We start from the raw sequence: 72,089 nt of genomic DNA on the forward strand, positions 1-72,089 counted from the left end.
TTTAGACCAAGAAAGATTTGTTTGGAGCTCACAGTTGAAGAGGTATCAGTCCATAGATGGTTGGCTCCATTGTTCTGGGCCCAAGGTGAAGCAGAACATCTTGGCAGAAGGGTGTGGAGAAGGAAAACAGGTCAGGACATGATAATCAGAAAGAAGGGAGAGTTCCTCTCACCCAGGTACACAATATAAGCCCCAAAGATGTGCCCTATTGACCCACCTCCTCCAAATACACCCTACCTGCCCTCAGTTACCACCCAGTTAAACCCTGTCAGCAGATTAATACAACAATTAGTTTAAAGCTCTCATAACCCAATTATTTCATCTCTAAATTTTCCTGCATTGTCTCACACATGAGCTTTTAGAAGACCTCATATCCAAACTGCAACAATGAAAAACAGAGGTTTGCAACTGAATTAATTATTACAATCAGTGTACATATAGAGTAATTTTTAAAAATTAATGACTTTGGGGCTGGGGATGTGGCTCAAGCGGTAGCGCGCTCGCCTGGCATGCGTGCGGCCCGGGTTCGATCCTCAGCACCACATACCAACAAAGATGTTGTGTCCGCCGAGAACTAAAAAAAAATATTAAAAAAAAATTCTCTCTCTCTCACTCTCTCTCTCCTCTCTCACTCTCTCTTTAAAAAAAAAATTAATGACTTTGTGTATTGTACTTTTAAAATTATCAGTGCATTTGCTATCTCCTAAGTCAATTTTGTATGAAATCATTGTTAATCACAATTGTAACTATATAATTAAGGGTTTCTGAGTCTGTCATGTTAGAATATTCACTGCTGTGGATAGGGTCAATTCCAACTGTTTTTTCTTGAGTCATGATATAATGTAAGAAACTTTTTAGAACTCATAGAAAAATATGATATCAAATGTGGATGATATAGCAAAAAGATAATGCAAGATGGGGAAGGACTGTGATTCACATTCAAAATTTTATCATAATCATCTACCAGAATTACTAGAAGTATATTTTAATTCCTTATTGTACTACTTCAGGGAAAAATATTAAAGAAGCAGTTTTGTTGTTCAAAAAGGGCAGGTCTTAGATTTCAGAACACGTGTTGCACAGTATAAACCACTGGAGAGCACTATACTTTTCTGATGTCCAGGTACTCATATTTTTCAAGATTAATTTTTTCATTATCTCTTTGTATAGTCTTACCAATTTTATTTCAAATAAAATTAAATATATCACCTAAACAATATTGATACATAAATGTAGTCCTTTCCATATAAATAAGTGAAAACCTCATTAGAATAGTCACTCTAGCGATAAAAGATTATCATTTTTTTTCATAATTATTGGAATCTTAATTTATCAAAAAAGGGAAGTGTGCTCTTAAGTGTATTTGCGATTTTATGTTTGGACTCTCCATGATAACTCATGGTTGCCACTGCCATATTCACATCAATCATTTTTTGTAGATAGTTTATTAAAATTGAAGATAATTCATCATGCTACAAAATCTGTATTCCTGTTTTAGCAAATTATTCACATGGATTATGAAAATAAAACTGCAAGCATAATGATTGATTTGGGGCTATTTGTGCTATATTAATTTACACAATTAGTTTAACAAAAAAAAATCCCTGTTCCTCCCTACTCCCTTTTCAATCCAGTGAGGTTTTCCTCAGGTTCATTCTTATTTGTGTCTGTGCCCTTGAAATCTACCTCTCTCAAGCAGCCCTGTATAGTTGTTACAGCTTGGATTTTCCAGACAGAACTTACATTAGCCTGCCAGGGCCTAATTCATAAAATATTTCTAACACCACAAATTAGTTCTGAGCCATTTTACAGCTTTGGAAAGTCTATACCATAAAGAATGCTCCTTTTCATTCTGAATCCATTTGCATTTTATTTGTGCCTCAAAGGAAGAACAATCCAAACTGATTAGAATCCGCAGACTCTGTGCATAATGAAAAATTAATTGCATCAATCTTTTCACTGTAGTGGTCTTAACAACTCATTTTCAACTGGTCATTTTTCCACCTGCTCACCAGAGCCCAGGCAGCTGAGGCAAGCATATCTTTGACATTTACAGAATACCAATGAAGCTAAGGTCACCAGTACATCATGCAAGTGGGAGCTGAGAATTCTGAAAGAGATATAAGCTCTTTGGATGAGCTGAAACTATTAAGTGACAGTGGAGGGCAGATACATGCTATAACTACCCATCTAGGCAAGGTTTAAATTAACAAAACAGAAAGGAAAAAAGAAAGTCTAAATCACCAACAGCAAAGGTTAGGATAATGCTACCTCATAGGAGATTGACATAATGTGCTGCTGACAGTAGTGGTAAATCAACAACTGTATGCTAACATGGTGGTAGGCAATTTGGTATGGCAGGTGGCAATAGTCATTAAATGCATATGCATCACAATGGGAATTTTGCTTTTGAAATGGAGTTGTAATTCACTATACTTTCTAAAATACGCATTCTGGTTTTATTCCTTTGATAATGCTCTTTATATTTTTGTGATAAAGGTATACATCAAATTCCTACTTAATCAGTGTGTAAGGAAAATCTTATACCTATTGCTTTTCAAAAATTTCTGAACAAAGTTTCTTACATTTTTCTGGGTCTTCCTATCTAAATAAATACTAAGTTTTTTTAATTTCTTTTTTCTTTGGGGGAAAAGGGGTTCTTGTCCTTGACATCCAAATCAACACATAGCAAATAAGTGTATTCAAGGCAGCATCCAGGATCAGATCATTTTCTAATGCTAACTATGGTTCCAAAGGTTGCTGCTATTGAAAATCAGGATCACAAACCAATCAGCCTCAAATTTACTGAATTAAACTCTGTATGTTAATAAGACTTCCAACTACTCTAAAGCTGTGCTTATCAAAATTCAACGTGCTCAGGAACTGAGTTCCTTCACAAAACTCCTAAAGCAAAGGAAGTAAAATCAGTCAGTAAATGATATGGTTAAAAAAAAAAAAAAAGACCTCAAGATCTTATTCACAGCAAGGGAAACAATCAAGTGTATGAAGATGGAGCCCACAGAATGGTAGAAAATCTTTGCCATCTGCACCTCAGGGCATTAATTTCCAAGATTATTAAAAAAACTCAAAAAAACTTGACACCAAAAAAAGCAAATGACCCAATCAATAAGTAGAAGGGTCTTTTGAGAAGACCCTTCTCAAAATAAGAAATATGAATGGTCAACAAATATATGAAAAAATGTTCAATATCTGCAGCAATTAGAAAATACAAAACAAAACTACACTGAGATTTCATCTCACTGCAGTCAGAATGGCAATGATCAAAGATAACGAGCAATGATAAATTTTGGTGAGCATGTGGGGAAAAAGGAATGCTCATACATTGTTGGTGTGTTTGCAATTATTACAACCATTCTGGAAAGCCCTTTGGAAATTCCTCAGAAAACTAAGAATGAAAATATCATTTGACCAGTTATCCCAAATAATTTTAAATGATCATGCTTCAGTTATGCAGCCTTATCAATGTTTGTAGCAGCACATTTCACAATATCTAAGCTATGGAGCCAATCTAGGTGCCCTTCAACAATGAATGGATAAAAAAACTGTAATATAAATACACAATGGAATAATATTCAGCCACAAAGAACTTTAGCTGTAACCTAAACTTTAGAAATGAAATGAAAGTTAATGAAAGCCATTAACTTTATGACATTTATTAAATGGGTGGATCTGAATACTATCATGCTAACTGAAATAAACAAATTCCAAAAGATCAAAGTTTGAAAGTTCTGTTATTTGTGGAGGCTAAATCACAATAAGGGGGTAGGAGAAAAGAGAAGTTCAGTGCTATAGACAAAGGGGAATTAAAGTAAGGGAGTGGGATGGAAATAGGAAAGATAGTGGATTGAATCTGACATAATTTTCCTGTGTACATATAATTTTTAAAAAATAAGCAAATTCCACCATTATGTACTTCCACAAGAATGTGGTTCTAATTACAATAGATATAAATATGCATGCATAATTTTATCAAAACAGATTATGTTATGTATAACTAAAAAGAATCAGTAAAAAAAAATTCAATGTGAGAGGCTGCTGAAACAGTTTTGTAGGCCTACCTCCTGACATTCTGACTCAACATTTCGATAATTTCCAAGACTTTGAATATCTACTCACAAGTGATACTGGCATCCTATCTATGGATCAACATTGTGAGTCACAGTTCTTTAAAAAAATGAGTAAAAATAAATAACCATTTCATCTGATTATTTTCCTTCATTTTTCATAAAATGTCACAGTATTGAAAATGTAATAGAAATTAAAGAAACAAAGCCACCCATTTCAATAATCTTTTAGGTAGCAGTTGGTATCCAACCAATTTAGAAGATCATTGAAGAAGGTGTTTTAGTCAGCTTTTGTGGAACTGTGATCAAAATATCTGGCAGAAACAATATCGAAGAAGGAAAGTCCAGTGGGTTCATGGTATCAGAATTCTCAGTCCATAGATATCTGACTCCATTGCTCTGGGCCCCAGATGGTGCAGAACTTCATGGGCAGGGGCACAGGAGTTAGGATACGTTGCTCAGTTCTTGTAGCTGTCAGGAATCAGGGAGGGGCTATAGGGAAGATGTACCTCCACAGCACACCCCCAATGACCTACTTTCTCCAGCCACAACCCACCTGCCTACACTTACACCCAGTCCATTTAAACTAAGAATGGACTAAGTTACAAATCTCACAATCTAAACATTTTACCTCTGATTATTCCTGCATTAACAGAAGCTTTTGGGAGCAACTAATATCCAAACCATAATACAGGATATTTTGAGGAAATGTTTCTGGAGCTTAACTTTTAGGCCTTCTTATTTACAAGGTGGAGAAAAACATCTTCCTTGGAATTTACATCACTGTGATGTGATGGCACAAAGGAAGGAAATCTCAGTAAGAGGGACTCCTGATATAGCCCTAGATGGTTCTTCAAGGAAAAGCCTGTGGAAAGATGAAATATAAATCTGCAAAAGGAAGCACTTTCACTTACATGGAAGAAGGTTAGGTTTTTTTGTGGTTGTTGTTGTTGTTGTTTCAGTCATTGATGGACCTTTATTTTATTTATTTTTTGTATGTAATGGTGAGAATTGAATCCAGTGCCTCACACATGATCTGAAAGCACTCTACCATTGAGCTACAACTCAGAAGGTTTTAATTTCAGGGCCTAAACAGTTAGATGTAAGACTTATCTAAAGAAATGCATGATTCTACCTTGTTCTTCCACAAACAGATATCCTCAGAAGATAACAATATGAATGTGTGGTTAATTTAAAAAATATCTGAAGCAGATACAAGTCAGAGTCAGCCTTACCTCTACGTGAGTACCTAACTGGCATTGAGAGGGTTTATAATGCTCAAAAAATTGTTATTCAGAATTTGTTTTACAACTGCTCCATTTTCAGTTTCATTTTAATCTCCAAGATACTTCTGCATTGTCCCATAATTTATTTTAAGACTTCTGATCTTTAGTCATTGACTTTATGCTAATGGTAATCCCACCCCATATGCAAATAATTCATCATTTATATGAAAAGAAATAAATCACAAAGGTAAATGCAAATTGTGCAAGGTATTCATTAATTATATGGTCATGTTTATTATTTTACTTTTGAAAAAGAATTGGCAGTAATTACAATGATCTCAATATTCCCTGTACCATTCACGTCAGTGAGTGATACAGTACTTGTCATGGTACTATGTAATGCTCATTTCCTGTCATAACCAAAAAGCTAAATTTTATTCAGACACTATTTATATATAATTTTATCTGAAAAAAAATGTAGATTTTTAAAAATTTATTCATTGCAGTACTGAGAATAGAACCTTTGGGTACTCTAATCCTGAGCTACATTCACTAAACTTTTTATTTTTTCTTCTGACACAGAGTCTTGCTAAACTGCCAAGAGACTGTTCTTAATTTTGTGATCCTCAGCATTCAGTCTCCTGTAGGGGATTACAGCTGTGTCACCTGGCCTAGCTTGAACACTTTTTATTTGTATGTATATAAAGCAAAATTTTCTAAAAGTAAAATTATGACACGATAACCAATAATTTCCTTAACTAATCAATTAACAAAGAAAAAGACGGGGGTAGGGGAGGCTGTGGTTATTAAACAAGCTCAAACGTGAATCTGTAGAATGTGTATCTATCCGTATAGAGACAATTAGTCATGTTGGTATGACTTTGCTAATAAATGAAAAATTTGCTACTAAATGAAAAACATCCTGTTCAGCAATAAGATGTAATACTTTGAATAATATTTTTACATCTCTCCTAGAATTTTTAAAAAATATATCTTTCTTTGGGAGAAGAATTGTTTTTACTACTATTGGAAACTTATAGATTTATGAAATAGCCCAGAAAAAAACCTATTAAAGATAGGCATATCTCTGATGAGATAGTTCTAGGGAGGTTGCAGGAGAGTCCCAGCTAATTTCATTTCAAAATTTATTCCACAATGTATATAATAAAAAATGCTAAAAGCAAAAGCACTCACAATTTTTTCCTAATGATTAAATTTAACAGTAATTCTAGACCCCCAAATAATATGGAGTAGAATCAAAAGAAAGGGAAAAAGAGACACTTTAAAATAAACATGTTAGATGTGACTCTGTATTATAGGAAGAAACTTTAATATCAAAATGTGATTCCTTCCTTGAGAATATGAATAGAGAGTCAGCTTTGATCCAGCAAAGTGAATACTCTCTCTTTCTAGCTTGGAAGTAAACTCCTCAGTAATGCTAAATATGTATGAATAAGGGACTTTTAGAGAGCAGAATTTGAATGCATTAAGTTGTGGTATGCCTTTGTTGTAAATTTATTGTATAAAAGTATTTTAAATTTTCATTTGCAAAAGAAAAAATACACCAATATTTTTTGTTTATTTTATGAAGTTCCCTGTATAGCTTTTTGTACTGTTTTTTGCTTGTTTGTTGTTGTTTTTTTTTTTTAACTTTTTTTTTGCAGTGCTGGAGATTCGACCCAGGGTCTCACATATGTTAAACCAGCACTCTACTACCAAGCTACATCCCTAGCTCATCTACTAAGTAATTATAGCCTTCTCCTATTCATTTTAAAGATGAAACTGAAATAATAACACAGCGCAGCATAGTAAACCCATCACTTATGTTAATTGAAAACTCAAGTTCTCAGGGTTTTTGTTGTTGCTGGGTTTCTGTTTGTTTGCTTGCTTACTTCACTGTTTTTGGACAGAGGGAAAAATAAATAATTCTGTTTTCTTCTTCATTGTCAGAGACCTAGAGAAGAACATGGCTATATCATGGACTCCCAGGAACACAGAAGGATTGAATTCAGAGCACAGTTAGAGAAATTAAGCTCCAAAGAAAGCTTCATTACTTCTGTAACAGGAAACCAGGAGGGGTTGGTTGGTGCATCATGTACAATTTATAAGTTTGCTAATAAAAAACAGAATTCTGATTTGAAAGTTTAATTATATTCTGGAAAGTGCAAGATATTTTCCTTGTTTAAAACAAAGGGGATAAGTATGGGTGAGGAATTAAAGGAGGGTGGTTCTAGTAATCCCTGCCTTTTCTAGTCTTTCTAATAGAAATCAACTAACTCAGTTCTACTTAACACTACTCCAAGTTTCCTCACATTAATTTTCAGGTCTGTGATTTTGAAATACACTCCTATAGGTTCTCCAGAAGTAGACAAGAAAGTCCCAGAATACACATACAAAAAAGTTTGAACAGTCATCCTTGACAAGCATGTGACAAAGTATTCTGATTTTTTCCATGAAACTTCTGTGTTTCCCCCATATTTAATGATCAAGAAACATTTATTTATTAGCAACATATTAAAAATGAAAGAACAACACCTTTTTTCCCTATTTATTATTTATTTATTTATTCAGAAGGAAAATAACATCAAGAGTTCTAGGACTGCTGGGCGTGGTGGCACACACATATAATCCTAGTAGCTTGGGAGGTTGAGACAGGAGGATCTCAAGTTCAAAGCCAGCCTTGGCAATGGCAAGGTGCTAAGCAACTCAGTGAGACCCTGTCTCTAATAAAATACAAAACTGGGCTGGGTATGTGGCTCAGTGGTTGAGTGCCCCTGAGTTCAATCCCTGCTACACCCCCACCAAAAAAAAAAAAAAAAAAAAAGAGTTGTAGGACTGAATCAAAGAAACAACATAAAGGAATTATTACACCAGATTCAAAAAATGGAAGCAGCTCTGTACCATATGTCCATCTGAAATAAGGCAATTGTATGTTAGGAGAAAAAGGGAGATGAACTCTTTCTAAACCGAATGAACTGTTTTTGCCAGTGAAAATCACCTTGTAAGAATGAAAATCCACTCAAAAATCTGGACCAGCATTAATTGGAAGCAGAGTTCATTTATCAAGATCGTATATTGGCCTAATTTGATGGATATTATTCAGATTTTTGGAAACACAAGTTTCTAGGGAGTTATGGATAAAGTTTTTCAGTTTATAAATTATAATTTTAGAATTCTCTGTTTTCCCAATGGATGGTCTATGAATTTTGTATCTAAGAAGATTTCATCAAAATAAATAATTTTGATTTTTTATTATTAATTGCATACATATTTTAATTTTGAAAAAATATAGAGCAAATTCTTTCTAATATTAATTTATTGGCCAGAATATTCACTTTCTAAAGATTAAATATTAAGATATTCACTCTGAAGCAAATAGGTTGTTTTCTTATTTTTGAATTGTTACATTTTGTATATCGGACATTTAACATACGTGTTTTTTGCAAGTGTTCTCTCTTAATCTGCATTGTGTACTGTTTTGTTTTAAATTTTTTGAACAATGTCTTTCAAAAAGCAGAAATTTAATGTTTTAAAGAAGTCTTGTTTATCACTTCTTTTTTTCATGAATCATAATTTTGTTGTTTTATCTAAAAAGTACCCCTTAAATCTAAAGTTATAGATTTTTTTCTCATGCATTATCTATAGATTTGTAGGATTTATTTTTGTTGTTCTTGTTCTTGTTGTCATTCTTTTTTGGTACTGAAAATTGAACCAACCAAGAGGCACACTACTACTTACTGCACCCTAAGCCTTTGTTTGTTATTTTTAGACTAGATCATGCTAATTTGCCCAAACTTACCTGAAACTTAGGATCCTCCTGCCTCAGCCTCCTGAGAGGCTGGGATCACAGGTATCTGCTGCCATTGTGCGGACAGATTTGTGTTTTAACTTCTATCTTTGATTCATTTTGAATTATTTTTTTTCTGAAGTCTGTAAGGCCTGTGTTTTGATACTTTTTTTTTCTTTCTTTGATTTTCAACCTCCTCCTTCTTTTCACATCAACATCCTGTTGTTACCACATTATTTTTTTTGAAAGAATAACTCTACTCCATTTATTGCCTCTACTGTTTGGTCAAGGTCCAAAGAGTACATTTAAGTGGGTGTCCATAAAGAACAAAGTCCTTTCTACTTTGTTCCATTGTTCTATTTGCTTATTATTTCATTGATATCATGCTATGTTGATTACTGTACATTTTCAGTGAGTCTTGTGGTGAGATAGTGCCAATCCTTCATCATTATTATTTTCCTTCAGTATTATACTGGATCTCCTGAGTTTTTTTCTTCTTCATAAAACCTTTAGAATTAGCTTTACAATGTCCATAAAAATTACTTGCTATGATTTTGATTAGGATTGTGATTATACAAAGTAAGTTTGTATAATCTTCTTATTCATAAATAAATTAGCCATCCATTTATTTTGTTTTCAGATTCCTTTAAACAATGTTTAGATGTTTTCTTGTATAGATATGGTACACATTTCATTAAAATTATACCTATGTAATTAATATTTGATGGTGCTAATGTAATGATATTGTATTTTTATTTGAATTTTATTTGCTCTTTGCTTTCTTAGTGTATTAACCTAGTATCTTACAATCTGGCAATCTTTTATAAGTTCCAGATTTTTTTTTACTGTTATTGATTCTTTTGAATTTTCTATATAGTAATGTACTCTGTTAAGAAATGCAATTGAATTTTTCCTTCACTGCCTGTGTACTTTTTCCTCTATCTTGTCTTATTTTCAGTGATAAAAAAGGACATCCTTGCTTTGTTCCTGATTTAAGTGGGGAAGTATCAAGTTTCTCACCACTGACTATACTGTTAACTGTAGGGTTTTGTTCTTTAACAAGTGGAGATTTTCTGTTTCTTCCTTCATGTGTATTGACAAATTGTAACTTCCAAGGAATTGATCCACTTCATCTGTGTCATCAATTTTTGAAAATATATTTGTTCTCAGTAATCCTTGATTATACTTTTAATATATTTTGGAACTGAAATAAGGTCTTTTCTTTCATTTTAATATTTATACTTTGTGTCTTCCTTTTATCTTAGCCTGACCAGAGGCTTATCAGTTATATTGATATTTGTAAAGAATCAGGTTTTATTTCACAAACTTTTCTCTATTCATTTCCCATTTTCTATATCATTGATCTTTTCTTTGCTTTAATTTTACCATTTATATTTCCTGCTTATATTGGATTGAATGTGATATTCTTCTAAGATTGAAGCTCACATGATTAATTTTAGATCTTTTTCCTTTCCGAAAACATGCATGGATATTATGAATTTCCTTCTTAGTACTGTTTATTCTATATCCAACAAATTTCATTAATGTCTGATTTTTATTTCACTCAAGCAATATTTTTAAATTTCTTATTTGATTCATGTTTATTTAGAAGTGCACTGATTAATCAGAATATTTTAAAATAGTATTTACAATACTAAAATTTACTAGATTCTAGTAATTTTTAGTTATATGATGATATGACTCTGTCCATTTAGAAATGATGGCAAAAATTGTCTGTGTGCCCATCTTTGTGATGATGTTAAAAGGCTATTGAAAACTTATTTTGGTTTAGATATTGTAATGTCATTAGGGCTTAAGGTATTTCAAATTCCATCACTGGCCTCACTGATTCATGGCAAAAATAGTAAAAGATAATCAATATTTACATTTTGTTTTACATGCTTGTATGGAATTTATAAAACAGATTTTTACAAGCATTTTATTTTCAAGGAGGTAAAAGTTTCTTTGCACAGAATTGTGTAAGGTAGAGCTAGAATGGAGACTTATGCTCATCTGGTGCAATCTTTCCACTTACAGATAAGTAATAGATGCTATGGGAAAGTTTTGCTCAAGGTCATTAAATTAGAGAGTTGTTTGACTCTTCCAAATAGATGGCAAATTTTCATCTAATCATAGTACTTAGTTTTCCTATATTGATTGGTGTATCCAGAAATGCAAGATATTTTACATTTCTATTTTCTCAAGTTTTTTGAAACTCACTAAAATTTAAACATGATGGTTATTGAACACTTCTGCAATTGACAAAAGTGATGTTGATCATGACAATATGGGTTTTTTCTTTTCAAACCAAAGAGAGCAAGAACTATTATTGTGTGGAGTCCAATAAATGAAATGCTTCTGACAAAATGATTTAATACAGACTGTGCAAAGATGTCAATTATTAAATATTTCATACATAGTGATAAGGGACAAGGACACATAAATAACTATCTCAGTGACATGTTAGAAAATATGCTCAGGAGAGAGGAGGTGTCTGAATTGTCAAGTTAAAAATGACCCCACTTAAAGATTTAAAAACATGGGAAAAGAAACAGAAAACTCCATGCCTTACATTTAATGACAGTGTTAGGAGTTATCCTGGATTTCCCCAACATATTCAGTAAAAACAGAGTTAATTTTAAGCAGGATTTAGGTGACTTATTGGGTTATCTCTCCAAGATACTGTTTTTATTTAAATTATTTTTAACTGATACACAGAAACATGAAAATTGTACATATTTAGGAAGTGTCATGTGGTATTTCAATACATATGTATATTGTATAAGGTTTAAATCAGGTTTAGCAAATGCATTTCATCCAACTTGTATTATTTTTTTTTGGTGAAAACATTCAAAATCCTTTTTTTTTAGTTTTTTTTTAACAGTGCATTATCATTTTTTATAGACACCTCACTGGGCAATAGCACATCAGAAATTTACCAATAGTCAAAGTACATGATATTTATTCTGAATGGAGTTTGAATTAAGACTGTAATTTTCCAGATTAGAATTAAAAGTAGTCAATATGTAAGCAAAATATAATCTCAATATTTCATCTAATTCAGTAGCCAAATATAATTCAGCCTGATAGCAAATAATCTTATATGTCTTTCAGGCTTTCAATAATTCCTATAATGTTTTATATGTTTGTGTCTCATGCAGTGTTATAGAAGGTAAACTATTCTAACTTATTTTCTCCTCCTGTTTCATGTTAATGTACACAAAATATTAAAGTACATTGGGATATGGTATATCTCTATTGTTTGTATTTTTTCATATTTGCATCCTTCATGAAGAAAATGTCCCTATTTTTATAGTCTGAAAATGTCCTCAAATTACAATGTACACGTGAATCATGTGGAAATATTTTTGTTGAAGTTGGGTTCAATAGGACTTTGTTGATATTGAATTCTGTATCACTAATAATCTTTTAGGGATCCTTGTGGTGGCTAGGAAATGAGGAGAAAGGGACCACTTTCTAAATATACCCTTCAAGGGCATGCCCTAAATGACCAAAATTCCTTTCACCAGATCCAATTTCCTAAATTTTCCACCACCTCCCAATAGCACCATAGTATGTGGCTTCTTTTTAATGGCTCAGATCTCTTTAGCAACTGCTCCCTCTAAGGCTATAACTTTAAACCTCTCCTTTTCTACCCAAACTCAAACTTTAACTGTTTATGCTATGCTTACCACTCCTGATTCTCACTATAAATCTGGCTAAAATAACCATGCCATTGCCCAAATACTGTGCTGCCATAAAATTTACTCCATCTGATTAACTTGTCCATCACCTTTGAATTCACTACTACACAAAGTAACTAGGTATGGACAAAATGTAGACAAGTCCTTTGCCAGAATATAAAAAATGAGGACCAGTCTAATTCCCAATAGTGTTCTCATTTCCATCTGAAACCTCTTGAGCTCTGTCTTATTCTCAGCATTCTGGTCTCGTGAACCGTCAACAGAATTGCCCATCAAGCTCTGCTTACAACATTCTAGGCTTTCTCTAGCCTTCTGTGAACTTACAATTTCTTCTTATGAATATATTCCAAATGCACTAAACCATAGCATCAGGTATAATCAGAACAATGGCCATACACTTGGTATCATTTTACTGGTTTTGTCACTGTGACTAAATATCTGAGAAAATAACCTTAAAAAAAAAAAGAAATGGTTTGGTTTTGTTTCAGAGGTTTCAGCACACAGTCAGATAGGTTTGTTTTGGGGGCACTTATGGAAAGGTAGCACATCATGGCTAAGTGTGTCGTAGAGGAGTCCTGTTCACCTCATAGTGTATAGACAGCAAAAAGACAGAGGAAGGGGACAGGGTTCCATAGCCCCTACAAAGGAATTCTCCTAATGACCTAACTTCTTTCCACTAGGTCCCATTTTCTAAATGTTTTACTATCTCCTAGTAGTGCCACAGGCTGGAAACAAGGTTTAGCTCATTGGTCTTTGGAAGATATTGAGTACTCAAACCATAGTGGGCAAATCCACAGACTATACCCACACAAGATGATGCATCTTAATCTTTATGAATACACCTAAACCCCATGGACCATTGTTAAATGATACTCTCATACTGTAAAATATATCATAATATATGATATTTTGCATATTACAAAAATATTTTCATAGCATATGTATGGATTATTGTATTATAGTTTTATGGTGTTAGTGTTGCAGTATAATTACTATAAAGTAAAAAGGCTTTCTCGTGATAAGTTAACTTCAAGATAAAACAGAAAAACTGAAAAGGTATAGTTACAGAGGAAGATCAGAGTGAGTTATAAAAGCAGTAAAGATGTTACAATAATTTGGCTAGGCTTAAAGAAAAAGGTAAGCATTTCTCCATCCCACACTCTATATTCCATTTTTTTAATTTAAATTATTTATTTATTTTAATGTGTTATATATGGCAGCAGAATGTAATTCAATTCACATTAAACATATACAGCACAATTTTTCATGTCTCCAGTTGTACAAAAAGTAGATGCACAACATTTGTGTCTTCATACATGTACTTAGTTAGGGTAATGATGACCATCTCATCCCACCATCTTTCCTAATCCCTTGCCCCCTCCCATTCCCTCCCTCCCCTTTGCCCTATCTAAATTTTCTCCATTCCTCTCATGTTCCCCCCATCCCCATTATGAGTCAGCATTCTCATATAAGAGAAAATATTCAGCTTTTGGCTATTTGGGATTGGCTTACTTCACTTAGCATAATATTCTCCATTTCCATCCATTTAACTGCAAATGTCATGATTTTGTTCTCTTTTACTACTGAGTAATATTCCATTGTGTACATAGACCACATTTTGCCTATCCATTCATCTCCTGAAGGGCATCTGATTTGGTTCTACAATTTAGCTATTGTGAATTGTGCTACTATAAACATTGATGTGGCTATGTCCCTATGTAAGCTATTTTTAAGTCCTTGGGGTATAAACTGAGGAGTGGGATAGCTGAGTGGAATGGTGGTTCCATTCCAAGTTTCCCAAGGAATCTCCAAACTGCTTTCCAGATTGGCTGCACCAATTTGTACTCCCATTCTAGTTCAAAAGTGTTCCTTAATCTAAATTTAACCAAACCACATAGTCATCTATTTGTTAAGAAAAATAATCTATTACTGGCTTATTAAAGCAATAAAGCTCAATGATAATTATCATGAACAAGCTTATCTGGTTATATTATTTGATCAATTTTGTTTTGTTTCTTTATTTTTCATTTGGCAATAAGTACAATCATTATTTCATCTCACTGTAAGAAATTTAAAGGATGATATTTGAAATATGGACTTGACTGAGAGACATATTCTTGGGGAATCTAGTTGAAATTACTCTTCATCTAAAAAGGATCTTTGTTTGTTTCTTTAGGGATTATTTTAAGCATAATTCAAGACTTTAATATCTAAAGTACCATGCATATGAAAGGCTTTCCTAGGTGTCATCCCAACATATTTAGGCAACAAGTAAAATTTTATTAGCAGATTTGTAAAGCTTATAGACCATGGTCTTTTATTAATTTTTAAGGAGAAGTTAGAGATCAAAATGCCCTCAGTAAGGTATTTCAAAGTAGTGGTTAATTTTGCAACAAAAACAGTCAGATATAACTCAGTTTAAATTCCAGCTTTTCTACTGATTGATAATTTTCCAAAACTTATCTAATTTCTTTGTGCCTTAATTTGTCAAAGTTTGTAAAGTGACAACAATATTAGAATATACTTCAAGATTTTTCTAAGACTTAAATAAGTTGATATGTGTAAGATGTTCATTATAATGTCTGGGGCATTAAAAAAAAAACCCTCTACCAGCAGTGATTATTTTTAGTTGTATACTTTTTACTGGTATTCTTATTAGTCATGTTGACAAGATTATATAAAAGAAGTTTATTAGCTGATTCAGAGGAATTCAAAGGAAAAATGCCTGAAAATTTTGCCTGAACAACTCTGTTTTTTCAGCTAGCATTAGCAGGACTTATGGCTAAAGGCTGTCATTCCCTAATCAATGTCTACATCCATCATCAAACAACTCACTCAGATCAAATGAAGGAATACCCAAGACATAAAATGTACCCACAAATTATAACCAGGAAACAAAATGTAACAGCAAGCAAAGCTATATTAATTTAAACTTAAATTTCTATTTTACATTTATTTACAAGATGAAAGATTGAAAATAGGTTTTCCCTCATCTGTTGGCTTTTTTAGTATGGTCTTGAAATTCAGTAACAATTTCAATACATTAGGTAATACAAACGAGGCTTTGAGTATGATATTCATTTAAACTTCATCTCATTTTTTTTCTTACTGTGTTATGTAGACCATGTTTAAAGTTTTTCTTTTTTCTTTTCTTTTTTTTTTAAGTGCTTTCAACCTGGGAGAAAAAAAAAAAAGTGACAACATGGAATGTTGGATGCGATTAATGCCTGTCCCCAGAACACAGTGAAACATGATCACCTTCACTGTAACCCAGGCAAGCATTAATCAGGACCTCAGCACAGCCTGAAGTGACTTTCTGTGATAATAAAAATGAAATTTTTCCTCCAAATGTATGTCAAAAATATGTGTTGCAAGTATTTCTCTGGAAAGAAACAGTTTTTGATGAAAGCATTTTCTTTTTATATGAAATGAAACATTTTCTGATTTGACACACAGCATGTCAGTTCCAGGTGGTTAGGAAAATATACCACTTACTACTCAAAAATGAGTAAGGGTTGTAAATTATATCAAAGCCCATTACACAAAGAGAATGTTCTTCAAAGCCGGGTAATACCACATATATACATAAGGGTTATCAAAAACCCATTAAATTTGACCCTTTTAGGTTTTCCTGCTGAGATTAATTTCCCAAAATAACATCCCCCTTTTAAAGAAAACCTTTCTTTCTCAGAAGCTCTTGTTCTCATGGGACCTTTCCACCATTTCCCTGATAGCCAGAGGCTAACCAACAATCCTTCACAATCTCATAAGGCATTTCATTTAAATTTATATTGAGAAATTTATAGTCTTATTAAGTTGTCTTCCCCTGAGATTCATTTTGCCATGTTTCATTGGTATGTCATTTTAAATAGGTGCCATTTAAAAGCTTGCCCCATATTTTTATGGGCCACACTACAATCAAATGAGGTTAAATAAGACTTGAACATTTCCATGTGGAGAGTCAAAGAAGACATTTTTTCAATATTTTGGTTTTACACTGCTTATTCACATGTGCTTATTTAAGGTTCTATGATTGCTTAATATATTTGACTCTAAATTTTATATTAATAACAATGATGAGAAGTGATTAATGATTGTATCCACATTGAAAAACAACACAGTTCATAACTTAATATTTAAAATTTTCTTTTTTAATACCTAAATATGGTTTATCTAAACATTAGGCATTAAAATAGTCTGTTTAATTTCTTTTTTTTCTTCCTTTCTTTTTTTTCCCTTTGTTTGTTCATTCTTTCTTTTCTTTTTAACTTGTAACACTAGGGATTCAATCCATGTGTACAAGGGTGCTTTGCCATTGAGATACATTCCTAGCCCTTTCTACCTTTTTATTTTGAGACAGAGTCTTGCTAAATTGCAGAGGATAGCCTTGGACTAGAGATAATCCTGCTTCAGCCTGTCAAGGAACAGGGATTATAGGTGTACTCTACCACATCTGGCTGGAAATAGTATATCTTGACACAGTAATTAGATAAGGAATATCTTCCCTCTTTTTCTAAGCCAGATTCTTGGAAATATGCAGACCTAGCAAAGATCTTCAGCTCATATCAACTATAATACTGAGTTTTGAGGACTGTACATCTACATGTTCCTGAACACAATATCTTTTCTTTATATTCTCCTATAAAAAGATGAAACTATATTAGGATACTACCTGGCATTCCTCAAATCTGACATGCTTGGAGTTTTTGTCCTTATGGGAGCCTTTGGAAGCAGTTCAAATAACATCAATTCAGCACAGAGACTTCAGCTGTCATCAGCAACAACAAAACTGCTCAGGACATGATGACAATTACTGCATTAGGTTCCTAGGGATGTTGGAACAAAGGCGCACAAGCAAGTGGCTTATGAGAACAGACACTGTTTCAGAAATTCAAAAGTGTCAGGAGAACCAAACTCTCTCCTATAACCCTTTTCAAAGCTTCAGGAAATGGGCCACCAACCTCTGGAATTCCATGTCTTATAGACACATAACTTTAGTTTCTGCTGCTGCCTTCACATTGCTTTCTATCCTGTGTTTCTGCTTTCTTACTCCTCTTATAAGGATACTCGCTAAATCAAATTACAGTCCATTCTAGTGTCAGTATCTTACTTAATGGAATCTGCAAAAAACCCTATTTCCAAATATAGTGACATTCACAGATATCAGAACTGCAACATCAACTTAGCTTTTAGGATGATAATTTAACCCATAAAAATGACTATGTATACAGCAACAACAACAATGATAACCTGCACATGCACACACACATACATTTTTGAATGTCTGTAATGTTATCTCTAATCTTTATTAACATTCTTCAAAATGAAGACTATAATTCCCTTTTCTTCTGTGAGGAAATTTAGTCTCCAAGAATAAATGGATTTTCAATATTGTACTGGAATATGTGTCAGAGCAAGGATTAAAGTCCAAATTGGTGTGAATCTATTGTGTTACAACCAGTTTGTTTCCAGAATAAACTGACAGTATTTGTTCATAGGTTCCAATTCCCTGGGGCAACTGGGGTAGCTGGAGTGGATGCTATTTCTTCAAATGACCCCCAGATACTTGGTCTCATCAACAAAGGTCTCCAACATCAGCAGCCTTTGAAACTTTCACAGCAATGAGAGACTTTAACTCCTGTAATTAAAAATTGGTGTTTCTCATGAGTAGAAAGTTTCATCCCAGACAGAAGATCTCAAGAGGTGATATCTTTTGTAGCAATTATTTATTTTTTTAATATTTATTCTTAAGCTTTAGGTGGACACAATCTCTTATTTTACATTTATGTGGTGCTGAGGATTGAACCCAGTACCTCGTATATGCTAGGCGAGTGCTCTGTCACTGAGCCCCAGCCCCAGCCCTTTTATGTAGCAATTATTATCTATGAAGTTATAGGGAGTTCCTTGTTTACTCAGTAATTCTTGAGTTTTCACTGTTGAATACCTTAACACTTTTTTTTTATAAGCATCTTGACGTGGCAGAAATCTCATTCAGGCATGTAATGAGAATCATTGTGTCATACAGACTAATCAGAGGTCATTTCCCCAAACCTGAAATATTTCAGGTACTATGTTAGATATCAACAAATAACTTGGAAATAAAATGACCAGATATCATGATAGTTAAGCAAGTACCTACTGGAGACCCAGAAAGTCAAGGGTTGAATGTTTAATATCCTTTGTAAATTTCATTTATATACTTAAAAACAAACAAACAAAAATATAATGGCCTTTTACTTTTCTTCATGTTGTAACACAACTATATTAACACAATCCAACATCTCCTCCACATGAAGAGTTATATAGGCCATTAAACAGTGTTTTAACCTTTACCCTATTTTACTCTAATCCATTCTGTCTGAATAGACAGAGTGATATTTTTAAATGTGAATCTGATTACTGCTGTTCATTTTATTTTTAAATTCTATACTGCTTATACTCCATGTGCTTGGAATAAAATCACGTCCTATCTTCCCTCTCTGATCTTATGGTGTACATGTTACTCACATGAGTTAAGCTGTCTGACTTTTTCTGAGAGTTTTCACATATGTTATTTTTTCCCCCCTGGAAAGCTCATTGCAGAAAATAATGTATAAATTTCCCTGGTCTCAAATGTTATTTGTGTAAACTATATTCTTATATGCTATTATATATTCAAGTATATTGTCTTCTATGGGCTATGAAACCCACTCATACAACTTGAGGAATTAATTGACATATATACATACATTTGCTGGTTACTGTCAACAATAATTTATGCTGATATGAGAAACTGATGTGACTCCATTTTTGAAAATAAGTAAATAACAGCAGCTTCTACCTCAAGTCCTGTCCTAAGGAAGGGGGCGTGACCCTTGTCCTTGGAAAAACACACAGAGCCTTTCTAGGCACATACCCACCCTGCTGAGTTGTTTGTCTGCAAATAACAGGAGAGATCTGTGGCGCCAAGTGTCCCTGACTCAGTTAGGCTAGGTGAGGACCCATAGCAACCTCCTAACAACCACCAATCAGTATGAAACAGGGAAAATACCTGGGATGCCAGATGACAGATGACCCCCCCCCCAGTAGTTTATGGTGGTTGATAACATTTTGGGAAACCATGTAGTTTAGCCTGTACACCCCTCATGGCCTAAATCAATCAGTTCAAAGCAATCCTCCTCTTGTACTAACCAATCACCTCTACCCAACTTGTTCCTGCCATTGAATGTGTTAATCAATGTTAAGAGGAGTTGTTTGTTTTCCCGCAGTATGGAATGATTTGCTGTGTGATGTTGTGACGCATAGAGTATCCCCCCAAAACCTATAAAATCTCACTGAACAAAGGACTGGGACTCACTCCCTGGGACCGCTGTTTTGGAAACGGTTGTGAGTCCAATCTTGAGCTTGCAATAAAGACTCTTGTGGCATTGCGTCAGATTCGGCTCCTGGAGGTCTATTGGGGTCCCATGAATCTGGCATTACAGATATTATTATGAAATATATGAAAGAATTTGTAAAAAAATAATGTTGGCTTAGAACAAAATATGAGAGGACCTATATTATATTACAAAAAGGATGTCATAACAAATAGAGACTTCCAATAGAAAAATTTTAAAAATGGATCTAAGAAATGGGAAAAATAGAAGCATGTAGATGAACAAAGAAAAAAATAAAATTACAAATAAGAGATTAAATACTAGAGGAAAATGTAAGAACTAAAAACAGCCATTGATAATTTGGTGGGAGAAAAGGTATTAATTACTGAGAGTTTTATTTGTTGAAAAGTGAAAGGAGATGTTGAGACTATCTTTTTGTGATGAATTAAGAACAGATTGGGTTAATACTTCAGAAGAAAGTAAAAATAAGAATTATAGACTGTTCTTTCAAAGAATTTGTCAATTACTTAAACACAATAGATGGTTAGTAGTTCATATTAGGTAATTCAATTTGAGAAATTATATTCAATTTAATTTAGAGATGAAGTGACTATTATTTTATTTTTAGGGGAGAAAGAAAGTAATACAAGAAAAGAGGGGAATGTAGTTTCCTAACAGAAATCTGATAGTAGGTGAAAAAACACCCATTAAGATATGGAAAGACACGTATGAGAGAAAAAGAAGGGGAAAATAGAAGAGAATTTTTCCCTAAAAATATTACAAAGCTTAAAGTATTACAATATGGACTAAAGAAGATATTTAACAGAATTGGCTACAGAATGGTTTGTTCAGGAGTGAATAAATCCTGAAGATCAGACAACACCTGAAAAGCCAGGGAGCCAAGCAAGAGCAGGAAGATATTTAAGGAAGCAATTATCAGAGAACAGATAAGCAAATATTTGTCACTGAATTGGTTTTGAAAAAGGTAGTATAAACTTAATAATAGAAATTTAAATTTATGACAATATCTAGTCAATGGAATACTAGAAAAAGGGAGAAGGGATTGGATCTCAGATAAACTTGTAGCTCTAGACAGAAATCTCAGCCATTAGGAAACATGATAGGGAAGCATTTTCTTAAACTGGAGTGAGATTAGCAAAACAAGGCTAGAAATCATGGACTGGAGATCCTAAATCAAAGTAAAATTGTAGCAATTCTCATTTTTTATGAACATTAACAATCTAAGATGTTTCCTATTCTCCCATGGTACAGTGCAATTTTTCTACCATGTCAATGACAAGATAGAGAGCTACAGTCTGTGATAATGTAGCTACATATGGAGAAATAAGTGAAATTCAGGGAAAATCAATGAGCCAAACAACAGTACACATTTGATTGGTTCTAAATCTAAGAGTCTCATTTTGTGAAATTTTGCAGTAATAAAAAGTAACTTGACAATAAGAGCAGAGAAAGCAGAGTGGTGTTTTGCAATTCTGATCATTGTTAAGAGAGCATGACACAAGTTGACATAAGAGTATAGTACTAATACACTGACCATACACCAACTGAAAGGCTAACCATGGGGTAATAAGGGATGAGGATAAAGCTAAAGTTTATTTACTCATGGACAGGGAATGTTGAGTTTTTAGAGTAGACAGATGTTTTTTTGTTTTTGTTTTTGTTTTTCAGACTGAAGGGAGTAACTTAAAAAATTGACAAAAATAGGATGTAATTCAATGTAAGGATTTCCAGAATTCAAACTTTTGTACTCTAATGGCAATCATTCATTTGATAACTTAACAAATTATCCTTAACTAAACTATATTTACATCTACTATGTAATTCCAGACATTCTTATGTACCCTAGTTATAGAAAAGTGTTCAAAACTGAATTGGTCCCACTACTTCAAAAAGGTTAAATTATAATGTGGAGAGATACATAATTGAAAATAACAAACAGCTGAAAACAATATCAAATGATCATAAGTATATGGAGGAAAATACTGTTAACAAAGGGTTAAGGAGTCAATGGAGTGACTCTTTGTTATTTCATGTTGGGTGAACAGATATGGTCTTGCTGAAATAGTGATAATTAGGTAAAACTGAACAGAGGAAAAGATGATCCATTCTGAGAGAGGAATAATTCAGAATGAAGAAATTCAAAGGCTTTGAGGCAGGACCTCACGTTTTGTATGTTTTAGCCTTTTTTTATTGTTGCAATCAAAAGATCTGATGAAAACAGTTAAAGGACAAAAAAGTTTATTTTGGAGTTCACAGTTTCATAGGTCTTAGTTCATAGATGGTCAACTCCATTCCTCAGGGCTCAAGGTAACGCAGAACATGATGGCAGAAGGGAGTAATGGAGGAAAGGAGGTCAGGTCATTGCCAATGAGAAGCAAAGAAAGAAAGACTCTCCTTCCCTTGACAATATAAACCCCAAAGTCTTGCCCCAATGACCCACCTCCTCCAGCTGCACCTTACTTGCCTTGAGTTATTACTCAGTTAATCCATATTAGGGGATTGATACACCAATTAGGTTAAGGCTCTCAATCCAATCCTTTCAGATCTAAGCTTTTTGCATTGTCTCACACGTGAGTTTTTGGGGGACACGTCACATCTAAACCCTAACAGCGTGTTCTAGGAACTGGAGTAGAATGAGCCCTAGGACTTGGAGGAGTGAGAGAAGAATAGAAAGAAGAGGATCACATAAAAAGAAATGGTATTAGCTACTTAAGAATACTGCTTTCTTGCCCAGTAGAATTTCTTTACATTGGAAAGTTCTTAAGCAGATAGCTGAAATAATCTAACTTTCATTTTAGATTCACTGTTGCCTTTACAGGAAAGAATAGGGTATGTGAAGAGAAATAATTAGAAAGCTACTATAAAAACTTAGGTGAAAGATAACAGTGCTTTGGGCAATAGTAGGTATGCTGAAAAGTGAGATAGTCTAAAGCTTAAGCTGATATGATTTTCTGATGGTTTTTAGGTAAAGTTTGTGAGCAAGAATAGTTAAGGAAGCAGGACTTTTTAGTAAGCTTTTGAAGGAATTCAATATACATGCCCCTAGTCTTTCAAATTAAAACTCTAATCCCAAATTTAATTTTGAAGATTCCTTGTGGATTCATAACTTTCATATTTAATTACCATCATTTGAGTTGAATTTCAGGAGGGAGAAGGGATAAATAAGTATATTCAGTTTTCTCTGTTTAATGAAAGCTCTATTAATTCGTTTTCTACACACTACTTAGCTAGGACATGTATAGAATTTATTCAATTAAAACAAACAACAGAATTAATGATGCAAACTTTTCCAGCAAAAAAAATTGATATCTAGTTTTATTCAAGTAATTTCATTATTTCTGCCTGAACGTATCTTACAACAAGGTTAACCTTTTTCCAATTCATCTTTTTAAACTTATTGCTCAGTTTTATTTTCCTTAAATTTCTGTCTTTAAAGTTTGGTAGATAAGAATGGGAAAAAATAATTCAATAAATAAACAAGAAGTTCAAAGAAGGATAAAGGACATAGTTTTGTGCATAGACATACAAGGGTATATTGGTGTTCTCATTAATTCTCTAGTCTATAATTGATAGGGTAATTTTTATAAAGAATATAAGAAATCTGCAGTTCAAACTATGTGTTCTGCAATGATGGATGACAATGTTTCCTCCAGTTCTTCAGGGATGGATTAAGCTATTGAAAAAGCTCTCAACATTGGCAAAAGAACAGGAATATATATGAAATTCTACAGTTAATGCATCATTAAATAATTTGTTGCAACTGATTTATAGTTTCAATATACTACACTGTGTCAAATAGTGCAAAATAATAAATGGTATCAAAAATACACCCTCAAAACTTTTGCTGTAATCAGTCTTTTGAGTTTTAGCTTAGCACTTATCTGAGTAGTGGAGGCATCCTATTTTCCCCTTGATAATATCTACAGTATAATGGCTTTTGATTGTTGGCCTATATTTGCTGAGTCTTGTGCTCTCAAAAAAAATATCCACTTTAAAATAAGGGACTAAAATAAATACCCAGTTCCACTAATGGCAGTAGCAACAGGTAGACATTTTCTAGTTAGAGTAATTGAAAAGGGAGATAGTTTTTGTTTCAGGAACCCTAATATCTAAGGAAAATGACCTTTAACTTTTACATTTTTAATTAATTGCATGAAAATTATCTTCTGATGACATAAAAAATACCCTAAAGAACATGATTTAACAAAATAACTTTATTTAACTCAAGATTTGATGGGTGTGCAATTTCGACTGTGCTCAGCTAAAGAATTATTCTATTATCAAAGTGTTTCTGTTTTTAGATGCTGGATGACTATCTGCTCTGGAAATGGAGCTGGCACGGTTAGGTGTGGCATTCTTTTCCAATAAACTATTTCTAAGTAATTAATCCAGAATAATATATATGCGTAAGAGACAACTACTTATGGGAATCTCAAGCTTCTGACCCAAATTATCTTTTTAATCTGCTTTTAGTAGCAGAATATTTCTAATATTAGAGATTCAACTTTAGGTTAAGGCAAGGATTTTCACTTTCTGCATGATTGATATTTTCACCAAATTTAGTTGTGCAATATAAAATGTTTTCAACATCTCTAGCCTCTACTCACTAGATGCCAATGCATCCCTTCATCGAACATTACAAAAATATTTCCCACCATTGACAAATGTGCTCAGGGAGATAAAACCTCTGATCAGAATAACTGGGTTAAGGGCTAAATTCTACACTGTAGAAAAGTCATTTCTTAAAATGACATTTAAGTTAAAGGAAGGAATAATACTTGAAATTTTAGCATCTACTAATATATTTTCCTAAAAGTAAATTGATTTTTCAGAATTTACACTTTCTATGTTCCTTCCTTCCTTCCTTCCTTCCTTCCTTCCTTCCTCCCTCCCTCCCTCCTTCCCACCCTCCCTCCCTTTCTTCACTTCCTTCTTGCCTTCTTCCCTCCCTCCCTCCCTTCCTTCTTTCATTCCTCTCTTGTTGCTGGGGATTGATTAACACCAGAGGTGCTTTACCACCATGAGCTACATCCCCAGATTATTTTTATTTTTTATTTTGAGAAAGGATCTCACTACATTGCTCAGAATCACATTAAGTTGCTGAGGCTGGCCTTGAACCTTATTCTCCTGACATATGCTCTCTATGCACATTTTTAAATGCCTGTGAAACTAAAACTAAAACATTAGAATTCATTATAGTTTGAATATATGAGGTGTCCCCTAAAGGTTAATGTGTGAAACAATGCAGGAACATTAAGAGGAGAAATGATTAGATTATGAGATATGACCTAAGCAGTAGAATGATTTGAAGGGATTAATGGGTTGTTGATGTAGGTAGGTAGCATGTGGCTAGAGGGAGTAACTGGGAGCATGTCCTTGGGGATTAATTATCTCTGGCTCCTTCCTTTCAAGCTCTCTCTGTTCTCTGACTCTCATGACTGAGCAGTTGTCCTCCACCTCCACTGTATTCTTCTGCCATTATATTCTGCCCTATTCCTAGAGCAATGGAGTTGGTTAACCATGGACTGAACCTCTAAAATCTTGAGCCAAAATAAACTTTTGCTCCTTCAAGTTCTTCTTGTCAAGACTTTTTATCAGTGATGAAAAGCTGACTGAAGATCAAATGATCTACTATTTAATCTCTGACCCGTTTATTGGATTTAAATACACATTACTCAATATTTATAATTTAAAAACAGTTTGGGCAGGGGTGATTGGTCACTTCTAAGTGGGGTACACATTCAAACTGATTGGTTCTGGGGCCTGGATGCCTACGTGCCATGTTACCTGGAGCCCTTAGCTATTGAACAACCAGGGAATCAATGGAGATATTTACTGAGCAGGTCCTGCATTGTCCTAACAAGTTTACAGGTTCCGGGGATAGCAGAGGAATTGTAACAATAGGCTTTTACCTTTTAGCCCAGGCCTTGTAATCTAGAAGCTTTACAATGCCCTAGTCTTTTACACTTTAACTCAGACTTTTGCAGCTTAGAAATTTTACCTTTACAAAACTTCCCTAAAATATCATTTTTTTTTTATTTTTTTGTGATAAAAATATTTTTAAACACTAATTACAATAGAATCCTCTATCTTTGTATTCAATTGTGAACTGGAAGATTTCTCAACCATTTTTCCTAGCCCCTAAATTACCAGGCATCAATCAATTATATACTAATTTGGGGAAAAGAAAATTATAAAATATTTTTAAAATTTTTAAGAATATTTTTTAGTTGTTGATGGACATTTATTCTATTTATTTGTATGTGGTGTTGAGAATCAAACCCAGTGCCTCTCACATGCTGACAAGCTCTTTTCTACTGAGCTACAATCTCGGCTCTAAAATATTTTTTGGTAAGTAAAATTTAAATGTGGCCCATTATTTATTAGACTGAAAAATTTGTACTCCTGCTTGATCAACATTCTGTCCAGTCTCTTCAAACTCCATTTATTATACAAGAGTGAGAAATGAAGGACCACATATATGAAGGAGCACTATATGCTCAAGAGACTGCAAAACTTCTCTGGATCAAATCAAGCATAGCCCTTTCTAGCGCCAAAGAATTCCCTGAAACCAGAATCATCTTCACTGTACTTCCAAATTAAGGAGCAGTCAAGAGCACAACTATCAGCATATTATTTGGTCTTTATTTTTTTCCCTTTGTATCACACTTTGGATAGATAATCCACAATATTTGGAAATATTTGAGAATTGAAGGTAGAGGCTTATAATATTGAAGACATCTGAGGTATTGAAAGCCCCTGTGCCTGGCTAAATTTGACTAAATGGAATTTAACCAGAAAAAAAAAAATGGCAGACCATGCTTCCACAATTATGTATATTAGTTTCTTTACATATGTTAATTCCCTGTGATTTTCATGTATACCTTTCTTATCTAAAAGTGTCTTAAGTCAGATTTGGCTGAATGGACATTAACTGGGTTCAAAAATGTAATGTATTTACAGACTGTTTATCATAATATCTGTATTATCTGACACTAGTTGCAAATTAATCAAAGGTAGTATTTAATTGGGGAAGCCTGAAAATAAATGTAAACTCTTGGTCCAGCAATTGGTCAATGCTGTGGGCTTAATTTGTGTTCCTCTGAAATGCTTAGGTTGAAGTCTTAGTCTCCAGCATGATCTGGTCCTTAAAGAGTAACCTTTAGAAGGTAATTGGGTTTGGGTGAGGTTATGAGGGTGGAGCTACTGTCTTAGAATAAATATCCTTATAAAAGGAAGAAAAGATGCAAGATATTCGTTTTGTCTTTCTCTTTCTCTGTCCCCCTCTCTCTTTCACTTTCTTTTTCTCCATACATGAAGGAAGGCCACATGAAAGCGTAAACAGAAAGACAGTCGTCAGCAAAAACTCAATTATGTAGACACCCTGGTTTCAGACTTCTGGTCTCCAGATGAACAAATACATTTCTGCTGTTTAAGCCACTTGTAGTATTCTGTTACAGCAGCCCAAAGTGATTAAGACAAACTACTTCATCAAGGGTTGTGTATAAATCACAAGCTCCAGCACCAGCAGAAAGATTTATTATGAACCTGAAGGGAATTGACATATAAAGTGCCAAGAATACTGCCTACACATACTAGCAATACTTACTACTACTGTTAAGAACTCTAATTAGCAACAAGATTATATATTTCCAATGAAATAGTGTTAAATATCAACAAATAATGGTACGAGTTGCAGGAGATTTACACTGAAATAGATAATAAGAAAATAATAGTGGCATAAATATGAAATCCAAAACTCACTAGGAAAGGAAAAACAGAAAATATAACGAAAGAGGAGGAGCAAGTGAGGTAGTGCCTCCTGTAGTTAGAAGTAGTTGGAGTTATCAAGAATTCTTACAGAATTCCTGATGGATACTTAGGAGTACACAGTCATCCATAGTTCCTAGAGACACTGTGTGTGCTCACATGTCTATCATTAGAGTGAAGATTGAAATAAGGGTGCTCCTCTTTCTGTTGTGAAGAGAGAATTTGGGGAATATGTTCCCTTTTCTAATGCATATTTTTTTTATTTATTCTTTTTTTTTTTAGTTGTTGATGAAGCTTCCTTCCTTCCTTCCTTCCTTCCTTCCTTCCTTCCTTCCTTCCTTCCTTCCTTCCTTCCTTCCTGATGCTGAGGATTGAGCCCAGTGCCTCACACTTTCTAGGCAAGCACTCTACCACTGTGCTACAATCCCAACCCTCCAATGCATACTTTTTTAAAAATTTAATTAGTTCATGTTGAATTTGTGACATTTTTCATTTAAGTCTGCCTTTTCCTTTTAATACATTTACTCCCCAAATTTTATTCTTAAGAAAAGATACACTTGAGGTATAAAACTACCCAGATGCTTTTTGGCAGAGGGGCAAACAAAAGATTTACAATTAGAAGTTTTCTTAGATAAATGCTCTAATACAGGAAAGTGAGAAGCCCAGCGTCAATAAAAAACTTATCTGAAGTTTAGTCAATTTGAGGAGACGTGAAGACTGTCTCAGTTAACTCTTACATAAAAACAAAATTGGAGTAGGATTCTAAGAGAGGAAACCAATAGATGAGTGGAGACCCAGAAAGTGAAATATTAATTTGATCTGGGAGCAGGGAATGGAGTATTTTGTCATCGTGGTTTCTTTCAAGGCCAAAGTACTAAGGAAAACTAAGCCTTCAGAGGGAGACTGACTTTGTTTTAGCAATGATCAGTGAAAAACATGTATACAATGCCCTAGGACATCTTAAAAATTTCAGGTTCTTGTGCCAGACCTCACTTTCATTGAATTAATAGGTGGGTTAAAGAAGTTATATTTTTAGTGGCTCCACATTACCAAATAAATTTTAAGAACTTGTAGTCTAAAATTTGTAGACTGGAGAATTATAATAAGGGAGGGAATTCAAAACACTCATAAGAATCTTTATAAGAACTGAAATGTTCTACATTAGAACTGAAAAATATATAAAACACTATTTCTTATTGACCCTAAGCAATTGTTAATTAAAATTAAAAACGAGACTAGTGGGTTCTTTTAGTTAAAAGCAATAATTTTTTTCTAAATACTCTTAATTCAAATGAAACAATTATAGTAAAAAAATTGTAGTAAAATTAGAGTAAAAAGCAGCAAATGTCCTAAAAGGCACTATTAACTGTTCATTTATTATAAATTTATTGGCTGTGATATTAATTCAAGATTTAGATTAGTTGTTTCTAATCATAGAAATTTTTAGAATTTAATGGTGGAGCCTATTAAATTAAATTATTAAACTTATTTAATATGGATGTCAAGATTCCAAGATTGTTGGTTGTCAAGATCATTACGTATGCATTTAAACACTCTTTTACATTAGGTTCAGTGATTTTCATCATTGTTTCTTTTATTTCCCCACATGACTCTTTATGATTTTATTATATAGTGAGCAGTTTATGAATCGTGTCCTAGAATCAATGATAATTGATAAGATTGATGAATTCATAGCTTTTTACCTCCATGTAATCAGGTTTTGGGAAATTTTTCCATATTCTTTTTTTGTTATTTGTTACTCATCCATTATGTAGCTTTGAGATCTTGAGCCTATTAGGCTTTTAGATCAAGAAGTAATTGAAAGAATTTATTTTTGCCAACATAAAAGCTTTTGGTCCAATTTACCCATTTTGAATAATTCCATTGAAAAGCTGTTACCCGATTCTGCCAATCTCAATCACTTTTGTTTAAAGCATCTGTCCCAGCTGTTTCAAACAGCTGTCTCAGTTTGTCTTTTGCTTGCCACTCTCTTTTTCCTCTTTTTTCCTCTCTATTTTCACCATATCCCCTGCTTGTTAGGACTCAATATCTGTACATTTTATACCCAAAGTCTGTTTTAAAACATTCTTGAGTACTATTCTTACTTGAATCAGATGGGTGATTTTTTTTCTTCAAGAGATTATCAGCCTTCCATCAACTGTGTTATAAAGTTATGCTCTACAATTAAAATGCCTGTATAAACATATGTGTGTTTACATACATATCTATGTAAATATACATATAAATAATATGCTTATTGTAAACATACAATAAAATATAAAATACTAGGCAAGTTATTCAATTGATAGGTCATTTGACGTTTTTAAATGTTGTCACACAATTTTTGACTATGTTCCTAGGAATTTTGAAACACAGTATTGTTTCCTAATTATTTGGGGCACTCAATTTTGCAATTAAATTTTAAAATATTGTGAGGGATGTTATAAGCTGTGTCTATATATACATCCTTCCTATTCCTAGGATCCTGAGGACTATTAGAAGAAAATATATGTGCATAAAATTGGCACTTTGCTTTTCCACACATAAAGTTTGAGTTGAATTGCTATTACTTTCCTCCCCTCAAAGTGTTCTAGTATTCATAGAAAATCAACTAGCTCAAATATAGTGTCTTCTAAAAAAAAGGCTTTGGTTTAGATCTTGTTTTTGCTTTTTTGTCAGTTAGGTCATGCTTGCTTGTCCTTGTTGCTTCATCCTACAGTCACTAAATAAATATTCAGGTACTCGTCAAAGGTCAGTGGTAAAAACATGACAGCTAAAGTGGTGTCTTTAACATTGAAGAGATTTGATTCCATTGTATTGCTCCTCTCATTCTACCTGTCAAGTAATTTGTAAAAACAAACAAACAAACAAAAAAAAAAAAAAAAACAGGTCCTGTCAATTTTGTCAGTAGTTAAATATTTGTTTCAAATAGTTTATCTGCTATATGGCATAGGATAGCAAAAGTGTAACAAAGTTTTTCATACCCAGTGATAGCTAAACAATATGAACATTGCAACAGGAGCCCATGTTTGTTTCTAAATTGGCAGAAGAACAATCTCTTTCTGACATTTTATGACTGATATTTATTAGTTCTAATTATCTTTAGAAAATCTTTCAGACACAATATACGAAGTCTAACACGTCACATGAGTGTGTGAAAATTAAGGCTTGCAGGGGTTACAGCTTGACAGAACATACTAGAATGCTATCATCAGCTGAAAACATGTTAAAGTTTCAACAAATGCACTACCTTTAACAGAAGCACTGCCTGCAAATATGGCAAATAAGCAGCTGGCTTTTCAAAAGATAGGAGCCAAGCAGCAGCACTGGAGCACACAACCAGACAGCCCATAGGTAGCTCCATTTTATCAGGTTAATTGACAAAATTGTTTCTAATTAAATTAATTAAATATGGGTTGGATTCTCCCCAAGGTGTGTTTGTAAAATGACTGAATGTGCTGCTGAAGGCATTTCCTTAAACTCATGCTCATGTTTAGGAAAGTTTAAGTCCAACTTTCAAAAGCTATGTTTAGAAGGAAAATATAAACCTGGGAATGTTTGTTGCCATTTGTTTCTTTTCTTTGCTCTTGATTACTTCAGTCCATCCTAGGACTAGAATATGTCTCAAAATAAAACAAAATGTTAAAATTTACATATCACCACAGGTAGATATGTTTTATTGTGAACTGAAGTATGTACATGGCTCTTGCAGTCTTGATACTTATGTTTGACTATTCATGAACACTTCTTCAGGACAGCATTCCATAATCACAATTCAAATTATGATTCTATATTTTACATTTTATATTTGTAATATTGCAGAGGTGGTTTCTTGAACCAGTCACCCTGCTGATGTAGACAGCCAATAAATCAGCCAGGGAAACAAACTCTTCATACTCCTTACTCCAATGCATAGACACTATTTTCACACATTAACCACAAAAGACAAGGTTTGAAGTGATATAATGTAGAATATCTACCTACTTTTAAAACATGCATTAAAGAGAGTTAAAGGTCTTTCCTGGAGTCAGGATGGACTTAATATTTAATTTGTTAGTTAAAAATATTTGCCAAGACAGAATTAAAAATGTTTTCAGCCTGAGGCTTAGGAGGCTGAGGCAGTTGAACTGATCCTGAGTTCAAAGAGAGCCTTTAGCAACTTAGAAAGGCCCTAAGCAACTCAGCAAGGTGCTTTCTCTGAAGGAAAAAAAGGGGGTGGGGTGGGTCTGGGATGTGATTCAGTGGTTGAGTGCCCTTGGGTTCAATCCCCAGTTCCAAAAAATAATATTAATAATAATAATAATTGCAATGATATGTGACCTTAAATTTTATTATTTTAAGATGCTTTCCCCAACTCCTAGAAAATAATGGAAATGCAGTGTGCTACAGGCTCCAGAAGAAAAATAAAGCAGAGATAATACCTAAAATCCCTTTTATGCTGAAGCAACATGAATCTGAACAAAACAAGAACTTATCAAATCTTTTGACTGTCTCCAAATTCACTCATTAATTTATTTAAGAAATATTTGTTTAGACCTATTATGTGCTAGGAAAATGTAAGTAAAAAAAATATTCTTCATGAGGTTCTCTGAGAATATTGGAGGAAACTATACATAAGAAAACCAAAAAGTAGTAAATTATATATTATATCTCATTTCTAACAGTGTTTTGGAAAAAATAAGTAGTAAACATTATGGGCTGTGGAGATTCTCAAGGAGTGATTCTAGGAAAGTGGGTTGTTTAATTGCATAGGGTGATTATGATAAGACACTTTGAGATTTAATGATATGTTATTCAATTGTAATTTCCATGCTCTATTCCTATATAAAATATCAAAAAAAGGAGAACACACTAAGGCAGGTGTTATCTGGTTTCCAAGCAGTCTTCTTAATTGTATTTCCTTTGTCTGCCTATCTATCTACCTATGTATCTATCTATGTGTCTATCTATGTGTCTGTCTATCTATCTATCTATCTATCTATCTATCTATCTATCTATCTATCTATCTATCTAATCTATGTACCTACCTGTCTACTTACCTACCTAAGGAAGAAAATCCAAATACATCTTCCATATACAAATGAACTCTATCAGCATTTCACACTGAACTAAGACTTCAAACCTGAAAAATTAACAGTTCAGATCTTATTTTGAACTTTCCCCTGCTTGCCTGAAAGGCATCAGATAATCTAGTTTACTGTTTTTCTTTTTGGAATCATCTTTCTATACATATAATCAAATTCAGAAACTAGATGGCCTTATAAATATTAACTTACAGCTAATTCGTCTTTTTATAAGAGAGTGCTACGAGTGTCTAGTCCATCAAACATGCATACTAATTATAAATAAATGCACCTTCACAGTCTTTGTAAGGAAATGATAGTTTAATCTTAGGACTGTCACTTCTTACTGAAGTGGATGATGTCTAGCAGCCCTATGTCAAAATGAGTTGTCAGAGGGGATTACTTCAAAGACTCTTAGTTTCTTAATTGAAAAAAACAATAAAATAAAGACAATCCACACTTTAATGAATAATTCCACTTAGACAGTTCCTGATACTTAATTCTACACCGTAACTTTATGCTTGAATAGAGGAAATACTAAGTTATAGGCCAGGATTTGGGTCAAGTCTTGGAAGTCCCTAAAGGCACATATTAAAGTGAACTTGTTTCAATTTTATTCATTTTAATTATTATGTGGCATCATAAAACTACAATTCATTCACAATGATTTTCTACTCATTCTAGTTTTTTCTGCACATCAATATTGTTGTAAAATATTTAGCAAACTGGTAGAGAAGAGTGACTATCTTCTCTATCCTGGATTTTACCATATATACCACTAGGCATGGCATGGATGGAGAACTTCATGGGCATTATTAATAAATTTCTAAAAAATAGAAGTAAGAGCTCTGGTGTAAGATTAGGAAAAATATTTTAACTACAAACTAATGATTTCTTTTAGACTTATAAGACCAAAAACTAGAATAGGCTAGGCATTTTGTTTCATATGTTTCACATTAAATTGATCCTTATAGTAATATTATAAGAAATATTCTATTTCTGTCCTTAATTTGGGGATGATAAAATTGCTGATTAGAAAGACCTTCGTTATTCTAAATCAGACAATATGAAAGTAGAAACTGCAAATTTCAACAAAAATTTGCTTGTATTAATTATGAGCAATTTTTATTTATTTAAGTAATTTTAAATGTTGATATATATTTGGTGTTATTTTTAGAGAATTCCTTGCTTGCTTTCTATCCAAAGAGCAATTGAATTCTGGAAATTCTTTGAATTAGAAGTATAAACTTCTCATGTAAAATATAAATAAGAGTGGAAATTTTGTAAAATAAACTGATAGCTATGTGCACACATGGACCCAACACAATTTTCAAATTCACTCTTATCTTGATGTGATATGCCTGCCTTCTCCCATATTCCTCCTTCCTCCTCCCCTACTCTCCTTCATCTTTAATATTCCCTATTCACATATGCACATTTCAGCTTCCTGGAAAACACCCAATTATCTTCTCCCTTAGGACTGGTGCTGGAGATATTCTGCCTATCTAGATCCACTATGTGCTTCTCCACCCTTCTCTGTTCTATAATTGTGATACCTTTATAAATGATCTAAATAAGAAATTATTTTAGACCATTCAGGCTTATATAATAAAATAACTTAAACTGAGTAATCTATAAACAATAGAAACTTATTTTTTACAGTTCTAGAGGGTGGGAAGTACAAGATTAAGAATGACAGCAAATCTGATATGTGTCGAATACTCATTCTCTGTTTTATAGGTAATACTTCTTGCTGTGCTTCATGACAGAAGGCATGAAAGGGGAAAGTGGACTAGGACACTTCTACCTCTTTATGGAGCAATAATCTCATTCATGAGGATTGTACTCCCATTATTGGTCAAATCCCAAAAAGTCCTAACTTTTAGTACTATCATATTGGGTCTTAGGTTCCACTGTCTGAAATTTGCAGGGACATACATTCAGACCATAGCACAAATAGTTAGTGAAGTATGTTTTCACAAGGGTAAAGCAATATATATTTATTTGTTTTAGTGAATTAAATCAATAAGTATCTATGTATAAATGATCATCTGACTGTAAAATTGTTTCTTTTAAAACCATCTATTTATTTTAAAATAGGTTTAAATTTGCAGAATTGTTACCCAAATGGTTTAGTCATAATATCCCAAAGCTTAGAATCCAATGACAGTTTCTCGGACTTTACTCATCTTTGATGACGTTGATGATTCCAAGAAAATCTGGTAGAGAATTTGTAAAGTGTCCCATAACTGGGATGTGTCTTATGTTTTTTTTTTCATAATGAGATTTATTATGCGTTGTGAAACAGGATCAGAATTATAGTGTATTTTCATCACATCATACCAAAGATGAATAGTACTAACATGACTTTTCACTGTTAACATTAAACTTGATCACTTAGATAATGCAATGTTTAAAAGTTTTCTCCACTTAAAGTTGTGCCCTTTCCCCTTTTCGTACTGTATTTTATGGAACAAAGTCACACTACATGGCTACCATGTATTTAGTGGAGAGTTATGTTCTACCTATTTAGGTTTTAGATACCTACTTATACTACTTGGAATTTTGCAAGAGAAATTTCTGTATTGAAATATTTTCAAGATTTTTATGTATTTATTCTTAGACCTGCTCCAGGTAAAAATTTTAGAGACTTTTACAAATACATACAGTTATGTAGAGTTGTATATTTAGCTTGGTTATATTCAATGTTTAGCTTGGTTAAGCACCGGTAATCATTTTTTTAACTAATTTATCCTCTGGGTTATATTACTTTCCAAATATGCATTCATCTAGGTTTCTAAATTTATTTTAATTTAAAGTTATCTTGGAAACCTAGGGAATCTCTATGTGAATGTAAAATCACTCATACATACGTTAATAGGAATATCTGTTGGGACTATGAGGATTGGAAAATGAGATGTATATAAATTGAAATTTTGAAAATGTTGCATTAAAGAATCAACAGGGTTTTTGTGTGTATATTTGAAGGCATCTATGAGACCCTAACATATTAATATACTTTGGGAATCTCAAAGAGAGAGTAGTGTACAGCATATAATTTTTTTTTCACATTTATAAGTTCAAAAGGCAAATCACAGATTTTCTATATCCCAAATGATATCTAAAACCTATTATTATTTTTTTAAATTTTACTCAGGCAGAAACTGGTTAAATGCTAATTAACTCATCTATGACCTGTGAGTTAACCCCTCTTGTTGGCCAGCAGAGGTGCGCTATTCCTTTCATAGTAGTAAATCATACAGGTGAACTCATTGCCTACCTCAAGCTTACCACAACTGAAAATTACACAGGGCCCATTTAATTAAGCTGTCTCAAGGATATAAAAATTGGGAAGCATATCAAAATATAGATAGTATTGCTTAATTTTATTTATACCTAAGAATAAAATATCACATTGCATTGAAATGTTTATTTGTCTGGTTAAGAATAAACACGCTCTTAGTCCATTTAATAGTTCCTCATTAAAACTGGCTTTAATATAAACAAAAATTTAAGGTAATTTTTTTCTTTCTTTACCATAAGAACTCTTGTCACTAATATTAAACAAAATAACAAACAAATAGAAGAAATAAAAGAAAATTAGGACACTTCATAGATTATAATTAAATAACTGGGTGAATCAACGAACTTCTATTTTTTTGATGTAGAACAATAATATTATTATACATTATAGGAAAAATCTGGTTAAGAAATCATGAGCATTTTTTCTATTTACATTCAAAAGATTGCATGTTTTGACTGTACTCTGATAAGTATTTCCATTTGCAGACTCAGAAATCAGAATTGTACACTTTCGTCTCTTCATTTTTGTCCCCTCCCGAATGCTATTTTGATTAATAAGATAAAATGTCATTCTAAGTCATTTGCACTCAGCCAAGTTAAGGTATGTGGTATGAAAATTTATTATTTTCATCCAATCCAGTTCTTATTGTAAAAAGGAAAAGAGTGAAATGTGGAAAATAAGGGGAAAATGACATTGTGAGTTTTTATACTTATTTAAACAGTTTTTATATTCACTTTCATTTAATATATTAGAAAAATTAATGTTTATAAAATAATTTTGATATTCCACATCTTAAATATTATTTTGAAATATTCTGAATTCCCTTTCCTTTTGTAAGAATGTCACCTGAAGACTAATTTTATTTTAAACCTGAAGTCTCACAACTTTTTTTTGAGTAAACCATTTAATAATTTTCATTTATAAAGTTCATTTAAGATTGTTTTAATCTAAAGCTTAGAAATTAATGTAGATTACTTTTAATATGTTAGTTCTGATATATGGCATTTACAACTTCCATTTATTCCAGCTAGCTAATAGAAAATAATAACAATTTGTCTTGCTCACAAAATTAAAGGGAAGACTTCTAATATTGCACAACTACTCATGAGGATTTGTGGACCCTTGATCTCCCAAATTTCAAGAGTTGTTTTTTTTTTAATCATGGATTAATATGGTGTTTTGTTGAAGACTTTTCAATATGAAGAATTCTGTGTTTATTCTGATCACTTGTGTTATCGTTTCTTTCAAATGTTTCACCACATTTGCGGTACTGAGATAAAATTGACCATGATGTGGTAGTGATTTTTATACATCATAAGGCTTGATTTGCACATTTTGTTTAGGGTTTTTGCATGTTTATTTGTGAGATTACCCTGTGTTTTCTAATCTAGTTATAGCATCAGGTTAAAGTGTTTCACGGAGACCATTTATAAAATGGTTCCAGAAGGTTGACAAGCACCATAAAATAAAGAAGAAATTGAAAATGGAGAAGAAAAATGGTCATTGTTCACAGCTGGTAAAATTATTGACAGAGAAAACCACAGAAAACCCATAGGTAAGTAATTGTAATAAACAGAAGAGTCCAGCCAGGTTTCTGGATAAGATTATTGCACAGTCATCAAATTCATATTCAGGTATTATCCATGGAAAGACCAATGTGATTGTTCAGAGAACAAAAGCAGAATATGTTGAAGATCACAAACTTCAGCTGGGACTTAAAATTCCACTCTGATGCTCTCTTGCTATGTGACTTTGAGTGTGTCACCTAACCTCTCGGGCCTAGTTTTCTCTTCTGTTAAAGGGGAGTAGTAATAATAATACTTACTTCAAAGGATTGTTAAGAGATGACATAAGTTAATATGAGTAAAGTGTTTAGGACTCTGACTAGCACACAAAGTATTTGCTGTATACATGTTGTATTATGATTGTGATGGCTACAATTAAAATAGCAAAGGTTTTTACAAAAAGTGCATAAAATTTTTATGCAAAAAAATAAAACTTAAATGAAATATAAAAAAGAAAATAATAATTAAAAATGAAAATAATACTCATATTCTTTTGTTTTTGTGACAGTGAAATGAATTGGATTGATTAATGTAAATGGATTTATTATAAAGAATTTTGAAATTAGAACTGAGCTGGCTCAATATTTATTAACTGTGTTCTGCCTTTGACAAATGAATTCTTAGCTTTAGCTCAAAGTCTATAAAATAAAGATGGTTAGTTTTTGTAGTAAAACCTTAAGAATGTATCAAACCTGAATGTGATAACATATCAGAGTTCTAATCTATGTGTTTTAATTTTCCCATTTTCTTTCCATTGTGTGTTTCTTTTTTCTATCCTATATAGTTGAATTTAAACTCTGTATTAAACCCAGAACCGAGGGCAGTGGATGCAGCCCTAGTCAAAAAGACTCCCATTCTTTCATTCAACAAACATTTATTTGATGAAGAAATACAAAATTAGAAGGAACTCCAGGACCTTGGATATTCAAGTTCTTGGGAACTGAAGAGAAAAATGAACAACAACAAAAACCTAGTCCTTTACCTCTACTGAATGAAATGGGTGGGGAACTAGATGTGAATGGTTATGTTTAAGTACTAGGAATCCATGTGGAAACTCAGTCAATATATACATTGTGTTACCATTCTCTTGCCAACACCCGACCAACTGCCTACTGATGATTCAGTTTGGAATAATAAATTTCTAGTTTTGGAGATGTTTTCATGTGGGCATTAAAAATTAGATGAATCCTCCAAGTTAACAGAACAGAGGTTGAGAGGAATTGGACATTCTTGTACACGATAGGATGAAAAGGGAAACAGCCCTAAAAACATGGGAGCCAGGGAGAATTCCTTGGAACATTCTTTTCATCCAGGTTGCAGTGGAATAGACACATGCTTCTCAATTGATGTATAATAAAGGGCCACATTTCTTTTTTTCAACATGTTATGGACTGATAATTTTGTAAAATGCAGTAGGAATAAGTTGGCTGTTGCTTCTTACAACCAGAAGCAAAAGTTATCTGAGGTTTTAAAATTATCAAGATGAAAATTGTCCCCAGTGTGTTATTTTAAAAATATATATTAACAAGGAAAATAAGGCATTTATGTAGAATAACATAATATTTGTTTATTGATTTGTTATAAAGATAAATAAAACAAGAAAAACTCAGTATTGTTTTCTTAAGAGCACTCTGGAACCATTAATTATAAATTAATTACATTAACTATAAAGTAATTAATTAAATCAAGAAACTTTATAATGTTCTAAGGAAAAAGGATTATTGGATACGCTTATGACACATTGTATAGATTTCTAACAGGGATTTTAAAATTTACAAAGACTATTTGAAAGATACCTAAAGTTAAATTTTAGCCACATAGAGAGTAACATAAAAAAGGAAAAGTTAAATTGCTCCATTTTGACAAGGATTTAGTATGATTTCTTCTTGCTGAAAATTACAAATGCATTTTCAAATGAAAATTGTTCCAATATACAAACTTGTAGAGAAATAGCTTTAAATAGACAGGAAGAGATAAGACTTTTTTCTCATTGTGTTAAGCAGGTTTTCAGGTACACACATACTCTGTCATAGCATATGATGGAAAGGTGATTCATAACCACAGGGTTCCGGTGACAGTTCCTCAGTTTAGATCAGTTGGGCAGGATACAGTTTTAGTTTATTTCAAGGTTATCTCTTGAGTAAATGAAAACATCTTGCCAGTGTATTCATCCTACTACTTTATGTACTTTCCTTGAAAAAATATTTCTGTACGGTCTGTTCCTTAGTAAATCACAGTTGCCTTGCTGAACTGTAAAGGAGCTTGGATTTGTGATGTTTACCTGAATTAAAAGGTGTCTACTTCTATTGAGAAATGTTCTGTGTGTTCAGATCAGTGAAGTATTCAGGAAAAGCTATTTTAGGAACAAAGCTGAGGGTTAGATAGCAACAGAAATGTACTACTAGGAGTTAAACTCTTGAGTGCAGCAGATAATAAATAAAGGTACTAAGCAGAGGAAGATGGATTGCAGAAACATCATAATCGTTTTGATTGTTGAGGCTGACATTCTGAAACACATAGGGATTGAGCAGTTCATACCTGAAGGTGTGTTAACAGAAAGAAGTATCAAGTACATTATACTACTATGCATCCATGAACACCCTCAGGGAAAATCTGTTGTTCTTACTGTGAGGACACTCACTGCTACAATTCTTGTTTAAGATTAGACAGGAGTATGCTGGTAGGCTTTAAATTTTAGTGTGTCACTATATCTTATAGATGCCACTAAATTAATTGTTCTTTATTTTACAATCCTTGTTTAGTTAAGAAGGAAGAGCTAATCATTAGAACTCTAAAACAAATATTCTACTATCTGTTTCATTCTCTTTATTGGATATTTGTCTGTTCTGAATGTACTTTAGTGGGATTTTTTTCCCCCTATCTGAGTCTGCTTCCTTCTAGTGGTTTTAAATCTTTAGGACATTCTTCAACCTCCCTTTCACCTTACTTTTCTCCCTCCCTCCATCACTTCTATCTTTTCCTTCCTTCCACTTTTCCCTCATCCTCTTTTTCTCCTGCATGAAGGCTAACATCATTGTACCCATGTTCATTCTTAGATATGTTTGTCCAAGAATGCTTTATAGATGGTTTGTGATATTCCATTAGACAGTACAAATTAGACAGCTCTTTTTCTTTTTTTGTGATATTAGTGGCTATTGGTTATCATTACCTAAATCCAAAATTTTATTAGGAGTTTGTAAAGTGGTACTTTCCTATGATGCCTTCTTTTACCATTAACTATTATAATTTTACATAGAGAAACGTCTGCTAGAGAATTGTTGGATGCCTGTAGTGGAATTGTAAAGAAAAATCAAGATAAATGTTTAATTTCTTTTACTTACTAGTTTCCAAACAAATTAGCTCTAGACCTTTTTAAAAAATAACAAAAAGACATTTAAAAATTATTTTAATGCCTTAATAAATGCATAGAATTAGGCATATTAAGTCATACTCAATTGCTATTATTGCTGACCCCAATTTTTTCCACCTTTGAGCGAGCAGTCTTTGATAGCATTCAGATTTTCACAAATAACAATAAATTGTGTACATTTTGTATCTCAGGTTAGAAGTGAGTTAGTTTTCAGGAGGCTTGGTTCCTTTTATTGTCAAATGGTATTTATAGAATATTCACTGGGTAATGAATTTATCCATATTAATAAGACAAATCATTGTTTATGCTACTGTGGGCACAACTGAGAAATATTTTTCAAAGTATTATTTTAAAATTAAAAATTGCAAACATGTAGGAAAGTTTCAAAAATAGTAAAAACACTTTGCCTAGATTTACCATATCTCAATAGTTTGTGTCATTTGCTTTTCCCGTCTACATGTGCATACCTATCAATCTATCTAGATTGATAGATTTAGATGTATATCCATGTTATTATATTTATTGTTGGTTTTTATTATCATTATTATTGTTATTATTTTGCTTAAGCACTTGATAATAAGTTGAGGAAGTCATGCTTATTTGCAACCCAAGTACTTTAGCATAAATCTTTTAGGAACAAGGATATTCAGTAAGATAACCACATTAGAAATATTGAACCTTTTAACAGAAGGTTATCATATTATTCTATTTTATATTCAACACTTGCCAAATTGCCCTGTCAAGCAAATTTTCCAACCCAAGATTCAAAGCAGAATTACATATGGCATGTAGTTGGAATATCTAAGAAATTTTACAATTTAACATTATGAATCACAAATTAAAAAAAAATATTTTATTCAAATTTCTGAGTGAAATTTGTTTTTAACACAATTTCTTACTTTAAGCAACTATAGCTTCAGCCTTCTACATGAAAAATTTGGTTACAGGGTGGCATGGTCTGAATGTTTGTGTCCCTACAAAACTCATATCAAAATCTAATGACGGATGTGTTATTATTAAGTGGTACCTTTAGAAGGAGACTAAGTATTTAAAGTTTTATACTAATTATTGGAATTTCTTAAAAGAGACCTAGGGGAGCTGGCTTGTGTCTGTCCTTTCACCATGTGAGGCTACAAAAGCATCATCTATGAAGCAGAGTGTCTCAACCAGACATGGAATCTGCTGGTGCCTTGATCTGCTATATTCCAGCCTCTAGAACTGGGAGCAGTAAATATATGTTGTTATAAAGTAAGAAATTGTTCTAAAGTATTTGTTTTAGCATAACAAATGGACAAAGAAAACTTGGTACTGAGAAGGTAGTGCTATTGTAACCAATATTTAAAAATGTGGAAGCAGCTTTGGAATTGTGTAATGGGTAGACACTATAAGAATTTTGGGCTGCAAACCCACCCGGCCCGGCAGCTGTACCGCAGACGAGCCTGCGCCCGCGCCGCTCAGGTGACTGAAGAAGGTCTTGGAATATATCCCTTGTAGGAAAGGGGGACTACTGTATATATATGATTAGATTCACGGAAGATGGCGGCAAAGGGAGTGCATCACCCCAGTGCGCCGCGTCACTGTGTGGGAGAAAGATGAGGTGAAACAGCTGAAGGCTATCTTGTTGGGAATTTCCAGTGAAATTGAGGTGCTCCAGAATCTAGTGGACGGATTTCCATCACGCGAGGTTCAGCTGCGGGTGCTCGGACACGGGCGATTTCTCCGCACGGAGGGTCGTGCTCCGCAGCTGGAGTCCGCGGCGCGTGCTGGGAAGCGGCGAGGTGCCGGAGAGGGGGTGCAGCGATGCGGATTCTGGGGGCTCCTGCCAGTGGTGCAATGGCCGTGCTTAGTGCTGAGTTCTGGCTTTGAGACAGAGGAGAGAAGCGGTCCAGTTCGGTTCTCGACACCGATTGGACCACAGAGGAGGACAGCAGCCGCCATCTTGGAGAGCTGATGGAATCATCCCTGTTTTCTACTAATCTCAGCTCATTCAGCTACAGAACAGGTGATTTCAGGCTGGTATTTGCCTGCGTCTCGCAGACAGATCGCTCAGGCTCAGGGCTGGAGAACCAGTGGAGAATACTCCTAGGGGCTCGCTCCTGGCAAGGCGTGCGCCGGGCTCTGAGCGGCCAGAATCTGGTTCCCGGGGCTGCTTTGGCCCAGGGCTGGGGAACCTGCGGAGACTGCATGTTGAGGCCAGCTCCAAGTGGAGCGTGTGCTGAGCTGGGGCGGCTGGGTTCTGACTCCCAGAACAGTTTTGGCCCAGGGCTGGGGAGCCCGCGGGGATTGAGTCTTTGAGCCTGCTCCCAGCGGAGCGTGCACCGAGCTCGGAGAGCTTGGAGCAGCCAGGCTCTGGCTCCCGGAGTTGCTTTGGCCTGGGGCAGGGGAACCCGCAGGGGTCGCTCCTTGGAGCCTGCTCCTAGCGGAGCGTGAGCCGGGATCGGAGAGGCTGGGTTCTGGCTCCCAAAGCTGCTTTGGCCCAGGGTTGGGGAACCTGTGGTGACTGCTTCTCGGTCCTGGTCCTGCTGGGTGCTGTGGGGGCCAGGGGGGCAGAGTGGAGCTGCCGCCTGCGCCCAGAGCAGGCCAAGTGACCCGCCGGCGTGGTATCACGACACCCCAACTGCAGCTGGGGCCGAAGAGAGTAGCCGCCCATGCCTAGAACAGGACCAGCGACCCGATGGCGAGGTAGCCAAGTCACCCCATTTGGAGTAGGGGCTGTGCAGAGCTGCCGTATGAGCCGGCAAGGTAGGCAGACCTGCGTCCCACTGGCAGGACAGGCCCGGTAGCCTGCCAGCGTGGTGGATACGTAGCACCGAGGCAGTCACGTCACACTGGTTAGAGCGGGGGTGGAACAGAGCCGCCGCCCGTGTCCGGAAAAGGCCCAGCACTCAGCGACCCATTGGAGAGGCAGTCAGGTACCCCCATTGGGAGTGGGGGCTGAGCAGAACTGCCACCCGAGCCCGCAAGGTAGGCAGACCTGCGATCCACCGGCGGAACAGGCCTATAGGCCTGCCAGCGTGGTAGACACGTCACACCAATTGGAGTAGGGGCCGAGCAGAGCCGCCGCCCACATCCGGATCAGGACCAACGACCCGAGGGCGTGGTAGTTATGTCACCACAATTGGAGTGCGGGCAGAGCAGAGCCGCAACCCGCGCACGCAGGATGGGCAGACCTGCGACCGAACAGCATGGTAGACAGATCACCCTAATTAGAGGAGGAGTACAGCCACTACCCACCCTGCAAGGGAGATTTTCCAACTATACAAGAGCAATATAAATAAATAGGGGGAAAATTTCAAAAACACAACAGTTTCACCAAGCAGAAAGAAACGCGAGCAGTATGAAAAGACAAGAAAGGACCACAAGCAATGCAGGTCAACTCAACTTTAGAAGAGGTAATAGCTGCAACAGATGGAATGTCAGATAAAGAGTTCAGGATATACATGCTTCAGATGATCTGGAGTCTCAAGGAAGACATGAGACAGCAAAATCAGACAATGAGAGATCACTTTGACTAGGAACTACATAAACAAATCTAGGAAGTAAAAGATCAATTACACAGGGAGATAGAGGTAATAAAAAACAAACAAATAGAAATGCTAGAAATGCAGGAAGCAATAAACCAACTTAAAAACTCAATTGAGAATACTACCAGCAGAGTAGATCACTTAGAAGATAGAACATCAGACAATGAAGACAAAGTATTTCAACTTGAAAAGAACATAGACAGCTCAGCAAGACTGCTAAGAAACCATGAGCAGAACATCCAAGAAATATGGGATAACATTAAAAGACCAAACTTAAGAGTCATTGGGATACAGGAAGGCACAGAGCTCCAAACCACAGGAATAAACAATCTATTCAATGAAATAATACGAGAAAACTTCCCAGACTTGAAGAATGAGACAGAATCCCAAATCCTAGAAGCCTACAGGACGCCGAATGTGCAAAATCATAAGAGATCCACACCTAGACACATTATAATGAAGATGCCCAACATATAGAATAAGGAGAGAATTTTAAAAGCTACAAGAGAAAGGAAGCAGATTACATTTAGGGGTAAACCAATCAGGATAACAGCCGATCTCTCAACACACACTCTGAAAGCTAGAAGATCCTGGAATAACATATTCCAAACACTGAAAGAAAATGGGTTCCAACCAAGAATCGTGTATCCGGCGAAATTAAGCTTCAGGAGGGAAGATGAAATTAAAACCTTCCACGATAAACAAAAGTTAAAAGAATTCACAGCTAGAAAACCATCTCTTAAAAAAATCCTTGGCAAAACATTACAGGAAGAGGAAATGGAAAATAACAATGAAAACCAACAGAGGGAGGTAGGACAGTAAAGGGGGGAAAGTAATCAAAGAGGAAACAAATCAGGTTTAGTAACATTAATAAACAAATATGGCTGGAAGAACAAGCCATATCTCAATAATAACCCTAAATGTTAATGGCTTAAACTCACCAATTAAGAGACACAGGCTAGTTGAATGGATCACAAAACAAGACCCAACAATATGCTGCCTACAGGAGACGCATTTGATAGGAAAAGATATACATAGACTGAAGGTGAAAGGTTGGGAAAAATCATACCACTCATATGGACTGCGGAAAAAAGCAGGAGTGTCCATACTCACATCTAATAAAATAGATTTCAAGCCAAAGTTAATCAAAAGGGATAAAGAGGGACACTGCATACTGCTCAAGGGAACCATACACCAACAAGACATAACAATCATAAATATATACGCCCCAAACAATGGTGCAGCTATATTCGTCAAGCAAACTCTTCTCAAGTTCAAGAGTCTAATAGACCACCATAAAATAATCATGGGAGACTTCCAACACACCTCTCTCACCACTGGACAGATCTTCCAAACAAAAATTAAATAAGGAAACTATAGAACTCAATAACACAATTAACAACCTAGACTTAATTGACATATATAGAATATACCACCCAACATCAAGCAGTTACACTTTTTTTCTCAGCAGCACATGGATCCTTCTCAAAAAGAGATCATATATTATGTCACAGGGCAACTCTTAGACAATATAAAGGAGTAGAGATAATACCATGCATCCTATCTGATCATAATGGAATGAAACTGAAAATCAACGATAAAAGAAGGAAGGAAAAATCATGCATCACTTGGAGAATGAACAATAGGTTACTGAATGATCAATGGGTTTTAGGAGACATCAAGGAGGAAATTAAAAACTTCTTAGAGTTAAATGAAAACATAGACACAACATATCGGAATCTATGGGGCATAATGAAAGCAGTTCTAAGAGGAAAATTCATTGCTTGGAGTTCATTCCTTAAAAAAAGAAAAAAACAACAAATAAATGATCTCATACTTCATCTCTAAATCCTAGAAAAAGAAGAGCAAAACAACAGCAAAAGAAGTAGAAGGCAAGAAATAATTAAAATCAGAGCTGAAATTAATGAAATTGAAACAAAAGAAACAATTGAAAAAATTGACAAAACTAAAAGTTGGTTCTTTGAAAAAATAAATAAAAGCGACAGACCCTTAGCCATGCTAACGAGAGAAGAAGAGAGAGAACTCAAATTACTAGCATACGGGATGAAAAAGGCAATATCACAACAGACACTTCAGAAATACAGAAGATAATCAGAAATTATTTTGAATCCTTATACTCCAATAAAATAGAAGATAGTGAAGGCATAGTTAAATTTCTTAAATCATATGATCTGTCCAGATTGAGTCAGGAGGATATAGACAACCTAAACAGACCAATAACAATGGAAGAAATAGAAGAAACCATCAAAAGACTACCAACTAAGAAAAGCCCAGGACCTGATGGGTATACAGCAGAGTTTTACAAAACCTTTAAAGAGGAACTAACTCCAATACTTTTCAAGCTATTTCAGGAAATAGAAAAAGAGGGAGAACTTCCAAATACATTCTACGAGGCCAACATCACCCTGATGCCTAAACCAGACAAAGACACTTCAAAGAAAGAAAACTACAGACCAATATCTCTAATGAACCTAGATGCAAAAATCCTCAATAAAATTCTGGCGAATCATATTCAAAAACATATCAAAAAAATTATACACCATGATCAAGTAGGATTCATCCCTGGGATGCAAGGCTGGTTCAATATACGGAAATCAATAAATGTTATTCACCACATCAATAGACTTAAAAATAAGAACCATATGATCATCTCGATAGATGCAGAAAAAGCATTCGACAAAGTACAGCATCCCTTTATGCTCAAAACTCTAGAAAAATTTGGGATAACAGGATCATACCTCTATGATAAGCCACAGGCCAGCATCATTCTGAATGGAGAAAAATTGAAGGCATTCCCTCCTAGATCTAGTACAAGACAGGGATGCCCTCTCTCACCACTTCTGTTCAACATAGTCCTCGAAACACTGGCCAGAGCAATTAGACAGATGAAAGAAATTAAAGGCATAAAAATAGGAAAAGAAGAACTTAAATTATCACTATTTACAGATGACATGATTCTATACCTAGCAGACCCAAAAGGGTCTACAAAGAAACTATTAGAGCTAATAAATGAATTCAGCAAAGTGGCAGGATATAAAATCAACACGCATAAATCAAATGCATTCCTGTATATCAGCGACAAATCCTCTGAAACGGAAATGAGGACAACTACTCCATTCACAATATCCCCCCAAAAAATAAAATACTTGGGAATCAACCTAACAAAAGAGGTGAAAGACTTATACAATGAAAACTACAGAACCCTAAAGAGAGATATAGAAGAAGATCTTAGAAGATGGAAAAATATACCCTGTTCATGGATAGGCAGAACTAACATCATCAAAATGGCGATATTACCAAAAGTTCTCTATAAGTTCAATGCAATGCCAATCAAAATCCCAACAGCATTTCTTGAAGAAATAGATAAAACAATCATGAAATTCATATGGAATAATAAAAGACCCAGAATAGCAAAAACAATGCTAAGCAGGAAGTGTGAATCAGGCAGTATAGCGATACCAGACTTCAAACTATACTACAGAGCAATAGTAACAAAAACAGCATGGTACTGGTACCAAAACAGGCGGGTGGACCAATGGTACAGAATAGAGGACACAGTAACCAATCCACAAAACTACAACTATCTTATATTTGATAAAGGAGCTAAAAGCATGCAATGGAGGAAAGATAGCATCTTCAACAAATGGTGCTGGGAAAACTGGAAATCCATTTGCATCAAAATGAAACTAAATCCCTTTCTCTCGCCATGCACAAAAGTTAACTCAAAATGGATCAAGGAGCTTGATATTAAATCAGAGACACGGCGTCTGATAGAAGAAAAAGTTGGCTATGATCTACATACTGTGGGGTCGGGCTCCAAATTCCTCAATAGGACACCCATAGTACAAGTGTTAACAACTAGAATCAACAAATGGGACTTACTCAAACTAAAAAGTTTTTTCTCAGCAAAAGAAACAATAAGAGAGGTAAACAGGGAGCCTACATCCTGGGAACAAATCTTTACTCCACACACTTCAGATAGAGCCCTAATATCCAGAGTATACAAAGAACTCAAAAAATTAGACAATAAGATTACAAATAACACAATCAACAAATGGGCCAAGGACCTGAACAGACACTTCTCAGAGGAGGACATACAATCAATCAACAAGTACATGAAAAAATGCTCACCATCGCTAGCAGTCAGAGAAATGCAAATCAAAACCACCCTAAGATACCATCTCACTCCATTAAGATTGGCAGCCATTATGAAGTCCAACAACAACAAGTGCTGGTGAGGATGCGGGGAAAAGGGCACACTTGTTTATTGTTGGTGGGACTGCAAATTGGTGCAGCCAATTTGGAAAGCAGTATGGAGATTTCTTGGAAAGCTGGGAATGGAACCACCATTTGACCCAGCTATTCCCCTTCTCGGTCTGTTCCCTAAAGACCTAATAAGAGCATGCTACAGGGACACAGCTACATCGATGTTCATAGCAGCACAATTCACGATAGCAAGATTGTGGAACCAACCTAGATGCCCTTCAATAGACGAACGGATAATAAAATGTGGCATTTATACACAATGGAGTATTACTCTGCATTAAAAAATGACAAAATCATAGAATTTGGAGGGAAATGGATGGCATTAGAACAGATTATGCTAAGTGAAGCTAGCCAATACTTAAAAAACAAATGCCAAATGACTGCTTTGATATAAGGGGAGTAATAAAGGACAAGGTAGGGACGAAGAGCTTGAGAAGAAGAGTAACATTAAACAGGGATGAGAGGTGGGAGGGAAAGGGAGTGAGAAGGGAAATTGCATGGAAATGGAAGGTGATCCTCAGGGTTATACAAAATTACATATAAGAGGAAATGAGGGGTAAAAGAAGAATAATACAAGTGGAAGAAATGATTTACAGTAGAGGGGGTAGAGAGAGAAATGGGGAGGGGAGGGGAGGGGAGGGGTGATAGTAGAGAATAGGATAGACAGCAGAATACATCAGACACTAGAATGGCAATATGTAAATCAACGGAAGTGTAACTGATGTGATACAGCAATCTGTATACGGGGTAAAAATGGGAGTTCATAATCCACTTGAATCAAACTGTGAAATATGATATATTAAGAACTATGTAATGTTTTGAACGACCAACAATAAAAAAAAATTATGTTCATAATTAAGAGTTTACCTTATTTAATGAGAATGATATAAAAGTTGGCAAAGCTTTTTTTCCCCTTTCATTCCAAAGGTGGAGAAAGAGGAGTGATATAGTTATAATATTAACCTTGTATTAAAAAATATAAAATGTGTCAGTTTTTAAATAATTCACTATTTATTTAGACGTTATTTAAAATGAAGACTGTCTTGATCAATTCAATTTTGTGACTAATATAACATTTCATCTTTTCACAATTTAGTGGAAATTATATAATATTCTCTACACAGTGTCTAACTGGTTTAACATTTCTGGTGAAAATTTCCTCAGGCTATTGATTTACAAATTTTATTAACAAAGTTGTAATTAAGGTTCCTTTTAAACACTGAATATAGTCATGAGTTTTCAGAGTTTGAAATTTATAGTCACAAGTTTCCTTTTTTAAATAAATGAAACATTCTCAAGTCATATTAGAAATAAAACTATTTGACTCAAGGATTAGTATACAGTAATGAGAAATGAGAATTGGAATATATTTTGCCAGGGTGATTTGTAAAAAATATTTATTTTTTAGTTGCAGTTGGATACAATATCTTTAATTATTTAATTTATTTTTTATATGGTGCTGAGGATCGAAGTCAGGGCCTTCCTGTGCTAGGCAACTGCTCTACTGCTGAGCCACAAGGGTGATTTTTGTCATTACTAAAAGTGTGAACCAACCTAACCTAACCTATAAAGGAATTTACTTGAAAATAATATCTACATAGTAATTGGTATGAGTAGAAAGTTGATAAAATCTATACTTCTATAGTTCTGTGTTTCTTGTAAACTTCTGCTGCTGTCCAAATTACATTGTTATATTGTATGAATGCATGAATATGTGACAACAAATCCCACCATCATGTACAACTATAATGCACCAATAAAAATGTGGAAAAGTTAAAAAAAAAGAATTTCGAAGTGTATGTTAGGAAGAGCCTACTTTGCCATGAACACAGAATGAAGGGTTTTTCTTGTGTGGGCTCAGAAGAAGAGAGGTATAGAGAAAAACCTCAGTTTTATTCTAGATTACATAAAAGATCACGGGTAAAATACAGATGGTAAAGCCTATTCTGATGAGGTCTCACATCAAAATGAGGAACATATTACTGAAAACTGGAGGAAAGGTGATTCTTGCTATATGGTAGCAAAGAACTTGACTGAATTGTGTTCATATTCTAGTTTTTGCACGTGGTCAAGCTTATGAGCCATAAAAAAAGATAGTGCAAGAAATATCTAAACAAAAGTTTTGTTATGTCATGGCTACTCTCAACTGCTTTCAGTAAATGCAATAATACATAAATGAATTAAAGACAGTTTATAAAGAAAATGCAAACAATTAAATGTTTGAATAATTCTCAAACTTGAACAACGTGAAAGAATAAACTAACATATTCTGGAAAAAATGCCAATAGATTGGACAACCCAGCCTTTGATGAGATTGCTTTGCTTCTGTAAATGCTTGGTACTATTCATCAAGACAATGGAAAAACAATTGGCAAGGTGTTTCAGAGATCTTGGGGCTGTCCCACCAACCACAGACCCAGAATGTCAAGGCCTTGCATATAGAACAGTTTGAAGCCTTCATTTTCTGCATTTAGTGCAGAACTGTGGCCACCCAAACAACCATGGTTCAAGCAGGCCCATGTGCACTAGGTGCTATCTCCATAGATATGCAGAGACTGGATTGCAGAGGAATAATCCCCCCAAAAGTCTTGGGACACAAGTAGAGAAATGACACATAGTTGGAGCCTTTATATAGAACACCTAGTAGAGCAAAGTCTAAGTAGACTCTTGGGAGAAGTGTCAGTTGTGTCATTTGCTTTTCCTGTCTGCCTGTACATACCTATCAATATATCTAGGATGATAGATTTAGATGTATACCCATGTTATTATATTTATTATTATTATTATTATTATTATTATTATTATTATTATTATTATTATTTTGCCTTAACATTCGAGAGTAAATTGAAGAAGTCATGATTATTTGCAACCCAAGTACTTTTACATAAACACAACACATAACATAACACAACCGACTCTGAGATTCCAGAATAATAGAGCCAATAACATGCAACTCCAGCCTGGGCCAGTCAATGGAAGACTCCAACCTGTGAAAGCTGCTGTGTGGGCTGCATTCATAAAAAATGGGGAAAAGTCCACCTAGGTCTCAGAGGGCTCTACCCATAGGCCCATGTGTTCAGAAGGGACATGAGGTAAAGAAAATGATTCTTAAGGCCTAAAATTTAATGTTGTTTTTCCTGTTTAGATTTTTACTTAGAAACAATTACCATTATTTTTCCCTTTTGGAGTGGAATAATCTATCTTATGCCTGCCCCACCATTGTATTCTGATAATACATGACTTGTTTGATTCTTCAATATCACAGCTGGAGGAAAATTTGTCTCAGGATGAGTCCCTTTGCATCTCACTAATATGAGAGTTATATGATTTTTATACGAGACTTTGGAATTGGGTTTTGAAGTTGATGCTGAACAAGGTTTGATTACTAGAATGGAGGGAATAAATTTTGCATCTGACAGAATGTGAATTTTGGTAGACCCATGATACAAAGTTATGATCTGAATGATTGTGTTCCTCCTACACTTGTAAAGTTTAAATCTAATCATCAATGTGTTTGTATTAATAAATGGGACATTTGAAAGGTGATTACATCATGAGGATAACATCCTCTTAAATGAACTTAATACATATATCAAAGAAGACTGAGAGAGCCGGTTTACATCTTTGCCCTTTTTTCACATGAGAATGCAGTGACAAGGTGATATCTATTGTACAGAGAGCCCTTACCAGATACCAAATCTGCTGGCACCTTGTGTTTGGATTTCCAGCCTAGCCTCTAGAACTATGAGTAGTAAAATTCATGTTGCTTATAAATTACACAGTCTAAGGTACTTGTTATAGTTTCAGTAGTGGGCCAAAGACAGAAGCATAACAAAATAATTATTCATTTGAATTCACTCTTTTCTTTTGAGTGAATGTGGTTTTTAATTTTCTTATTTTGGCCATGTGTATTGTTACTATATTACTGAAAATTTTAAGATAGTTCAAATCTGCTGAAAAGTTTTGAAGACAGTAAATGTTACAATTTTACACATTTTAAGTGTGTTCTAATGTCTGAGCTCTTTGTACCTCCTTTGATTCTAATTTTATAATTGTAATTTCATGTAAATTACTTCTAGTTGTATAACTAAACAGTGGGTAGTGTTGCTAAGTGATCAATAAATAAGCCTTTGCACATCTTTAGAGCAGATAGTTTTGTTCATCAGTTTGATCATCTGCTAGTGCTCATTTTCCTGCCTGTGTCTTAGTTGGTTCTACTTTAACAAAATGCCATAGACTTGGAAGTTAATAAACAATGAAGTTATTTCTCACAAGTCTGGTGGCTGGGAAGTTCAAAATTGAAGATGCAGACAGACTCAGTGTCTGTTTAGGGCTCAGTACCTTATTTGCTGATGACTACCTTCTTTCTCAGTGTTTCCTCATGTGGCAGACAGCAGACAGAAAAAGTGAACTCCCTCATGTCTTTTTATAAGGGCACTAATTCCCTTCCTCAGGGCCCTACTTCATAACCTAATTTTCTTCTCATGGCCACACCTCCTAATACCATCCATTTTGGGGTTAGGATTTCATCATAAATTTTGGTGGGACACAAGTATTCAGTCCATAGCTGTCTTCTTGTGATTTAAAGCAAAGTTTCTAAAAACATAACCTGCATATAACACAGAATCTTATTAAAATGCTGATTCTGATTTAGATGGTCTGAAGTGGGACTTGCATTTCAGTATATCTAATAAGGTAGTAGGAGAAGACGATTCTCCTATTCCCTGTACCATGCTTTGAGTAGCAAGGGTTTGGCTTTTTCTAGTATTATAATGAATTGTTTCAGGTGATTGATGTGCTATATTCCTTCTCTTTCGAATTTCACAGTTTAGAGTGTTTTGAGTATCTGAATCGCTAATTGAAGGTTTAGAGGAATCAAACTTGAGGGAAGATGTTTTCTGGACTTTCATCCTTTGTAATTATATTCTCTTTAAGCTGGCATTGGTTAAGAGGCCCTCTAAAGTGATCATCTGCAAGCCAAGTGCAAATTTCATTTCATTGGTCTACTTACTGAACTCTAAACATGGCTGTCTTGGCTTTTAGCCAAGGGAAGCTTGATATGGCATGATTGAGAGCCATAGTGTCTTTCTATAAGGTAATAATCATCACCACTTACAGTAAGGCAGGCACTACTGGGTTTTTTTTTCAAGGAGCAACCTCTATTTTGATGTTTCTATAAGTAACTTAGTGATTAATATCTATGATTCCCTGATTTGCTTTATGTTTATACTCTTGCAATGGAATGCCACCTATAACATCTGCTGCCTCTGTATCCAATCCTCCTTAACAAGTCCAAACACCATAGTTTTTCTTTCTTCTTTACCACAGAATTCCTTCCTGTTTATCATCTTTATGGAAGTCTGCTACATTTAAATATCTTTCCTACTCTCAATCACTTAAACATATCTTACATATTTCTTATAAGAGACACAGTAGATGCTGCTGTGGCTTTGAGGTTACTAGCGTTCTACTTTCCCTGTACCTCATCTTAGGTGTAGGATCAGCTTTCTGATATAGACAGAGATAGAATGGTGTGTAGCAATTGGGTCTTCCTTCCTCATTTCTCAATCACTGAGATGATGAATAAAACTCATTGCCATCTTTGCAGCCCCACCGTATGGTGACATTAATGGAGCCTGTGAAGGTCAATCTACTCAGGGCTTTACTGGACACATTTCACAAATCAGACTAATTTTTTTGGTGTGTGTTTGTTTTTGCAAAACATGGAATTATGATACCAGAGATAAATTACTTAATCCCTAATAATTACTTTTCTTATCCATAAAATGGTCAAAATTTCTGTGCTTTGCCAAGTAAGGTTGGTATTAGCACTATATGTTGATAATCAGGTTCCCTTTATTGACAAAGGTAATTTAGTATTGACAAAGATGATAATGATTTTCATTCCAGAAGATGTTATAAGAAGATGTATAATGGAAGCACAAAGAATAAAGTACTAGAAAAGAAAGACATTGTGCTTTAACAAATCCATTTTAAATGGTGACTTTTTATTTACTTGTTTTCATTTCTTTCATTTTCTTTGAAATTGGTTCTTTTTAGTTATACATAACATTAGGATTATTTTTCAAATAATTATAAAAGCATGGAATATAATTTGTTCTAATTTGGTCCCTAATACTTCTCCATTCCCTCCCCTTCTCTCTCACAGGTTCTTTTTCCTCTACTCTACTGTCAATTGGAAACATTTTACATCAGGGAAATGTATGACTGAAGAAACACCTTTCTCTGGTGCAATATTTTACAATTTTGTTACACATTCACTTATCTTTCATACTTTAAAATTACACATGTCAAGAGATAGGGTCGATAATCATCATTAAGTTAGATACAAAATTTGGGCTACCCATGATGTGGAAAGGTCTGTATTTAGAGGAACCTTTACTTTCTTCTCATTTGTATCTTGGCTTATGTTGTCATTTAATATTCTCCACATAAACACAGAAGGGTATATCTAATGAAGCAGAGGAAGATGATCGTAAATGAAAGAAAGTTTATATGGAGAAGTTGAGAAACTTGCAAGAGTCCCTGTACTTTATCTTTTCTATGAATCCTGATAATGTTGGATTATAAGGTTGCCTATGATGAATAGGATGCCAGTTGTTTCCAGAGGACCATTAAGATAGTGTATATGTACATTTGAATATACAAACCAGGTTACACAAAATAATTTGTAGTATTTAACATACTACAACTTGTTTGACAGCAATCAGAGAAGACATCTGATGGGTTAAAACACCTCCAATGATAAGGTCCAAGCTTCCCCTAAATTTTATTCTGTAGTAATAGGATTAGGGAATGTTTTAGTGTTTGTGATAGAGATGAGTTCAAAAGTTTAAAATAAATCATCAATGTATACTGCAATCCACCAAAAATTTTTCAAAGTTTATATCCAGATAGTACTCAATTCAATAGAGGTGATTTTAATATGATTCAAACAGTGTAAGTTTAAAGGTTTCCCCAGTCACATGATCCCTCTAAGATGACCATTCATGCTATTATATTCATGTCACTACTATCGGAGAAGACATGACTGAAAAAAAAAGAGATTTCTAAAGGTAATAATAAAGAATGACATTATTCTTCTTTCATAAAAAAAATTATAATGGGGCTCCTTTTTGATAATGAGTGATGCTGCTTTTAGAAAAAGCCCATCTTTCCTTCATGGCTTTTGAAATGTTGACTTTTTAGCTCCCTAAGCTAATATGAGTAATAATACTAGTTTCTTGACTGGTAGCACCAACTCCCTGTATTTCTTAGTTAGAGAAGTGCACAAGGCAGCAGAAATTCCTAAGGACAGTTTTGTATATAGTACCTTAGATTAAACCACAGAGTCTTTACTGCTTCTGTTTATTAACCTTTCAGAATTCAACTTATAGCTCCATGCACTGATTCTGGCAAGGTTTTTGGCTGTTTATCTTCCCACACAGGAGGTGGCTAAACTTTCTTTTATCTCTTTCAGCTTAATTACATTTGCTCTTCTCTGTATAATAATAGAAAGATCTGGCAATATTATCTTATTTTGGGCAGGTGAAGGAGGACAAATCTGAAGAAATTTGGGGAAAAGAAAAAATACTACATTTTTGTTTGCATTTGTGCCTTAGCCTTTTACCTGATCTGCTTGGGTTCAGCAACCTCTTCCTTCCATTCTGTCTATCAATGTAATGTTTGAAGTATGCATATATGACCACAGTGGTCTCCAGATGGTCAAATAAACAAATGAACAAAGAAGCAAAACATATTATTGACTTTCTCTTGTAATGAATGCAGTCCATAATACTCATAATTCATGTTCTTCTTCTCTGACCACTTTTTTCTAGACTTCCTATTTCCAACCACATACAAAGTTAATTCTCCCTACACATTGTATAACACATACTTCCATGCTATTGTTCATTCTTTCCCAACTTCCACAAATGCCTTTTCATGTCTTCACAATATGCACACACAGTCATGGTAACAAGAACTGACAGTTCTTGAAACAGAAGGGCATAATCAATCCATTTGTTATCTGTAGTACTGTTTGCTATACTATTCAATTACAATTTGTACCATTCTCAGTACATGTTTTTCCCTCTTTCCACTATGAAATTTTGGGGTGCAAAGATTGTGTATTATCAATGACTGCAAAATTCAAAAATATAAGGGCAGTTTTCTTTGCAGAATTGGGGGGGGGGGAAATGGCCAGTCTCTTTTAATAAAAGAATAATCAGCTAAGCTACTTCTGCCTTTTCAAAAATATATGTAAAATTCTATGATTATTACTATTGATATGATAATAGTTTCCCTTTCCTTTGGAGAACTCCTTTGCAACTGTTTTTTGGGGTTTTTGTTTTTGTTGTTGTTGTTTTTGTTGTTGTTGTGTTTTTTTTTCTTTGGAACTGTTTATTTCCATTTCTGTTTATTTTCATTTCTTCTATTTTTTTTACATTATGAAAAGAATAAATCATTCACTGATACCTAGAAAAAGAAAAGTTATCACACAAACAGCTATCACAAAAAAGTTATCATCAAAAGAGTCAACTGAGTTAAACATCTTATGCTCTGTCACTATGGACAGTCAAATTTTACATATGTGTTTTATGCATTTTGACCCTTTTAGAATTTTCTTGAAAAATAGCATGCAAATAGTGAGAATAAAGACATGGACAAATTTCAAGTGGCTAACTAGAGAGCCAAGCCTTAACATTCTGCAAACTCAATATCCCAGAACTTGAAAACAAATCAATGAATCAAGATAATGCTTGAGTGAAAAAGGATGATACTGGGAATGCCTCCAAAGTTTCCTTTGTAAAAGAAAAAAAAAATAAAAAGACCAAACAGTCATGTATAGTAGCACTGACAACAGTAGAATTACCTTCTTTTGTCCTTTCTAAGTATATTTATTGTCGTTTGGTTTGGCTCCAGTTCTCCTCTCTGTTTTTACTTTGAATTAGGGCCAGGCTTTTTAGCTGCAGGGAAGCTAGTTGTGATATTGAAATAGCTCTTTCATTTCAACAGTGCTAATTGCAGCCACAATCATTAGTTCATAGACCATGGAAATTAATGATGGAAAAGACCTGTTAGATCATCTCTTCATCTGATTCTGACAATAAAGGATTACTTTTTTGCATTTTATCCTGAAATATTCTGCCTGGTTAATTTTAAGGGACTGAAATAATGGTGCTTTCATCAGTTCCCTTGGGACAGAATGGTGAAGCCTAATAAACTTCACTCAGGACATCCATCCTAAGATCAGGCTAGGTTTTCCTTTTGCTTCAATTCAAGCCATTACTCCTAGTTATACACCCTTGGGTCACCCTAAACAATTCCCTTCCTTTCTCCATTCATTACAACACTTTTTCTGGCTACCATCCCAAAAGAACACCAAGGATGGTTTTATTTGCACTTATGAAGAATGATATAGTCTCAGTATGGATGCAAAATGCAGCTATTCATTATTACATGAACCACTTCTGTCCAAAAGGAGGACAGTAAGTTTTTAACAAATAAAATATAAAAACTCAAGTATGTGGCCATTTACACTATATTTGTGATTTTTTCATCAACTTCAAATGTATTTTAAAATTAAAATTGTCTCAAGATATTTTCCATGATCTTAAACATATCACTGTTACTAAGATCATCCACTCCTTAAAATTTTGACAATGAAATCAGTTTTAGACTTGGTTATTCTCTTACTTACAGTGGTCATTGTCCTCTAAATATAAGTCTTACTAATTTTGTTCATTTGTTTTAAATAAACTGGAACATTTTTTAAAAATAAATATTTGAATTGATTTTCCACTGTGTTATTTGAATAGGTATATGTCTAATATTTTATTGTAAAGTAACAAAGTAGCCAATAATGTACAATGTCATTTAGATTATTGAGGGAAAATATCTGGTATCTATATAAATGATAGTGAAGAGAGTGTACAATTATTAAAAATGACACCATAAAATGAAAATACTATCACATTTATTGCAGATTTATTAGAAAATTTGATAGATTTGGAGGGGTTAGAAACTGGCATGTTTTAAAATTCTTTTAACAAATTACACTTATGTGTATTTTATATGAAATGGATTAAAAATAAAAGAATTATGAGGTAGTTACACACTACTCACAGCATAATAGGCAATAAGAATAATAATCATCATTATTTTTGAACATGAACTTCTTTTAGATAATATAGCCCATGAGAGTGAGCTACTCACCCATGTTAAATAAAATAAATGGTCCTGTTCACCAAAATGAGGCAACACAAATGATTTATGGTAATCAGATTTCTCCTGGGAATTAATTTGCAGAGTTTCAATGTTTCAATGATAGATAAAATTTTAAAGAAAATTTAAAAGATTCATAATTTAATTCCTGTTCTCAAATTATATACCTGAGGGAAAGATTCAAAAATAATTAACTTAAGAGATGTAAATTTCTAAATCTTCAGATAAACACTTTTCTACTATCTTCTCACTTTCAAATTTCAATAAGATGTCATTGTGAATTAAGACAATGGATTTATTTAACTCAAAATAAAGAAATATTTGTTTCTTTATAAGGTATATACATAACATTCCTATGTTAAAAAAATCTTCTGTTTCCCATGAGTTTTTATAAATTTTAATATATTTAGATAAGGATTAAATTGGAACATGTCTGGGGCCGGGATGTAGTGCAGTGGCAAAGCACTTGCCCTGCATTCACAAAGCACTGGGTTCAACCCCAGTTCCAAAAATTACCAATAAAAAAAAAGAACCCCAGCAAACTGGAACATCACTACCAGACTGCTAGAAAATTTAAAATAGGTAATTACATAAAGAGCTAATAGCTCCTAAATTCTGAGTTTTAATTTTTTGAGGAGTAGGAAGCAACTTTCACATTTTGGTTCTAAATTTTAACACAATTTCAATTTTTCTTTGGTTACTTGAAAAATAAGGCATATTTTATTTCACTTAAAATATTATGTTAAACCAGGTGTGGTAGCATACTTCTGTAATCCTACCTATACTGGAGGCTGAGGCAGGGGGGTTTCAAGTTCGGTGCCAGTCTCACCTTCTGAAGAACAGACTATCTTCAAAACTAGAAAATTAAAAAAAAAAAAAGAAATGTAGCTCAGTAATAATATACCCCTTGGTTTAATCTATTCTTTGGCAAAAAAAAGAAGAAAGGAAAGAAAAACATTATGCCTAGACTAAATTAAACCAAATTAAACTAATATCGATAGCATATTTTTTTTAGACAAGCATGAACTTATTTCACATTGTTAAATGTAAGAAAATTTACTTCAGTAGGGAAAAACAAAGAAAAAATGGGAAGAGGTAAGCAATTGGGTAAGTAAAAAGTTAAAAAAAAAAGAGGTGGGGAAGTGTGTGTCTAGTGACATGTCCTTTCATGTTTGAAAAGGGACATAAGAAATTCAAGTAATTCAATAGGTACTGCACTACTAAAGTTTATATGAATGCATGTATTTTTATCCACCCTATAAACTAGTCAGTGAAAGACTAAATATAAACTGTAAATATAAGCTATTTTACTTATTTATTTTCCGAAAAATCTTTATGAGATTATCTCTATTTCAAATTACATTTGAATAAATTTGGAGATTTAAGCAAATTTTTCAGACTTTTGAGATTTTCTAGTCTCTGCCCTATGGTGATAAATGACCAGTCTGGCATTCCTAGTTGCCACTAGGTTGCCATATTGATGAAGCCCAGGCACATTACAACCATCCAGTGTAATGTGCCTATATCAGTCCAATCTTATTTCAGTCAGAGGAATTTTTCCACTAATTTAAAAATTATAAAGTGTAATTTCTAGCTAATAGTAGATTCTAAATATGATCACTTGTCTGAAGTACTGCTGTGCATTTCAGATATTTTAATATTTTTTTTTAAAATTATTTTATTGTTGGTTGTTCAAAACATTACATAGTTCTTATTATACCATATTTCACAGATTGATTCAAGTGGGTTATGAACTCCCATTTTTACCCCGTATACAGATTGCTGTGTCACATCAGTTACATTTCCATTGATTTACAAATTGCTTTTCTAGTGACTGATGTATTCTGCTGTCTATCCCATTCTCCACTGTCCCCTCACCCCTCCCCTCCCCTCCCCTCCCCTACTCTCTCTCCATCCCCTCTACTATAAATCGATATTTTAATATTGACAGGGAAGTTATTGATGTAATACTCTTGAAGTAAACAAAACTGTCTCTCAAGGAGCAGTTTGTATATCTTATATTCAGACATCACAGTAGTGAATGCATTGAATACATAATCAGATATAATTCAAGTATATTTGAATGATTTAGAACATGGCTGAGAAGTGTTACACCTTTAAGGCCCAAAAGATGCAGGTCAATCTTTCATACATTTTATATTCACTGTTGGTGTTGCCTAAGGAGATGAAAAATAATTATAGAATACAAGTTTAAACTTTCCTACAGTTGATCCAGGAAACAGTATTTTCAAGTGCTTTGTTGAATGTTCCTGAATCTATTTATCTAGCTCTATTACTGCCAAATACTGACTTCTATTTTTAGGTACTGTTAGAAACAAGACAAGAAGCAAGGTCTTCAGAGACTCATTAGGACCATTAGAAAAATGCTTCTAGCAGCTCGTATGAAAACAGTAGAAATAAATAACCTTTGTTCCTGGGATGAGGATTCACCCTGTTTCTGCAGCCCCATTTCCAGATGATGTATTACAGTCATTATAGTCACCTCTGTAGGACACTATGTACACAAAGTGTGAGAGCCTCACCTCCCAGTTCGGGATATTTCCTGATATATGAACCATTTGTCCTTGTCAGATTGTCCAAGGTGAAAAGAATAAACTTTAAATATGAGCCACTTCTAGGCAACATGAATACAGGAGAAAACATTCTATCTTATTTTCTTCTGCCACAAAGGAAAAAAAATACTGTTAGTGAAAATGGATTAAATGATAAAGCACCTTTAAAAGAAGTATTACTTGTTCATTTTTTAAAAAAAATTACTTTTAATAGAGAGAGTTCATAAAATCAAAATGACAAAATCTGCTATTTGCAGGAAGTCACATTTAATAACAAAGAAAAATGAGTTAGATTTTATACCAGAAAGGTCTAGGAGTTTGTATGTCAATGTAGCAAAAGCTGAAGGTATGTCACATTTATTTCCTTGTATAATGTAACATTATATGTTTAACTTAAATAAGCTCATGAATGTTGATTAATGAATGGATGTTATTGGATATATTCATATGGGGAAATTAAAAAATCTTTAGCACACTGAATATAGTATTTTGAATTGTTTTTTTACTAATATTTAAGAAACAAAGTATGATCAAATTTGAAAACCTGGTTTTGTACATTACATCATTCTCATTGTACATTACATTTTTTATTAAAAACTTTTTGTTACTTTTCAGGAAAACAGTGATAGTACCAACTCAGATCTCTCCATCCAAGACTAGTAAACCCTAACGTAATAGTTAGAAGTGTCATAGACACATTTACCATTGTTGCTAATCCCTTTTTTGTTTGTTTGTTTTGCATGACATAAAGTAAATAATATTAATGCAATGCTTTTCTCCCTCCATATTGCTATTCACTTATCTATCACCAAAGAATATTGGCTAACATCAGTTGCCATAAAGGATACCACATAATTCAATAAAGGAATTTAAGAAAAGGATTTAAGTGCATATACAACTAAAAATGCTAAAAGTACAAGCAATAGATGTTGAGGAAATTCAAGATTAGCAAAACGAGATATCAACAGCATCTGGGGGATGGAAACAGAGATATCAACAGCTCAAGATCTGGAAACAGAGAGCAGAACCAACTACAATGAATCTGCTGGTGGAAGCAAAGGCTACGGAACTGACAGAGTCATTTCCCAAGATGCCATTAATGTAGAGAGAAGAGGCAAAACAAATCTCAAGCTTTCTCTCACAGCTCTGGACACTTTAATGTCCTCTCAGTGATTCTCAAAAGCATAAGCCACATCCATGCATAGGGAGAAAAGAAAGACATGGTGTGCAGGATTCTGGTTCAAATACAGATGGAGATTAATTTAATAGTTATCACAATAACAGTACATTCTCAAGTAACTTTCTGAACCAAATAGGTAATAACTAAAGCCATTTGGTCAAGTTCTTATTGTGAAGCAAAATTGTACTACAGTGAAAAACTCAAGTATGATTCTGTTAAAAGATACAGATTTAAGACCTGCCTTGCCATAAATCTATGAGTTTTCCTAAAACACATTTACACATACACACATATGCATGCATGCATGGACATAAACATATGCAGAGCCAACTTTTCAACTTAGTCAATCTACTGTTGCTTTATAAGACTTTTAATAAAAAGTATACTTACAAAATATCATTTGAATTTGCTACTTGCAGAAGTCTTACATTTTCCTAAAAGTAAGTACAGCTATTTATTTTTCTAGAAATATTCAACTTGGCAGAGTTGATAGAAGGAATCCCTACATTGGGATTGCTACATTGGGAAGAGGTTTGGATTGAATATTTATAAGCTACCACTTAACTTTAGAATTCCTCAAGTGTAAGTTTCCACAATACTAGTAATAGTTCTGTTCTTTAACAAACTTAATTAGAAAAAAATTTAATTAAAGTGACTATGAAGCAATTTACAGTGTGTGAATTTAGGAATACAGTCATCATTCCTTGATTATTTCTAGAGATTTTGGTGTAAAACAAAAAGTATTGAATTTTTCTTTTGCTACTGAAGTAGCATATGAAGCAAATCTTCCTTTCTTTCCTTTATCTTGTGTCTACCCAAAGTTGAATTCATAAATTTTTTGAGCAAAATATTAGTCATTTCCCTTGTAGGCCACTATGAGACAATAGTTTAAAATAAATGATCACTTGCTACTTGCTGCTATCCACAACACAAAGCCATTTGTGTTAAAGGACTAGTGCACAGGGTAGTGTTATTAGGAGGTAGTAGACCTTTAAAAAGTTAGAGGTAGTGGAAGATCTTCAGGTCAATGGGGCCATGCTAGTTCTGGGGTTTGTAGGAACTTGACCAATGTCCTCTCCTTTATTTGCTTTCTGTCCATGAGATGAGTTGTTTTCTTCCACAACATACTCCTACAATGGTATGCCACCTGCCATAGGCCCCAAACTATAGAGCCAAATCATCATGGACTCCAAAACTGTGAGCCAAAATAAACTTTTTTTTCTTTTTTTTTCTTATAAGTAGGTTAGTGATAGAAAGTTCACTAGCATAAGAACTAATATTAGAATTTTTGCTTATTTTTAGTGTTTTTTTTAGAACTCTTTATTAATACACTTTAGGGCAAACTAATTTTGGAGTACTCAATGAAATCAGTGGCAAAATTATTGAGAATGAGAGGAGATAACTAATAATAATAGTTCAGATATCAATCCTTAAAATAACTATAAAGAATGAATCCCATGGAGATTGCCAATGTATTAGCTAATTATAGAAACTTACTTATATAGAGACTTAAAAATAAGTCAGACTGGCTTAATTTCAATCAATCAAGCTTTATCATTTAAAATGTTCCATATATGCCATGTATGTACACAAAAATGAAGTAATTCATTTTCTTTAAAATATTTTCAGATGATCATGTAGTTTTCTTTTAATATACACTTAATTTCATTGGTACTAAAAGAATGTATAGCAAATGAAATAAAAAAAATTTATGAAAATGGGATTTAAATTTTAAACTTAAGACTGAATGAAAGCATAAAATAGAAATAAAATATATTAAAATGATATATTTTCTGTATAAAACATTTCCATAAATATTCCATTATTTATGTAACAATCATTAAATCAATCAAGTGATAATTATTATCCATGCCTATACTCTTTAAATGAAAGTTGACATAAGGCCAGGCTGCTTAGTACTCCATGTAATTCCTTCTTAGAATATGTTTTGCAAATAGTTGGAATACCAATATCTATTAGCCAATGAGGGTCATGTTACTTATTTTACTCTTCACTAGATTTCCAGAAAGCTCAGATCTGTATTTGAGTTTTTTTTTTTTTGGGGGGGGGTAAAATATCTTTAATATAGTCAGTAGTTATACCAAAGGATTCCTCTACTTGGCATATTTTGGTATCTTTGTTTTAATGTTTGGGTGCTCAGAAATAAATATTTATATAAGGGACCTAAGCAATATCCATTAGATAGTCAGGACCAGGCATGTCATAAGAGTACTTGTATAATATTAATTAGAACTTCAGTAAAGTTCTTTTCAATACCTGTCATTTCATGCCGTATGCCTCATTCACTGTAATTATTTGAACACATAAATTGATAACATTGGAATGACTGTTTTTCTTTTGTTTTAAAAGAAGCAATAAAACAGAAGTTTTTACTAGTTTCTTAAGATATATACATTAGAGCTGGAGTTGTGGCTCAGTAGTAAAGAGCTTGCCTTACATGCATGAGGCACTAGGTTTGATCCTCAGCACTGCATAAAAATAAATAAATAAATAGATAAATAAATAAATAAAGCTATTTTTTAAATGATATATACTTTAGAAATACAAACAAGAGAGATGTGTTGATATTCAGACTAATAATAATAACAACAGTAATAGCACTTATGTAATGTTTCTGTTAATAGAAATTATAGTGCTTCCCTTCACACTAAAGACTATAATGAAACATATCAAGTAAGAGGAGACTTTTAGTATCAAATATGTCAAAAACAGTGACATGCTTTAATTTGTTGCCACTGTTGTCATATCTGACCTGAATATTTGCCTGAATAACTTTCTTCTTCAAGGTGTGTGACCTCAAGTTAATCTATAACATACCCTCCTCTTTCTAACATCTTAAACTAAGTTTTCTGCAATTTTCTATATGTTGATAAAAGTTATCACTTGCCTTTTACTTTGAGACTATAGTAAACTATTTGAATGAGGCGAAACCTGACAATTTTTCCTAATCAAGCTTGCTTTGCTTCCAATAGCACAACAGGAGGCATTGGAAATGCCCCACTCCATCTCTGTGAAGAATAATTAAGCTGAGATTGGTTTGAGTTCTTTTATAATTATCCCTCTCACCATGCTGTTGGGTTTGAGAAGTTAATTATAACCATTTTCATGCCCATAATGCAGAAATGATCTCTTCGTTATGTACAGATTTGACAAGTCTTTAGAAGGATGTTAGATGATGGCGCCTGGCTATATATATTCTCTCCCCTTGATGGTAGCTGAATGTCTATGAGGCATTATTTTTAACATTTTAGAAAGAATTTCAAACATTTCTACATGAGTACAGAGAAGAAATAGGTGAAACTATTCAAAAATCAGTTTCATAAAACAAGATGTTTAACACAAGGTCAGAAGTCTTTGCAAATTTTCACGGGTGCTTTCACGGAATATATAGCAATTTAAGCTTTTGAATTATGAATAGTTTACTCCAAACTGAGGGGAGATTTCAGAACTAACTTTCTCACATAAAGTTGCATTCAAATGTACTATAAGAAAATCACATTTTAGAAGTAAACAGAAATTGCCTGAAAGACCTATCAAAAAATACAGATGAATGTAGAAGAAAATGATTGAAAAACACTTATAATTATAAAGCTGTATTGTGTAAAGACATAAAAATGATAATGTAATGTAATTTCCCTCAAAAGAGCCACTACATTATAATGTGCTAGTCTGACTATAAATTTGAAAAATATTTTCGGATTTTGGCAATGATTTATTTGACATGCTATATTTCTGTATATGAATTTTTATAATTTATGTAGATTGAAAATCATACTGTATTAAGCTTACAATGTAGCTTACCAATTTACTTTTCATTGAATGATAATTCTACTGCCAGAAAATTATCAATTTTTGAAGGTTCTCTTTTTAAACATATCTTTCCAAAACTAAGGATTTATAACATAACCAGTGATTTTTTAGGATCCCTACATTGTTGTCCTGTTTTCTTCCTCTTGAGTTGTGAAAAGTGTAGTTACCATGTGTGGTGTGAATTTTCCTTATATAAAGATAGATATGATACCATTTGGCCTTCCAGAAACCAAACCAACTATTTAAAAAGTGTTAAGAAAAAATAATTTCTCAATTTTAGCTTTTGAACACAGATCTTATGGCTACTTTAAAGTGTTCATGATGGCAATTTAACTTTATCATGCATGAATACAGGAAAGTGTGTAATCACTATTTAAAATACTATATTCATATGTTTTGAGTATTGTGTTTAGGCCACATATTAACTTCATATTAACTCCAACATAACTCTACTTCTTTCATAATTGATTCATTACTCATATTTGTTAATACCTGAATGATGTCTTAAAGTTACCAAGTCTTACCTTAACAAACAACCTCATTTACAAAAGAACTGCAATGATTATCTATCTGTGTAAAACACTTAGGCAATAAACTAATTAACAAGGTAAAGTTTTCAGGTTTGAGTATTAAAAAAAACATAGATTTACAAGGATGACAGTTGTTATATAATAACAGAAGTAGTAGAATGAGGGTGATGCTGTAGAACAATTAGAACAGAATGATCTTGCCCAGAACATGTCACCAATTTCCTTTGCTCAGGAGCAAGATTTGTATGGAGAGTAAGATCTGTTTTGCTCCCAAGGATTGACACTCCTTGTTTCTCTGTTCTACTCTGAGCTTTTGGCCCCACTCTCTTGAGTACTTCTTACTTATTCTTAAGAAACAGTTCCTGTTTCTAGGTGAGTAGCATTATGACACTGCTTTGTGCTTATAGAGGTTTAGGAATCCAGGGAATTTTTTGTTTTTTGTTTTTTTGACTTTCACATCTTCTTTTAAAATTCTAAGGCCCTGGTACTTTGGTCACCCTGAAACTATTTGAAACTTTGAAGATTTCCATGGACCTTATTCAGATTTACTCTATCAGACAAAATCTTCAAGTCGTGTTGCTCTGTACTTTGCTAGGAATGTCACTTAAAGTGCTGGGGACCAAATTTTTAGAAGTACTTTGGTTTAGAAGAGGATCTAGAAGGCATTGTCTTAAGCCTTACTGATATTAACAGTCTCATATCACCACAGACAAAATCTTTACCCTCAGTTCCTTTTTGGCCTTATAACAATTGCATACTTTGAGAACATTTTTTCCAGATACAGAAGCTTGAAAGAAGTTACAGATTTATTTTCAAACCCAGTAAATCTTTGAGTTGAAATAGTTTTTTAAATTTCCCTTGAATCTGGAAAATTCCTTCTTCAGTATATTTCTGTCTCTCCAAACTTTATTATAGACAGTGAAAAGAGGCATTTGACACTTTTTTACATTTTTCCTGGAAATCTTCATAGCCTCTTTCACAGGCTCATTAGATAAAATTTTTAACTGTTCATATTACCATAGGTAAGCATGGTGCAAATATCCTGGCACTTCATAATGTGTGTCACCTTTTCTCAGCCTTGAGTGACAGTTTTCTCACTGTCTTTTGAGTCTCCTCAAATTGTTAAGTGTCTTGTTAAGTGTTCTCAGACCTTTGTCCCCCTCAGCGCCCAAAGAAAATGCAGAATACTTTAGGAGTGGTGCAGTTTTTAAATGGGAACATAATTTGCAACATAACATGTGATAATTAAAATACCAGTACAACTTTTGACTTCTGTTTATATGCTGATATAAACTAAATGATTTTTCCCCCTGAACTTTATAACTTGAAACCTAATGTTCAATGTGATGGCATTTGGATATGAGGCCTTTGGGAGGCAATAAGGACCTATGGCCAGAACTCTCATAAACTGAGATTAATGCCCTTAAAAAAATAAACAAAGAGTTCCCTGTCCACATTTCTCAGAAGAAGATGATTTTTATAATAGTTAGTAGCTAAAATATGTCTTCCTAAATATAGCTACAATATATCCTTTAAAATTTTGGTATGTGACTTAGTCTTTTCCTGAGTTCTTGATAGGGATACCTAGGACATGTATCTCCAGTGTTTTCTTTTTACTGAAAAAAGCACATATGATCAGTTTTTTCCTGATGCAAGTTTAATCTGTGTCCCACGTATTTTATTATCTTCTACATAGTTGCTCATTTGGATTCTGTATCTTATTTTATTTCTAATTTCAAATTGCTAGCTTTTTAATATCATCAATTCTGAATGCCATCTTTTTAATTAACAAAAAAATTCAATTTCTTGAAATTTCCAGATTCAAGGAAAAAATTAAAAAACTATTTCAACTCAAAGCACAAACATTTCCTACCTCGAACCAAGGAAACCATAAGAGTATACAACTTATGCAGAAACAAAGATCCCCACACTCAAAGAATCCTCATGTTTCATTTAATACACAGCTCTTACTATCTTGAATTTCTTAATATTTTTGAACAAGAGGTCCTAATTTTCTTTTGAGAGGTTTTACAGAGTTTTAATTAGAGTTATACTTCCTTGTTAAACTTATCTTGTTCTTTGAACAATGTGATTTTTGTTTCATATTTTACAGGAGGTGTAGTGTCAGGACCAAGTTCCAACTCATTGGGTTGTCTCCTTATAAGGAAATATCTATGCATCAGAAAATCACAGCATGAAACATTGGCAATTAACTGGCATAGAATATCAAAGACATATTCCATAATTATTTTTCTTTTACATTTTTAGTTAAAATCTTGTGTTTCGATTTCCCTATAGTTACACCAATTTTTTATATTGTCTCTAAAATCTTATAATTGCCCTATGTCAATTAATATATAAATATTGTTGAGTCTTTGATATAAACTAGCTGATTTGCCATTTGATCATTAAGGTTTGTTAACTGTGAACATAATATAGTTATAATTGCTTGGATAAAATAGAACCTTTTTATTATATCAATTTTTGTAACTATTTTGGTCCAAAAGTCACTTGTATCAGAATTCACAGAATCATATTAAAGAAAATGTAATTATGAAATGTATTATGAACAGAAATTACATATCAAGACAAATAATTTATATACTTTCACATTTTTTTTTCTGAGAAATATTTGCTTTTACTAACAAAATTGGTGCACAAAACTAACCTAAAATAATTAGAAATACATTTTGAATATTCACTATTTAGGAAACCTTTAAAAAAATGTTGCAAAATTGCAAGTTACATAGTAACTAATCTTTGAATTACTTGGTAATATCAAGTATAATTATCAAGTAATTTGTAGGAACATGTAATTCCCCTATAATTATACAGCTATTACAGATGCCCTGCAAAATAGTACGCTAGTACAGCCTCACCAATCTAGAATCATTGCCTTCTTTTAAAATTCACTGACTGCAATATTCATGAATGAAACATCTGACTTCTAAGTGAAAAGCTCCAGATGCATTATGTACAATAGCCATTCTTTCAATCAAAAGTATAGCTTATTATCATCATATGTAAAAAGAGATTCCTCCCACTACTGACTATAAAAACATCATGAATTGCTATTCTGAATGTCTAATTATTATATGAAAAATAGCATAAATATGTAAAATGATTTGAAATCTTATATTTACTTTTACTTTTTATAAATTCTTTTTTATGTGTACACTTCCAAAATTCTCTCTTATCCAAGAATATTTGGAATTGAATGACCTGGTATATTTTGACAGAAATCCACAATAAATGAATATTTTCCAGAAAAATCATTTAATAGAATGGCACTAATGTAACAATATTTAAAATGGAAAGTTCTAGCATTTAAAGTCTAAATCAAGTAGATACATTTTTTTTTCTGATTTATTTTATTTCATGGAAAGTACATATAGCACAGACTCTGTTATTTTGTGGAGGACATAGCTCTCAAACCTTACTTCATGTGGTCTAGTTTCACAGCCTTCATTTCTAGTTCTAGGCATTAAAACCAAAGGACTAGGGTTACTGTTATAGGCGGTCATCACCCCTCCCAGGACTGCTATAACTTCAGTTCACATTTTCATTGTTTTTTCCTCAGTGCTTTATTTTTTGGTCAATAGGGATTTGGGGGTATCCTTCTGTGATATCAATTATGTATCGCAAAAGCCACTCAAGTCCTGGAATCTGCCTCATTGTCAGAAACAGAAATCTCCATAATGAGCTTCTACAGATAAATGGAATAGAAATTAAGTACATGGATTATGATGTAAAAATTCTTCAAACCCAGTTGGCTTTCTGACTAATGATCACTAATTAACTGTATAGATTATTTTGAAAGTTTTATTATTTTACCCTAATATAGCATATCTGGTAAAAACAAGCAAAAACACAATCAAATAAATCCAATTTGTTTCTTTATTTTTTCCACAAATCAAATTTTATTTCAGAACCTCCACTAAAGTTTTGAAGAACTGGTTCTACAAAATACAGGAGAATAATTATTTACCTTGAAGAGTTGAAGAAAAATTAGTAAATGGCACTTTTTGTAGTACTTGGTTAAACTGTAGTAACTTACATAGCTGATTTAAGGTCTATATTCATTTAAGAAGTAGTGAGTTCTCTGGTTATTTATTCTCAGTGAACACTATTTAGTTTTAATTGTCATTTAAAACCTTCAGCTTATATAATGTAAGACCAAAACCTGACATTTTTCATAGTAAAAATTATATATGAAAATCATGATAAATAGAACAGCAACAAAGATGTGTTATTTATCTTTTTGTTTCACAAGACTAAGGAAACTGAGGACAAAACATTTGTTCAATAAAACAGGACACTGTCAATGCTACATATGTCTATGGCTCATGAGCTGCCATTTATTTTTATTCCTAAGATACTTCTAAGCTTCACCTTTATTCAGTATTAGCCCTTATTCATTTTATTTAAATTAGCTTTTAGATTATTTATCCCTGTTCTTAGGGGAAAAAGAAGAACTTGAAGTAATGGATAGTAACACTCTGGAATGAGTGACAGCAGCAGTCTCAAATAGCATATTGTTAACAAAAATTCCTATTCTTTTATATTTTGGCAAATATTTAAAGCTCCTTAAAATAAATTTCATATGGGAAATTTCTAAATTTAATGACCTACATTTCTTACATTTTTACATTTAGTAAGAGTGAAACTATACACATACGATATGAAA

Source organism: Spermophilus citellus (genome assembly GCF_964194105.1).
Source record: "Spermophilus citellus genome assembly, chromosome: 8".
Classification (NCBI taxonomy): Eukaryota; Metazoa; Chordata; class Mammalia; order Rodentia; family Sciuridae; genus Spermophilus; species Spermophilus citellus.